This window comes from Vigna unguiculata, chromosome 2 (assembly GCF_004118075.2).
Source record: "Vigna unguiculata cultivar IT97K-499-35 chromosome 2, ASM411807v1, whole genome shotgun sequence".
In the NCBI taxonomy this organism is placed as follows: Eukaryota; Viridiplantae; Streptophyta; class Magnoliopsida; order Fabales; family Fabaceae; genus Vigna; species Vigna unguiculata.
In genome coordinates, this window is record NC_040280.1 from 20,455,750 (window position 1) to 20,527,838 (window position 72,089).

A 72,089-nucleotide genomic window follows, 5' to 3' on the forward strand; every position below is an offset into this window, starting at 1 on the left:
TTCATGATGCTCACCACCAATATATGATGAATTGTTTCCAAGAAAATATCCATATAGTCCAAAAGAACATGGTTAATATTACACATTTTTTGTCATGTTATTCAACAAAATATAAATAAAAAACTACAAATTTTTGTCATACTAATTTAAAAAAATGTGTGTTTATAAGACGGTTGTTTGAGTAATTTACTATAAAGATTATAGTTAAAGGTTGAAGTATCAACATATATAACTTGACAATCAAATTAATTAAGCATTCAAACTATTCAAATATTATTGAACAACATTTTAGCATTTAAAAATATGAAATTGTAAACCTATATAATTAGGAGTAGTGTAAATAATTATTAAAAGAATAAAAAAAATGTTGGTGGGTTAAATGGGTCAACCCACCTTCAAGCCGGCTCAAACTCGTTTAACCCATGAGTTAAGTGAGTCAGGTTGAGTTCAACCACTTTTGAAAAAACTAAATTTTTATCAACCCAACCCGACTCAAACTCGTAACAAGTCAGGTTGACTCATAGATTGATATCCATTTTGATATCTCTAACGATCATATATGATGATAATATTATTTAATTATAATTAGTTTAAAATCACATTTTAAGATTGTGGTGGTGCTATTTGTTGTGGGACAAACACCACAAAGTTAATCTCATTAGTGGAAAATGGTGGGTTAGTGGGTTTCAAAGAAAAGTTTTTGGGAGTTGTTTCAAGAGTTGAGGATAAAGGCTAAAAAGTGATAGAGAAAGAAAGAGTATAAAAAACAACGAAAGCAGCATAAGAATATTTTTATCAATCACTTTTTCTTTTAATTTTTTTTGTCCAACCATCAAATAATATTTTGGATGACTTATAATTTAATATCTGAACTATTAAATAGTTCATTGCCACTTTGATCCTCATGTTTAACGAAATGAAATTCTACTAATAGTCTCCGAATTCATAATTTATTTTATTTAAATCTAAAAGTTTAGTGACTTAGTTTCACTTTAATCCTTAAATACATGTTAATATTATCGTTTAAGTTATATCATCATCTAACCTTGACTTAAAGTGAGTGATGAATTATAGTTTTGAGAATATTGTTGGGTTTTTACTAATCTAAATATTGAAATAATAAAAAATTGCAATTACAAAGATAAAATTGACCATTTGATAGATTTTTTATAGTCAATATTCTTGAACTTTGAGTTTGAAGTTATATTAAATACTGGTAGATAAGGTTTTTTTTTTTTTTCCGAATATTTATCTTACTCTTCTGGAACATATTATCTCTTGAAGAATACACGTTCTTGTATTAAACACATATTTCGCTGATATAAAATTTTTGAAATAATTATCACCAAAGCTAACGAATTTATCGACTACAAGAATTTTTGATTAATGTTATTCAAAAAATATTATGCTAACAAATGAGGGTTTTTTTTCAGATATATTATTATCGGGTTTTATCTTCAAATTTGAACTAATAAAATGGGTTAATACTTTGGGCATCAGGTTCATTAAATTCTTTTTATTATTTCTTACAAAACATAATTTTTTTCCATTCATATTAATTTATGTACATCTTATGCCTTGATTTTTCATAATTTTACACCATATAAATTTATCGTTTATGTGTTAATATGTTATTGTCAATTTACATTGTCAAGTTTTTGTTAAATTTAAACTTGAAAGTAGTTCAATATTTTTAACTATAATTGATAGAGTGAAAATTTTATAAATACGATGAATTTTCTATATGATTTATGATCCATAGTTTAAGCTTGCTAAAGAAAAACATGTTCCATAGATTATTTTTAAAGAAGAGCAAACATGATTGACATCTGTTTTGACTGTGTAAATATGTTTTTTTGACTTACTAGATCATTGCAATTGTGTTTGTTTGTCTAGATCAAGTAACCTTTTTGCTTGAGGACAAGCAATGTTCTAAGTTTATGAAAGTTGATAATGCTAATTTTTACCATTTTCTAAGTTCTATTTTATTAACAAAATCAACTCTTCCATAACTTTTAACCTACTTAATCCTCAATTCTACCTTGCTTTTGTAAATACATATTTTAGGTTACATTGATCTAATTTTATCACTAATCTTCATTTTTGTGTGTCTATTTATAGATTGAAAGTTTTGTTCCGAAACCTAGACAAGTGAGCAATCCCAAGTAGCATGAAGAAGATCAAAATGTGAAATAAATGAGGAGACAAAGAAGTTGGGCGCCACAAAGAGGCCGTTGAGCAACAAAAAGTCAGAAAGAAGTACCAAGTATGTAGAAAGCCAATGCCAAGCGCCAGCCTGACGGAAGAAACCTAACGTCGGGCAAGAGTTATCGGTGCTAGACACCAGACATTATTATTATTATTATTATTTATTCAAGGTAAGTTGTTACTTTTTTGATATCAATTAATATTACATTACCTGTTCTATAACATAGATCCAAGGTCAAAAAAGTCTTATATATACATTTAGTATTCTTAAGGAATACACACTCTTACCGAAAATCCTTATTCTCTTACTGACTTCCACGTTAGATGTCTTTTTACAGATAGATCTTTTCTATGTTTCAGCCTTTAAGAGCATACATCACGATCCTCTGATCAATCTTCCGATATTTCTCCAATCCACTCGGTTCTTGCAACCTATACAAATGTCCACACTCCCAAAATTTGGAAAATATTTTTTTATTTTTAAAAACAAGATCATGACTATGAAATTATGAATCTTAAAGTAAACAAAATTAGAAATCAAGTAATTCTATATTTTGTGAGTTGGTAATTTAATAATGATAATGTAAACGATGTTAAAGTGTGAATAAATATTTCATAAATTTCAACAATTATTTTTTAATTAGGTGTTATCAACTTTATCAAGTGATCTAGTGTCTTTAGTCGTCAGTCACCACAAAGAAAAAAAAAATGAAAAAAAAAATGAAAAAGAAAATGCTCTTTGACTCCACGCGTGGGAAGGTCATATCAGTGCTTTATCTCTTTGGCACATCATAAATTTCTGCACTGTAAACCCATTATCATTCTGCAATGCTTGTTAGGTGGGTGATGCTGCAAGATATTTTACATTTGTCCCAGGTGGCAAAACAAAATATTAAATGCACACAAAATAATAAAACTTAAAAGTCAAAAATAGGCCTAGAATATCATAAACATTAATAACTCACAGAAACTGACATAACACAGTAAAAAACACTGAATTAAATATCAGTACGTGTCACAATCCTTTGGAACTAATAAGAAAATTACTATATCAAATCGCAGAATCTCAAAAAAACAAAAGAAGAAGCAACAGCAGGTTTGAAATGAAGACCCTCAACTAAAACACCATTGGATTTTAGTGCAAGAATCTACTTTGCTTTGTCTTTTCTCCTTGTTATTTATGCAGTCTCTTATATTTATATACATAAATACATACATACATATATATATATATATATATATATATATATATATATTAATATGTACAACAAAGATATTTACTAACAAGTCATCGAAATCTGAAAAAACCTGTTCAGTGTGACAGGCTCTAGATGGAAACTAAGCTATATATAACTCTCCTGTCCTACAAATCCTGCAGAAAGGTTGGTGAATAATACAAGTTCTCACGGAGAAAAGCAAAATCATGTTCATCACCACCTAAGAACAAGGTTGTTGTTGTAATTGAACTAGCGTGGCCTACATCAGAAACATTGTTGGATGAAGCTAGCTGAGAAAACTGCAGCAATTCTGAACTATGTTCTCTCACGGAATACAAGAGACCTTGACAAAGCTGCAGGGTTGGCTTGCAACACTGGGGATGCTTCAACCACCACATGGTTCTTCTTATCATCACTACCTCCCTTTGATGCAAATGCCTTGAAAAGGCCTCCTCCATTGAGAGAGTTCCCCTTCTCATTCTTGATCCCTAGTGTGGACCATATAGAGCTCTTTGCAGCTTCTGTAGGGTCATCAATTCTCAGCGTCTTGGGGATCAACACAGTGTTGCTGCTTTCAGTGCCAGGCTTTTGGAACAAGATGTCCCCTTCTCTTGAATGTTTCCCCAAGGTTGGTGAGTTTGGACCAGAGGTAGGGGCTGATTGGTAATTTACACTCCATGAGGGTGGTGGTGGCATGCATCTCCAGAATGCTGGTGTGGGGTAGAAGGACACGGGTTGGTAAAAAGCAGAAGGAGTCATTGCAGGGTTCCATGGATAAGGCCAAGGAGAAGAAGATGATGATGAAGAAGAAGAACCTGGGAGGCACAGTTGAGGACTGAAACCTTGATGATAAATCTTATCCACTGATTCTTCATGAGGGCTAGTAGTAGCATTGTCTCTCTTCTCAGACAAAGATGAAGCCATAACAGAAGCACCAACCGAGTTAATATCATCACCAGTGTTGTTATTATTAACATTATGCTTAGGTGAATGAAACCCGTTGAGGACACCGTTTTGTGCTTTCTCAGCAAGGCTCAACACAGAAGCCATGGAATCACAGAGAGGGAAATCTGATCCAAAGGTCAACACTGCACTGTGCAATGATCCGTTCTGAAGGGTGTCGGGAACCATGATTTGACGATAATGCGATGCAGCAGAAGAAGAGTTTTTGTTCTTGCGGCGACCTGCACCGACCGGCACGTTCCTCATGGTTCCTCCCGCAGTCCAGTATCTCTGGCAGTGCTTGCAAAAGTGGCGTGGCTGATTCACGTTATAGTTGTTGTAGTAGCAGAACTTGGTGTCCATGTTGTTGCAACGAGGGCATGGAAGGATCTTGTCTGGTTTCTTTGGAGTTTTGTCCTCTGATGCGCTTGTCGTGTCACTTTGGTCTCCTTTTTTAGGTGATTTCATTAAGGTAGTTTCTATTTCCGTTGAGGGGGTCTTGGGGTTCTTGAGATTGCATGAAGATGTTGGAGATTTCAGTTGTTCATGTAAGGCTTCGTCATCTTGTGTTGAGGTGAGTTCGTTCCTTGATGGTTCCTGAGATTAATATACAGTAGTTAGATAAGACATGATGCACTTGTATTGTAAAGATTTTTGTATTATAAACCATCATGTATCATAAGATTATGATTTTCTCTATGTAAGAAACAACTCAAAATGTAAGAACCTAATTATACTAGTCTAATTCACATCATTAAGGAGCAAATATTGATCTAATTATAGTAACTGGTTTGTTATGACATATAAATAAATAAGCAAGAGAAACATTAAAGGTAATTATTCTTGACATTATACTATGTTATATGTCAGTTTTTCAAATCCCATGTTTTAGATGCGCACAAAGTAATTTTATATTTTGTAGTGATTAGGATTCACATATGGTAGATAGAACAGGGGAGAAAACAGAGTTAAGGTATATGATTTGTTCTTCTTCCTTGTTCATCAGTTTTTAATTTCTCATATATGACCTTTGCTTGATGCAAGAGAGTGTTGAGGGAAAGTACAGAGAAGATAATCAATTGAATATCAGAACAATATAGTGGAAATTTCCTCCATGTCTGAGTAAAAGAGAGGAATACAGACTGATATTTCTTGAATTATATAATTAAACAAAGTTTTCAGAAGAAACAAACTAGATTATGGTCATTGGAGGAGAATTCAAAAAGTGAGAAAGCAAATTGATCCGGAATACAACTGTTATGAATCAACCAACATTGAAGGGACAAGTTGTTTTTTCTTAAAATTTTTTTTCAACCCCTTATGAAAAGGTCTAAACAAGAAATTAAAAGAGTATAATATAGTTCAACAGTAAAAAAAAAAAGCCGAAATATTCTTTAAGTATTTCTGTGACAAGTCTTAATCGGAAACAAAATAAGCAATTGAATGTGGACAGTGTCAAACTATAATAAAGTTAGATCTAATAGAAGTTCGACGCGTGAAAAGCAATTATAGTTTGGTAGAGCAAGAAATTCAATAACAAATCTTCAATGTTCATCAAACCATCCAAATGGCTACAGAACTTGCTGCAAGAGATCCAATAAGAAATGAACTCGAAGTTGTAAATTAACAACCAGTTTAGGATAAATGTTTTTCAAATATGAATAAACTGAGCTGGAAAAAATGGTTTGGAATTTGGATTATTAGAAAAGTCTAAAGAAAAATTATTGATCCACCAATAGAATGGACAGAACCAAAGCGAGTCCAACCACATAATATTATTCGTTATTCTTAAAATTATATTCTGGGAATGAACTGGATCCAGTTTCGATGACAGTGCCCCACAATGACTTGAAGCAACCACTAAAGAAACGATTAAGCAAAACTAAAAGAAAAAAGTAAACAATTTCATGAACCATATGTGATCATGCAAAACACTTGGTGTACTTTTCAAACAAAAAGGTTCTCAAAACAGCCATGGAGATTGCTTGGCCCCGTAGCAAAGAGCCAAAAAGATGAAAAATTGCATGAACCCATTAACAATCGTGAGCTTCTGAAAAAAGGGTCACTCTTAAATTTGCAAAAGACGCTAGTACAAATCAGCTAGCGCCATGATATATGTAGACACCATCATGGCTCATACCTTATCCCTCTCAGGTTCATGGTTCGTTGTGGAGGTCACTTCACGTGGAAAAGATGAAGATGAAGGAGGACTGTGATGATGAGAATAATCTTGAGGAGGAGCAGGTTCAGAAGAAGAACCATTAGCAGAAATCTCGTTGTGGCGTAGTAGAGAAATTGTTCTACCAAACAGCTTTATGGCTGAGTCTTTAGCAGCCTCAGACATTCCTGTGTTATATTGTAACTAAACTAACAACTCAGCTTCACCACTCTCTCTCTTTCTCTCTCTCTTCTACTTTTGCTCAGGCTCTTTGAAAAAAAATGAGAAAAAATAGAAACACACGTATATAAAGAAAAGTAGCAGTTGAAGCAGTAGTCGATGTTGTTGTAAGTGTAGCTAGCAGTGTTGGCTTTGTTTCTTTTCTCTCTCTGATTACTTGATCATCGTGTGCAAAGGAAAAAAATGGATAGTGAATAGTTGAGAAAAGAAAGAGAGAGACAGAGAGAGAGAAAGAAGTGTTGTGTGAACTGGTTTATTAACAAGGTTGGAATGGAATGCCACTTCAGCAAAGGGGAAATTTTGTGAGCCACAAGTTCTTGTGGCCTATGAGATCTTTGTGTGCGGTTGGATTCCCCCAAGTTACATATAAAGATAGTGGTTTGTGTGTGTCCCACCCCTTTTTCATTCCATGTCATCTGCTTTCATCTTTTGCCTTTTTGTCAATCTCTTCCTCTCTTTCTTCTTTTTCTGCCTTCTTTCTCAATAGTTAGTCAAATAACTTCCCAACCTTTCGTTTTTGACCTTCACCTTCTTGGTTTCAATGCTGTCTGCTTCGGCTTTCGCTCTTTTCTTTCCCATTTTTAACTGTTTTCTCTTTATGGCAATTTTAACCTCCTCAATTTTATGTCGCTCTTACCTAACTTTCTAAATGCTGATGGAAGGAAGAAAAATACCAAATTTAATGCCTTTGTTATCAACCTATGGGCCAACTAGGGTAAAGGTCTATCTTTTTTTTATTAGTAGTGTATGAAATATGCTTGAGAATTAAACAACATTATTTGTTAAATGAGTACTTGGAGACTATGAGATTATCTCATTCCTAATCTTTGAATTGAATTGTGAATAAGACTATTCCAAAGGTTCATAATGCAATAAGCTCTATTGATGGTATAAATAAGTGTAGATTCTAAAGTATATCTTTTTATTGCTTAATTTAAGTGTTGGAGTATTCTTGCAAGTATCCAACTTACCGTTTCTCGATTGATAAATATCAAGAATGCAAAAGGATTTGACCTAAAAAGAAAAAGAAAATATAGGATTGAAAGTTTGAAAGTCTAACATAGATAATCTCAGTCTTATGCAAGAACATTTGATACTTACCATGGGGTTAAGATAAGACACCATGATTGAAAATATGACGAACAACGAGTGACAATAAAAAAAACTCCAGAAAAATAACACTAGTGATTCTACTTTGTTACTTGAGCTCTGCAGTCAAATCAAGACTCTAAAAAGGATAAATGTTGAGGAGATAAAAGATTTGAAAAATGAGAATGCAAGGATTCGGTAATAACAAAAAGAAATTCATACCACACCTTTTAACCTTAAGCCAAGAAATAGTGAAAGGTTAAAAGACAATTCAAGGCCATCACATTAGCCACATGCATCAAAGATACAAAAAGGTTGATAGAAACTAGAAGGTCAATAGGCACTATCATGTCCCCGCACAAACATAGTTGACAATGAGAGAACTAAGACATATTAAAATTATTGCATCTTGTTTGGAAGAGGTTCTCTCTTTGGGATGTACTAGGTTGATTAGGAATGAGTTTCTTAATAAGGAGTTCTAAATTACAAGGATAAACAACTTCTTGGGCCTCTAACTTGCTTGTTTTTTTTTTTTATTTCTCATTGAAAAAGGAAGGAGAGCTAGGTTTATCTTAAGTGTTGTATAAGTCTTGACCACTTAAGATGATTGTCCATTCATTAGGGCTTTCATAAGACTTGCAATCTCTACTTAGGCACTTCAAACATTTGACGTCACTAGTATGAGCGTATGAAAAAAGACTTTTTTTTTTCTCTTTGTAGGATCTTAAGAGGTTCTACCTTAATACAAAGTTAAATCAAATCATTCAAATCTCTATAAGGAAAAAGTTCAACTTTATCTCTTTGATAAATGCTCATTTTACCTATTTTACATGTGCATTTTAGCACTCGTCTAGTTTTATTTCATTGAATATCTATTGTGTGGTAATTTAATGTATTTTTGATGATTTTCTGTAGTATTTGGAGAAACATAACAAAATGGCTTGAGCTGCAAAATCAAGCTTGAGTAGCTTTAAGGCGATTTCTAGAACATTCAAATTTTGCCTCCATAACTCAAGCAAAAGATATGGTGCTTAAGCCTCACGAAGAAAACTTTACCATTAAGTAACCTCAAGCACTAAGATTGGAACTCAACCTATGGAGGAAACCCATCATTGAAGGAAAGCTCTCTGGTTAGACTACAAGAACTGCACTCAAGCTTCAAGGAAACCCGCCATAGGAGGAAAGCTCACATGATTGGAGCTACAACCAGCCTATATTTTTCTATAAGTTAAGGGGTAAACCCCCCTGCATTTCATCCAAAATTCCATTGTAGATTATAGTTTCTCTCCCTAGAGTCTTTCTCTTCCATTTTTATTGTAAATTCTTAAGTTAGAGAAGATATAAGGAAGATGCAACTTATTCTAGGATCAATTGTTAAATTCATCACGAGTTGTTGAACTTCCAAGTGTTAAGATTGGATGTAGGTCTTCTAAACTTATGAATGGTACTATTTTATGGTTTTATTCAATTATTCATTCATGTGTTAGTGATTCAATTTGTGTTGCATGTGTGATGAACTGATCAATTATACGTCACATATATAACTTGAATTAGGTGAAAACTAACATATCTTATAGATCCAATTGAGTCATCAGTGGCTATTAGGAGGTGTACATGTCTCTACATGGCTCAACAAGCGTAAATAGTCTTAACTAGTAATGCAAAGAGTTCATTCATCGGGAGTGAGACATCACACTGAGAATTAATGTCTTTAGGTCTTAGCAACTAAGACATTGACCCATTGTTACATTACTGTACTTCCAAGAACAATGAATGAATGTTGATAAATCAATAAAATAGTAATCATGCATAAGAACAGGAGAGTGAAATCTAATCCCAACACACCTTATTTTATTTGTCACATTATTTTATCTTTATTTTTAGTTCTAGATCATTATCATTCTAAAAACCAAACATTTATCTTTCACAAATCTTAAATACATCACGAGTTTTTGATAAGAATTTGATCAAATCCATGTGGATACGACACTTGGTACTACAGTTGAACCAGTATACGTGTTGGTGTGATTGATCCCGAACTAAGACGTCATCACTCTTATATCTAGATTAAGCCCACTTAAAAACCTAAAGATAATGGTATTTTCCTCGTTCCTTGTCCTCGCCCTCTTCATATATAACCCCGCGTGTTATCTATATTCCTCTATGCTTATGGTCTTCTGGTGGGCCATTTAAAGCTTATTCATAAGCTTGTTATTATAGTAAGAAGGGATATATTTTCTCCTCATGACACCCCTAAGATAATTCCCATATTGAATTGGAGGATCATTATGGAGACACCTCTCTTGCTAAAGGGAGGTCTATTAATACATGTCACAAACCTTGGAAGCTTAACGTTGCTAAGGAAACTTTTCTCTTTTCACTTACTTGATGGCAAGAAAATAGTTGCTCTACCTTTATGTTTCAACCAAGGTAAGTCTCTACATTATTGTTACCATGGAAGTGGGGAAATCCTACCCTAGACTCCTTGATGGTGGCTTAACTTCTATGCCTCCTCGGGGGCTAGTTTGTAGAATTAATTAGTGTAAGTTATCCTCGTCATGAGCTCCCCCAGTATAGACCATTGAGTAATAGTCTTACTCTTGCTAATTTTATTTTTTTTACTTTTCTTCCTTTTGTTTCAATATTATAATTTCTTCTTTTAGAATGACAAGGATAGACTCTCTTTCAATCTTTTTCTTTTCTTTCATAATAGCATTTTGCTTTCTCTATAATTTTAGTGACTTGAGTTGGGAAAGATGTCAAGATACATTGAACCAAAAGATTTTCTAATCTCAACTAAAAAAATAGTTAAAGACTCTAGCTAAGTTCATATACTAAGTAACAAGACTAGCCTTTGGAACTTGCCAACTTAATGTACATTAACACACAAGTTGTCAATTGAAAGATATTAAGTTGTTGGTTATATCCTAAGGTGAAAGCTTGTAAGCAAATGTGAGCTTCCGAGACACTTTCATTGTCTAAAGGAGTTTCTATTATAAGAAAGTCGCCATATGGGAGATGGAAGAACACCAATGATTCTTCCAAGACACCTATGGGAATGATAGGAAATTAAAAAGAAAAAGAACTTGCAATTAGAAATGAAAAACAAATAAAAATAAGATCAAAAGGAATTATTGAAAAAATTTCATTTGCCATAGATTGAAGTTGGTTGATAAGCTTTTTCGTCACAAATTTAGTTGATAATCTAATTTCTACCAATTTGTACAATTTTTAAAACTTTGGCTCTCGAATCCTTGCTCTTAATACTCCGAAGTGTTCATCTTTCCTTTGAAATTGACCTTCCACTTGTAAAAATCACTTTATGAGTGACTCTTTGTTAACTATACCTTGTACCTTACGAGGTTAAGGGTCTGTTCGTTTCCATGGATTCATTGTGCGGATGAAATTAGATGAGCAGATTTGCAATTATAGTAGTTGTTCGTTTTTAACGATTTGCAAGGAAGTGAGTAACAGAATTTACGAGATTTACATCTCACTAAAATGGAGAGATTTACTAGATTCAATAGAACTTTTACCGTAATATCCCTAGCCCAAATTCACCTACCACACCACATCCTGACAAAAATTATTGCATATATTTTTATCATCAAGGGTATTTTAGTAATCTTCAAACTTTATTCATTATAAATTTTTATTTTATCTATTACATCACTCAAATCACTCACTAACTCTCACAAAATTCATTTCCAAATACATTCACTTTACCCTCTAAATCTACTAAAAAAACACATATTCATTCACTTAAATTCTCACAAATCCATCTTCACACTCTCCTCCAAATCTATCTTATCAATTGAACACACCCTAAATGTTCTATAAAAAGGTGATTTACCTAAATACAAGTCCAAATTTCCTAGATTCTTGGCCCAATTACAAGCTCATTTATTCCTAATCTAAAATTTATGTTTAACTAGAGATGACCCTTCAAAGATGGTTTTGATCCACCACTCAATTTTCATATATATGTCTAGTCATGACTACAAATGTTCTATCATCTTATTCTTTAGTAACCTGTGGTATATAATTTGTTGTCGAAAATAGTTAATTATCAATATTGATAATAGATATTATAAACTATTATTATGTTTCATGAATTTTTTTTATTATTGTATACAAGGTAATGAATTTAGAATAGAAAGACAAATTTTTGAAACCTTTAAGAAAAATAGAAATTCAACAACAAAGGAACGAATCTAATCAGAATAGACAAAGAATGAAGAAATTTAGAATAAAGAAGGAACAAAGATTGAGGAACATTGTTGAGGATGAAATAACACTAACAAAGACTACGGCAAGCAATCAAAGGAGGAAGAAGACAAGCAAGATTATAAAAGAGGATAAATGATAGAAAGAGTTAACATTATACATTTTAACTTTAGTTAAAAGATTACCTTTTAAATCTGTAGATAATATCCTATATGTAAGTAATCATTCAACACCATTTATATGCGAAGTTAAATAAATTGGTAAAATTTGTATGTAATAATTAATAGGTAAACTTTTTATTTATCGTAGTGTAGTGTGTACTATTCTTTAATTAATTTGATATTAAATATTAAAATTTAATTTCCATTTTGTATATTCTTTATGTATTTAAGAATTAAATAATAGTTTTCATTTATTTTAAGAATAAATCATGGTTAGTCTATACATTCAAATAATAAACTAGTAAGTACTCTTTTATTTTGTATTTAATCATTGGATCTTGTTATATATATATATAAAAGCTTTTAATAAAATCTTTAAAATAATGAGTTGGTCAATACCCAACAAAAGCTTGTTTGCATTGTATATCTAGTGGGCATACACAACAAAAGAAAATCACATCGTGATTGCTATCAACATACAAAACAAAAACTTATACTTGTCGAGCTATGAAAGGTGAGTACAACATGGGCAGATCCAATAATATTATATTGTAAAGAATATATATTAATTTTGTTTACTATATTTCAAAATATAAGTTTATTTTATAATTAAGTATAGACATTTTCTTTTGAAAATTATGCGTGGGCATCTACTCCAATATCCACCCTTGGTCCAAAGTCAAGAATATTTTCAAAGATAAAACATCCCTATTGAAGAGAAGGGTCTAATACTCATATGGGGGGTACTAATAGTAATCCCCAATTCTTTCAAAGAGTTTGAATGTTTAAACAATAGGCCCAATACAGTTATTTTCTGAGAATATACCAATTAAATTAACGAATAATCAGCATTTGCAACCTTCTAAATATCTATTATGAAATTTTTAAGTTCCAAAAGGATTACTTACATTACATATGCTGAGTTAAAATTAGAAAAACTTACCTCGTAATTCATGAAACAAATAAAGTTGAATATTAATTTATTATCCAACCACGTAATTTTATAACCTGTAACTATTCCACACATAATCTTAATGAAGATAGCGCATTAAAAAGAAAATGTTTAAGGTAATGTTGTTAACTTTTGTTTAGCATCATAACTTAGAGTTAGGAAAACTAGTGTTTATTTTGAGAGAAAAGTAAAAATAATTTGTACCTGTTTTCAAAGGTGACGAAATAGTGTTTATTTGCACCATCTTTTCAGATAAAAAGAAAAAGAAAAATTAATTTATTAAAGTTATATCATATAGCTTTTGTAAATTCTTATTTTCAATTTATGTACAAAATATTTTTAATTTACAGAAATTCCTTTTAAAGCTATGAAAAAAGTTATTTACTAAAGTTTTGTTTTTTTTTTTTACATGCTTGCTTGCTTAGTGCAACTATAGAAGCAAAATCAATTACTATTAAATAATCTTTTGTAACAGTGAAATATTTAAAAAATAAATAAAGGGTCTATTTCATTTAATATAAGGAAAACTTTACTTGTTTTTTTAGAAGGTGTACTAGGACTATATCCAGTAGCAAGTTACTCTCTGGATATATTACCCTTTAAATCACACTTACATTACAATTAGTTTTAAAATAAATTTTTATTTATTTTATATTTTAATAAAATAATAGTTACATTTCTTGTACTTTTTTAAATAGACATTTATTTCTTATATTTTGTTTTTAATAAATTACATCTGTCTCTCTTTTATCTTTGATAAATTAGCATTTACTTTTCTTATTTTATTTATAAATATTATATAACTAAAACTTATACTAAAAAATATTAAAACTAAACGTTCAAATTTTAAACTATAAAATTTAATAATTTAACAAAAAATAAAAATTATTTCTATAAATAAAATGAAAATGAATGTCACTTTTAAAAATACAAAAAAATGAATATTATTCATTGAAAATATAGGTAAATTTTCATTTAAATTTTAAAAAAAATTGTAACCATCATTTTATAAAAATAAAAGAGGTGAATATTTATTTTAAAATTGAAAAAAAAGTAACCGTTATTTAATAATATTAAAAAATATAATTGCAATTTTATTGGACTTAAATCTTCCCTATGATCTTTCGAATAGATTAAAACGTGTCCATAGGAATAAAAATTGTAGTGGTATTTATAAGTCACCAAATTATGAGACTCTTCTATTGTATTAGTTGATAGATGTTAGGTATATCCAAAGTCTCCTGTAATATAGGACCTGAAATTAATAATAAATTTTAAATGTCTTTTTTTAACCTACTAAGTGCCTAATAAAAGAGCATTAATAATCTCAAATGCGGTGATTTAATTATTTATATAAATATTATGTTTACAACAATTTTAATTTTTATCATAAGTAAAGGCATATATATTTTGCTTCTTGGAATTTACTTTGTTATCCACCTCAGTTTTTTTTTTTTTTAACTTTCCTAGACTGTTTTCTCTATTTGAAATTTAATGATATTTTTTTTCTCAACTTGAAATTCAGTGATGCTATTTATAACGAATTATAGAACTAACAAAACCATTATACATGTAATTTTTCAACATACACAATTATATATCAAAAGTGTTTTAAATTATATATAGGTTAAAATACTTTTTGGTCCCAATTTTCGTCAAGTTTTTTCAAATAAGTCCTAATTTTGGTTTTATGTTCAAATAGGTCTCAATTTTCGTCAATTTTGTTCAATTGGATTCTTTTTGCTAACACCATTTAAATTATTAACGGCCATGAACAGTAACTGCCACGTGTCACTTCGTGGTTTTTATTAATTTTTTAATTTTTTTAAATTTTTTAATTTTTTTTTAAATGTACACGTGTCAACCCAGAAGCGTGTCACATGTCACTATGGTTTTTTTGAATTTTTTTTTAAATGTCAACGTGTCAACCCAGCAGTAGTGTGCAACATGTCAAAGTCAATATTCTATATTCAATTTGGTCCCTATATTTGTTATTTTTGTTCAATTATGTCCTAATTTTTGTTAACATTAACCAATTTGGTCCCTATCGAATATGTGACCAAATTTAATTTTTATATCAAAGTTATAATGATGTGAATTTTAATATATTATATAAAAATATTTAATAAAAAATGTGAATTTTAATATAAAAAATAAATTTGGTTTTAATTTGGAGAGGGACCAAATTGGTTAATGTTAACAAAAATTGGGACCTAATTGAACAAAAATAACAAATATATGGACCAAATTGAATTTAGAACATTGACTTTAACACCTGACACACTACTAGGCTAACACGTGAAACAATTTTAAAAAAAAAAATTCAAAAAAAAATTCAAAAAAACCACGAAGTGACATATGGCACGCTCCAGAGTTGACACATGTACATTTAGAAAAATAAAAAATTAAAAAAAAATTAAAAAAATTAAAAGAAATAAAAATTCAAAAAAACCACGAAGTGACACGTGGCAGTCACTGTTCATGGCCGTTAATGATTTAAATGGTGTTAGCAAAAAGGATCCAATTGAACAAAATTGACGAAAATTGGGACCTATTTGAACACAAAACCAAAATTAAGACTTATTTGAAAAAACTTCACAAAAATTGGGACAAAAAAATATTTTAACTTATATATATATATATATATATATATATATATATATATATATATATATATATAACAGATAAAGAAAAACTAATATATATTAGTCGTATGTACATGATGTAAGCATACATAGATTATCATGCAAAATAAGTTTATACAATTTCACTACGATCACACAATCACAAATACAATAATAGATCACACATCAATATTTAAAAAACCTTTGTAAGAGATTAAAACATTTTTCATTTAAGCTTACTTGAACAAGGGTTTAGAGGAAGGTTTAGGCATCCAAAATTTGGAACTGATATTATGTGAAATAATTTTCTTTGATCTTCTCTCGACATAAGAGGGTTTTAATAGGAGTGATAAGGTGACTTAGTGATTAGATACAAGGAAATGGAGAGAAGGATTGTGTGTTCGATCACATATTAACAATTTGAAGAAATAAGGTTGATTTGGTATATTGAGAAGGAAAGATTAACAAAAATTAACAACTAACATTGGCTAATAAAAAAAAAAGGTTTTAATCTCTCTAATTTAAATACATAAGTCAAGATATCTCTTTATATAGGTTTTAATACTTATTACTCAAATTCAATCAATGATTCATTTATCATCCTAGACTGACGATCTTAAATTTCATAATTTAATTCATGTATAACATTTAAATAATAATTATTTTATCATAAAAAAACTACTAAAAATATTAACATTTCGACATTCATCACACTATAAGTATCATAGGTCGATAAAATATGACAATTTGTAGAAATATAAAAATATTTAGAAACATTTAAAATGGTGTCATTTAAATTATAGAAAACACACCACATTTGCTTATCCACTAGTTCTATTAACTTAACAAATTAAACACATATTTAAATTTGTTTAATCCTTAATTTTACTAGTTCAATAGCGACTTACTAGTCTAATAACTTGTTAGTCACCCAACAAACAAAACTTTATAATCACTAAAATGAATTTCTTCCCACGACTTTATAGTCTAACAACCAATCAAAATATCGTCCAACAGCTATAACATAAATAAATTATGTATAAATTCTTATATTGTTCCAAAACTTATCATTCTAACGAGTTTTAAATGCTTAACCTCATTGAACTAAAGCCGTACTTCCACAAAACCAACATAGACAATGAAAAGCATGATTTACAATTCAAAACAAAACAAAACAACGAATCTTAAAATGAGCTTATAATGCCAAGATTCAATAAATGTGTAATAAAACATGAGATTCATTTAATTCTATACTTCTAACTAATCACAATTCCCACCCTTAACAAAATTTCTCTCAACCCTAATGTATTATAAGTTCAAAGTTTTCAAACAAAATAATTATAACTCAACTTTTTGTTCTAGTTCATCTATCATTTACTTCAAATTCCAAAGTCAAACAATACACGATTAATTATTCCACATTCCCAAACCAATTTCAACAAAGTTCTCACTTCATAGGACTAACTTAACATTCACATAACTTACTAACAAAATACAAAAATGATAACCAAACACAATAAAATTTCAAAACAAGACTAAACAATTAGCTCAATTGACTATACCAAAATAGATCTATAGTATAAGAAACAAAAGAATAATGTATGATTTTTAGAGTAAAAACATTTGTTGTGAGAAGGTGGAGCTGAATCTTTAAAAAATGAGAACTAAAGTAAGAATTTAAGAGATGCCAAGAAGAAAAATTTAAAGAGAAAAGAAAAAAGTTTCATGCATGAAGGAGAAATAATGACGGTTTTAATAATATGGATGTAATATTGATTTTAGTATTATTCTTTAATTGAATTAGAATTTTACTTTAACAATTATAACATTATAATTTTTATGTTTATCTCGCCAACAAAAACAATATTAAAAATATTACATGTAAATGTTATGGAATTGTGCCATTTCACTCTTGTCTTGGTGATAATTGATGGACTAAGACAAAACATCCAAACGTAACCACAATAGTACACACAATTAGGTTAATATAAGAATGGATTAATTTTATATGGTAATAAATCAAGAATTTAATCTATTAAAAAAATCTTTATATCTAGTTTTTAAAAACGATTATTTTTTCAGTGATCAAAAGAAAAAAAAAGGAGAACATAAAATTAAGTCTTATTGAGGTTAGTTATAGCACTATAGTAAAACTTTTTGATTGGTTACTTTAAATAAATCCCACCTAGGAACCTTTTGTAAAGAAAAAAACCAACTTTTTAAGATAAAATGGCAAGTTTGGTAACCCCGCGTAGAAAGTTTTCCATTCTACTCTTTCTAGTACAACTTTTTGTGCCTTTTTTTTTCTTTAACTTTAAAATTTGTGCCACTTCTATTGTTCATGCCAATAAATTCTTAATGCATAAGTATAAAGTATAAATTGAAAGCTAGTTTGGTAAAGAGATAACAATGTTTACAACACACCATAATATTACTTCCATTTTACGAACAAATTGCACACTAAAGATTAAAAAAAAAACATTCTTCCATCGTCAATTTGTCTGTATTCTGATTAATGTCTACCCATTATAGTTATTTTATTTCTCCTTTTGATCCTTGTTGTAGCTTAAACATTATTTTTAATTTGCGAACGTAGGTAGAATTTGAAGTTCAAAATGTGAAGATATTTTTAGATTTGACATCAAATACTAATAGATTTGTAAAGAATGAATCAATTAGTTAAAAAGAAAATTTAAAAATATTTAAATGAATAACCAATTTCTCATCATTCACTTTGGTAAATATTTTGAGGTTAAGTGTTAGGGCACAAAGCTATAGAAACCCACCCACCTGTAGAAACCTTTAGTAAAGCAGAAAACTACGTTTTGGAGATAGCATGGCAAGTTTGGTAAGGGCACAAAGTTTGCTATTATTCTCTTCCACTGATGCTGTTTTTGGTTTTCCTTTTTAACTTAATACCTCTATTTCTCCTGGTATTTATAATAAATATTCAAAAAAAAAATTAATTTATTATTTTATTTAATGTATCCAATGTTTATTATTAGAGTAAATATAGGGTATTTCATGTTGCAGGTGAGATCAATTGTCCCGTGACAAAGGTCGAGTTACAATCGAATTGTGACGTTTAGACTTGTGTTACACTTTTAAGTAAAAAGATTTGTGCTTTGACTAATGACTATAGCTTTAGATTTAGTGGTAAGCGTTCGTTCTTAACAATTGGTATAAGAACCAAACTCACAAGTTTGATTTCTGATGGACAATTGTTAAGGGGAAGATTGTTGTGGGTTACACAATTGTCCCATGACAAAGGTCAAGTCACAATCCAAGAGTGAGATTCAATTGTCTCATGGCAGATACTAAGTAGATCGAATCATAATCAAATTGTGACGTTTTAACCTATTATCGGTACGAAGAAATAACCTATTATCTTATGTTTTAATATGTGAGTTATCATACTTATATTTCTTTTTTGTTGAGTTTATATGAGCCAATATTCAGGGCCACTAAATTGTTTGTTGTGAATTGTCATGTCCCACTTTGTAATAAGTTAGTGCAGATATAGTGATTTGTTTGGTTTGTCACCATTTGATTAATTTGGTAATGCAGATATGATGGTTTGTTTGGTTTCTCACCATTTGGTTAATTTGGACACAAAATGCATCTTTAACGATAGACATCAGTTATTGAACTAACTACTTTTAAATATTGGTCAAGGATTTTGCGTTTTTTGAGTTTGACATTTCAATTTCATGTAATTTTGTATTGAATTATGTAAATAAGCGGAAGTGCCCTTATATTTATAATATTAACATTTGCCCCATTTTTATTGATCAAAAGTATCTTAACGTGCTAGTTAGTTTTTGTTGGCACTAATGCAAAATGTTTATTTAACTTCATCTAATATACATCAAATTTAAGAAAAGTAAAGTCAACAAAAAATAGTAGCATTTTTAAAATGATTGGAAACGTTTAGGCTTCAGAAGGTAGTATTAATTTCAGAAGATTAATCACTTTTTCTTAGTTTATTAGTGTGTATATATTTTAGGCTTCGTCTCCCTTTTTTGTTCAGAAATCTCAATTAGATTCTCAGATTCTCAGATTTTAAGTCGTCTGAATTAGATTATCATTTTTTTAAATGTATTTCAATTTGGTCATTTCTGTTAGTGCAGGACTAACAATATCAACTCGTGGTTTTTCTATAAATTGAAATATAAAATTTTGAAACTTATTTTTACACCAACTCTACCGTTTATCTAGAAATTACTGATATATAAATATTTAAAACAAATTTTAAATAAAGTTCAATGCAAAATATAAATATAAAATAAACTTAATTTGGTTTAAAATATCTATTATAATAAAAATATTATTGTAATATTTGTAAAAAAGTTAAATTTGTCAGAGGGATGAAAGTGCTTCAATCTAAAAAAGGTTGGGATTAAATTGAGACAAAATAACAAATACAAGGACTAACTCAACCGAATCTCGACCAGGACCAACTTGGCCGAATTTCACTTGGGGTCGAATTTCAATCGACGTTCTGTTAAGGCCAACCAATCTCAACCTTGAGTCCGAGTCGGTCCAACTCGACCTTCATCTCAGGTCGACCTAATTCAACCTAGCGTCTAGGTCGACCCGTCTCGATCTTCGGCCGCACTGACTCGTCTCAACCATCGATATGGACCAATCCATCTTGACCATCAACCTAATCCAACTAAAAATTTAGATTAAAAATTTAGTTATTCATTCTAAAAGAATTATAAAATATAGATCAGATTGATATACAAATTTAATAAAATGAATTTTAAATGGATTAAATTTTTAATAAAATAGATTTTAAATTGTTTAAATTTTTAATAAAAAGAAATTGAATTTGAAAAATAATTTAATGTCGGTTTTAATTTAACCAATTTAAAATCTTATTGCTATTTTTGTATTGTACAATACTGTCAATAAGTTGTCTTAGCCCTAACCGTTTTAAGAACCAATAGTGAAAATTTTCTAAAATATAAGAAAGGTTCAAAACTATTGTAAAGTTGACCAAGACCTTCGATAATAAGACTTTCTTTAAAAAATGAGTGAACCACTAAATATGCGTGACCAAAATCTTCTAAAACAAGCACACTATAATCTTCTAAATACTTCACGATTTGTATTGCAAACATGCTTTTCTATAAAGCAAACCATTGTTGGAAAACTAAATATGGAAGTGTAAGTAGGATATATATATTTCTACTTGACTTTTTTCTTTTCTTTTTAGGCAATTTTTATAGCTACGAATATTGCATTATTTGTAGTGCCTTAAGTATAAAGGAATCCCAAACAGGTCATTCTATAGCTAGGTAATACTTTAATATCAATGTATCACATATTATAGGCTGATTGGGAAAACTTCCTTTAGATGTAGGATAATCTGTCCTACAAGTGTGGGATCTCTCATGTCTTAAGTCTTTCACTTTTTTTCACTGTGTTCCAAAGATATTTAGATATTTTCTCACACCAGCCAAATATTATTTGGAAAAAAGAAGAAGGAGGGAAGTCATTTGTTTCCAAATTTATTTATTTGTGTTTAGAGAGCAAATTTTATGATATTTATGAAATTTAAATATATTATTATAAATTATTTAACTTTTTATATGTTTAGTTTAGATATAATATTGTTTAAGTTGATTAAATTTTTATTTCATTATTTAGATAAAGTAGTTTAGTTACTATCGAATATTAAATACATAAATTATCACTAAATAATCTCTGTATAAAAAGTGTCAGCTTACATTTATAAACTACTAATTCTAATAATGTTTATTAAGAAAAAGTTAACGAATTATAATTGAGATATATTAGTGACTTATAGACTATGAACAATCCTAACGATAGCGATATAACGAATAATTTAAATACTAATTTATAAATAAAAAATTATTTGTGAATAAAAGAGTTTCTATTATAATAAAAAATATAAAAAATATAAGTGATTTGTGAATTGACTTTTAAATTATTTACTAATATTAACTATTAAAATTTTGCCTATTAAAAATTTGATCTGTAAATTAATTTTTATTAATTAATAAAGCAAAAATTAAAATTTTTTGGTTCAGATCTCACGACATTTTAATTAGAATGGATAAATTATTCAATCGATTTAAATCAATTAAAATTATTCTCTTTTTGTATGTTCTTAACATTTTCGAATAATATAATTAGCGATCGAACTTGGATAAAAATTTTAGGGATCAAATTATATTTTTCTATATAAGTAATTTTTTTTAATTAAAAAAATTATTTTTCTCATCATTTTCTCTATTCAAAACAAATTAAAAGTTGTCTTTAGTTAGAGTGTTACTTTACCTTTTTCAAAAACTTAAAATCTTCAATGATTGAATCAGAACTAAAGTTTGTTGCAATATCCTTTTCCATATAAATTATCATTGTACTTGCTAAAAATTTGGCAAATATATCTTATTTCTCAACATGTTCTTGATGACGCTTTCCCGATTCACGTTCTGAAGCATTTTCAAATTCACTATATATAACTTTAGAAACTTTAGAGAGTTATTTTTTATTTTCTCTAATTTTTGGATTCTCAATAAGTTTCTCAACTTTGGTTGATATTATTAGGAATCCAAGTGTGATTCTAAGTCCCACATTGGCTAGAAATGAGAAAGTGGAGCACTATATAAGAATAAAGACTCATAAACTCATTGTCTTAAGGTTTTGGGTTGAGAGTGGTGTCATTAGTGTTTGTTCTCCCCAGTGAAACCCCCTCCTTAAAACCTAACAGATATAGATACATTTAAAATTAACTTCTAAATTATTAGAGATTTCCTGCCAATTTTGTTTTGAAATTTTATTTTGTAAGAAATACTTATAAATTTTGTTATGTAAAAAAAAATTGCAGGAAATTGATGCCAATTTTTTTGCAAAATATTTTGTATAAAACACTTTTCGCAATAAATTTTGTAGGAAACACTTACGAAATTTATAATTTTATAGAAAATTATTACCTGTTAATTTAGATGCTTAGAGAAAATAGTAGGAAAAAGTCTTGTAAATTTTTTTAACAAATTTATAAGAAAATTATTATACAATATGAAAATTTTTGGCAGTGAACACAAAAAAATTAATAAATATCTAGTCATCAATAAAGTCTGTAACGAACTAAGTAAAAAAATGTTAAAAGAGCTAGACTAAATTCTAATTAACCTAAACTCTAAAAATTAATAAAAATATATAATTTATCTAGTGCATTGATTTAGTTCAGATTCTTGTTATATAATGATATTAAACAACAGGGAAGAAACATAGAAATGAGACAGGTGTTATAGTTACATCCAACATATCGCAAACAACTAGAGAATATAGAGAATGATAATGTTGATTGAACTATATATGACATTCATCTATCATCTTGACTGATAGATTTTAGTCTTCTGGAAATGATTGAGTTTCTGGTAGTTACAAACATTGATGTAAAAATATATCTTAATTAAAGATATTGAAAGAAAGAAGAATTTGGTAGGGTTTGGTCCTGATACAGAGAGGTTGAAAAAAGAGAAGAAAACCCAGAAAAAAAGGTAGCACTAGGTCTGAAATTTCCTTTATGAAAATGTTTGAAAAAGTTGGTGGAGATTCTCACGTGCAAGAATCAAAAAGACGTTGCTTTGAAGCATTGGATATATTGTTTTTTGTTTTGGGTGTGAAATGATTGTTGTGAAGTAGGGTTAAACTAGTGGATGTCCATCAAAGGATAGAAAAGCAAGCATGTATATGATATGAAGATGTTGAAATTCACCATTTTTATGGAGAAAGTGGGTGTGAGGTGTCACTCACTGCTTTTCCATCCCATCACTTATATCACACTATTTCTTCACCATTTTTATTACTTTAAAACCTTCACCTTTACATGCACACAACTTCAAAATTTCGACAACTACTTATTTCAATACATGCTATGCTATAGTCTTTTAGATTATTTAAAGTTGAGGATTTAAATATATAATTTTTCATGACAATAAAATTGTGATGCAACACTTTAAAAGGGAAAATACCTTAGTCGCGATCTAGTTCATCCTAATAATAGAACTAAAGGTTAAAGACGATTTAAAGAAATCTCTCCTTCTATTATAAAATGTTATTTGAAAGTTTATTTTGTTTCCCTTTTCTATAATATATGAAATTAACTATCTTATTTTACTATCTGAACTAAAGATATTTGTCACATATACTTGAAAACTTAAATAAATAAAAAAGAGAGTTTAGAATAGAAAACCAAAATTCCAAAGCATCACATAGCCCTTTTCATAGAAGAACAATAATGAGAAGAAAAAAGAAATCTTTTTTTTCTGCACAATTTTCTTGTTATGAAAAAGAAAGTTCAATATTATGTCTGGTTTGTTTCTAAAGTAGATTTTTTTTTTTTCCTTTCCAAAGTGCATGGTTCCAAAAGAATGAAAAGATGCGTTTTGTGGCAGGAGCAGTCCCTAACTGACACTGTAGGAGCCAGTTTTTGAAGAGGAAGAGACTTAAAGGAAAGAAATTCAGCAGGAAAGTGTTTGTGTAAGGGCCAAGAACTCCAAAGTTATTGATAATGGCGAAACTTTAAACAATGCATCTTCACTTTCAGGGCAATACTTCGATTTTTATTTCATCTTTGAAACGTATCCAAATCCTGAAAAATCATGAACACAGAAAGTGCCTTGATAAGAAATCACTTATAAAAAGTTATGTTGTTAGAGATGTACCAGTAAATTGTTTGACAATCTTTCTACTTGTGTTTCTTTATAGCAATGTTTTTAGAACCCTAATTAGAATTTGCCAAATTGCAAAGAAAAACATTCTTGTTCCCACGGATGAGTTGTTGATAATGCAGATGAACCCATTTGATCATGGTTTTGAAGTATAACAAGATATTTTTAGTTTTTACAATTCCAAATGTTTCTACCACCTAATAGTCCAACATTGTTTAGAAATTGAGACCTAAAACGGTTTAAATACCCATTTCTCTTTTTATTTTTTTGAGGACAAAGTCGTAATGGAACTAACGCTTTAAAGTAGATAATACCTTGAATGCATGGAAATCCGTACTCGTGAGTATTCACGAATAAAATCCACAATAGTTAAGAAATGAATATTGTAAATGGATACCTGCGAAGTAACAGGTATGTGTATCACTGTGGATACCGTACCCGCTATACTCTAATTAAGAAAAAACATTATTAAAATATTAATACATTGATTTTCAATGAGTTTCTGTGTAAACTATCATTCAACACTATTTAAATGTGTTATTTGGACTTTGTTTAAAATTTATGAATGTTATGTATTTTTTTATTTGAATTTACGATTAAAATATGTTGTTAAATATTTTATTTTACTTTTTGTGTAAATATCGGCGGGTACTCGTGAATATCTGTAGATATTAAAAAATATGCACATATTCACATAACAGGTATCCACACGGATATGGGAACGAGTACGAGAGGAACATTTATCCAATGGGTATGATATGTGAGAGCTACTATCTGTCTCGTTGACATCTCTATCTGGGATCGGAAGACACCTTATCAATGACTTATTTCTTACAATAAGAGATATGACAAAGATGAAAGAAAGTACTAGATGAGTGATGTAGAAAACAATAAAATTGGTCAAAATAATGAGTTATACCGTGAAAGAAAATTACACCGTAGTCTAACAAAAACATATAAGATTTTTAGTCACTAAAGAATTAGAGGTACTGTAAATTTGTTAATTTTTATAGGTTAAAATACTCCCTTAGTCCATGTTTTTGTTGAAAAATCTCAAATAGGTCCTAAGATTTTTTTTAGTCTCAATTAGGTCCATATTTTTGAAAATGTGTAACAATTAGGCCCATTCCGTTAGTATGATGTTAACGGTGTTAAGGACATGCCACGTGTCAGCTTCTCATTTTTTTGAATTTTTTAATTTTTTAATTTATTTTTTTAATTTTTTAATTTTTTTTTAAATTATTCATGCCATGTGTCACTTCAATATTGTGCCACGTGTCAAGTCAGTAAGGTGACACGTGTCAAGTCATTGTTTGAATCTCAATTTGGTCCATATATTTGTTATTTTAATTATATTTTAGTCCATTTTTTTTTTAATTTTCAATTTCATCTTCTCCAAATTGAGATCAAATTTAACTTTTATATAAATTTTATAATGATATTTTTATTAAACAATTTTAATAATATTAAGTTTATTTTATATTTTGTTTTAAAATTTCAAAATATTTATTTTAACTTGTTACAAAATTGTTTTAAATAATTTATATACAAATGTTAGAGTTGGTTTAAAAATAAAAAATTTATAAATTTAAATATAAAATTTTAAAAAAATTTTGTAAAAGGTTAAAATAAATATATTTAAATTTTTTTAAAAAAATGGACTGAAATGTAATAAAAATAACAAATATATGGACCAAATTGAGATTTAGACAATAATTTGACATGTGTCACCTTACTGACGTGACACATGGCACAATATTGACGGGACACGTGGCATGAATAATTTTCAAAAAAAATTAAAATTTTTTTAAAAAAATTAAAAAAAATTAAAAAAAATCAAAAAAATGTGGAGCTGACACGTGGCATATCCTTAACACCGTTAATATCATACTAACGGAATGGACCTAATTGTTACACATTTTCAAAAATATGGACCTAATTGAGACTAAAAAAATTCTTAGGACCTATTTGAGATTTTTCAAGAAAAACATGGATGAAGGGAGTATTTTAACCATTTTTATAATGATCATCTTAAAAAAAATATTGAATATTATTTTCATTTGGTTGATAAGGTAAATTATTTTATACTTATAGTTGTATAGATTAAGGGTTTAATAGATAGTAGATCTTTAAACTGTTGATTTTTAGTTAGCTCTCTAAATATAATAAAAAAATATTAAAGAATTAGTCTTCTACAAATTTTTTGTTTTTAGATCCGAAAAATTAGTAAAGTTATCAAAAATTGTTTCTTTTGTAGCAATTTCAAAGCTCTTCTATTAATTCTAGGGACCCAAATAAAAAAAAATATTCAAAATACATAATTATAATTTTCTTAATTTAAAACTCAATTGAAGTTCTCAAAAAGTTTGAGACTTACTATATTAGACGAAAATTGAACTAGCGATTGTGCTTTGTGGCAATAAAGTCTTAAGGAGAGAGTGGACTTTATGTTCTTTATAAGTTGGGTTGACATGTCAAACCCAAAATGGGACCACTACATTTATAATAGTACCTAAAATTCTGACTCTTAAATGAAAAGCTTCAAATATAATTATATGCCAAACTAGGCTTAAAAAGCATTACCATATTTTCAATTTTGTGTAATTTTAAGGATTAATTTGACATGATATATATTTAAAATACAACAACAAACTTAAATGATTTATTGAGGTATTCTTATCTCTTATATACTATTTAAAGAATTTGCTCTTTGTTAGGTGTGTGGTAGTGCTTTATATCTAAGAAATTGTTTGATGATTTACTAACTTCTAGTGACAACATTGATTATGCATATAGGTAAGTGAAAAAAAAAAAACATTAAAATAAGAATAGTTTAGTATTTTTCAGGACACACTATATCAGATATATCAGTTTTGTTATATGTTAGATATATCAGTTTTGTTTCATCTTAACCCTTAAGATGAAAAAACAAAAAATAGAGATAAAAAATTGACCTTCCAACTATCGGATTCTATCAATTTTTTTAAATGAAAAATAATTTAATAGACTTTGATTTTTTTCTGTAATATTTAAAAAAAAAATCAAATTTGTAATTTAGTTCATTAACAATTACGAATTTAATTTTTAATTTTTAATTATAATAGAATAAAGTGATATGTAAATGTATTAATTTTTTTATTTATTTAATAAAAGATATTAATAAATGAATTAGAGATTTAAAAAATAGTTATATGATTAAAATTTAAATGTGTTTTTTAATATATATATATATATATATATATATATATATATATATATATATATATTATAAAAAAGCTATGTATTGTAAAAAAATTATTTCATCATATTATAAAATTTTACATAAAAAATATAAATATTTATGTTGTGAGAAAATTTTCAAATAAAGTAAATTTTGATAAATTTATGATTTGCATCTTATATAAATGTATATAAAATAAAGTTAAACAATTTGGGGCCATGGTCCCTCACCGTGAACGTAGCTTCAATCTAACTTCACTTTTGTTTTTTTTTTCCCCTAAAAATCGTCCGTTCAATAAGATTTGAGTGATAAACTTATAATAGTATTTAAAAATAGTATTTATTTCCAAATAGTATTTACATATGGTTTATACTACAACTGCCTTTACATGTATGAACACGTAACAACCAGAAACTTTTATATATGGGATAACATCACGGATGTTCGGCCAATATTTTTAAATGTTAAAACTGTGGTTGAATTATTTTTTTGTCTATTTTTTTATTTGAAAATATTAAATTAGTCCTCTAGTCTATTTTATGGATAATTTAGTCTTAATTTTTTTAAAATTAATGCAATTTGATTTTTTTTATTAAATTTATTAAAATATAAAGATATTTTTTATTAAAATTAATACTAGAATCACGTCAATTACACTAACAAAACAAATCATCCTTATTTACAACTTCAATTTTGATGAAAAACCTTATTTAACGTAAAAAATTACAAAATTACATATTTTTTAAAAAATCGAGACCAAATTAAAACTAAAAAAAAATTGGAGGATAAATTTTATATTTTGAACGAAAATACGAAGAAAAAGAGTAATCCCAAAATTCTTATATAAATTAGTAAAATCATTATATTTACTTTTTTTACGATAATAAAAAATAATAAAATTATAATTGTTGTTATTATCCTAATTATGAAATTAAATATAAATAATTTTTACAATTTTACTATAATTAATTTTTATTTATAATAATTAAGTTTAAAAAAATTAAATAATTAAATTAAACAAATAATCACTTAAAAAATAATATTAATAAAATAATTATTTTTATTTAAAAAATATCTAAAAAGTAAAATTAAAAAATAAATTTTTACAACAAAAAAAATTACATATATATAAATATAAATGTGTAAAAATTTATTATTAAAATATCAAATATATTAAAAATATTAAATTTTTTAAAAAAATATTTAAAATTATATATGGGCACCATGATTCCTTTCTCCCTTCTAAGGTCTGTTAGTGTGGCTTAAGACACGTTAGTGTGGCTTAAGACACCTTTAGTGTCTTGTGTCTTTATATATAGGGTTAAATATGTTTTTGGTTCCTTAACTTTTAGTGAATTTTAGAATTAGTCCATTTCGAAACTTTGGACTAATTTAACCATTCATCTTTCAAAATACGTGAATTTAATTCTTTTAATCAAATTTTGCTAAATTTATTTAACATTTCAAGTACGTTTCATAATAGTAATTAACTTAACATTAAAACAAAAATGTGTCTATACATTCAAATCGTGGTTAGTCTATACATTCAAATAACAAAATAACAAACTAGTAAGTACTCTTTTATTTTGTATTTAATCATTGGATCATGTTATATATATATATATATATATATATATATATATATATATTATAATTTTGATAAAATAATAATGATAAAACATGAGATATAAGTTCAATTTATATAAAAAAGTGACATCACTCCGATTTAAAATCTTAATACAATAAATTTGTAGATTTTTTTTATATAATGTTCAATATTTTCATATCTTAAATTGAATATTTGGTAAAAAAATAATTTAATTACTTATACTACTCGCATCAAACGTACAAGACTTATAAATAAACAAGAAAAAAGACAAATATCACTGATAAAATGTAAAGCACGACAATCCTATAGTATAGGATTATCTTCTTGATGTTTTTGATAAACTTTCAACCATCTTTCATCAAAATAGTTGTATTATGAAAAAGTACATTCTAAAAAAATATAAATTATAACAAAAGTTTCTCTTTCAAAAATATGAAGAATTGTATTATGTAAAAGTAATTATGAAAAGAAAAGTTATAGACTATTACATAACTTTCTCTTTCCAAAATATGAAGAATTGTACTTTTAATTAAAGAGAGATCTTCCTCTTTTAAAAATTGATATAACTAATTAAAATAACCAAATATTATTAATAATCAATTATAATTATAATGTTTGATTCATCATTCTAGAAAAAATTTTAGTAACACTTTCATAAATTGTTATTTAAACCTATTACTTTTGAAATGTTTGAAAAGTTTCATATATATATATATATATATATATATATATATATATATATATATATATATATATATATATATATATATATATATATATATATTCAATTATGTCTTAAGTTAATCAACTATATCCGAAAAATATAAAATCATTTTTTGCACAAAATAATCAATTAAATGTAGAACATGGAAAAAATTTTCTTGAACACATAATAAATTATTTTTTAACACAATTGATTATGTGTTAGTTTAGAAAAAAATAATTTTAGCTTATATATAGCATTTGTCTTAGTTGATTATATGTTGATGAGAAATGAAAAATAATTTTAAAGTAGGTTCATACTTAAAACCATCATACTTTACAAATTTACCATACTACTTTGATAATCAATGATAAAAGGATTTGCATTTTATTTAGAAAAAACACTTCTTGATTTAAAGTACACCTAAACTTTTAATATATTACAATGTTTGTGTAAAAACTTCAACATTATGTACTAATATTTCCTAAAAATATAAAATTTCTTAAAAGAATGACACATAATCTATATACTTTTTTAGACAAACTTGAAAAAAATTTCTTTTTCATAAAATCAAATAGGGTGATTCTTCTCCTAATAAAATATTCTATTTATAAATCTTAAATCTTAATATTAAAAGAGGAAACAATTTTTTTTAATTTATAGGTAACATGTTAAATTTAAATAAACTAGATAATAATTTAAATCCGAGCAACATCGTAAAAATTAGAACACAAATATTTTCTTAATACAATCTAATTAGCAGCAAGTGCGTGTGTTTAGATTAATTTTTAACTTCTTGTAAGATTTTTTTCAAAGAACGTGTGCTACATTGCTGAACTTTGCATACTTTAAACATCAATCATATTCTTTTAAGGAGTTAGTTATTCTTACTTTCATCAGCGTTTTAGATCAAACAAAAAGTCTAGGTTTACAACATGGTTCAAGACTAAAAAATGAGTAGTGCTTATTACCTTGTTAATTGGTTAGCTTTATTTCCCATACCTAGGTTCTATATATGGGTTACTTAAAAAGATTCAGAAAAAAAAAAAAAAAAGAAGGAGAAATCTTCATATTCTTTTACTTTTGGATTTTTTGAACTGAGGCAACTTAATTTTGAATTTCTGGTGCAGTGCTCTTCCAATTACTGTGAAATTGGCGTGGCAGAGGCCCAGAAAAATGTGATGGTTTGGCTGAATTACATATGTGGGGAATATTCTGGTACGATTCTCTTTTTGTCTTCTCAGACAGTTCGTGAAAGACTTTGATAGTTGCACAAGTGTGTGTTTCCCCCAATGAGATTCCAGAATTCAATGAATCTGTGGCATTCAGTGTTTAACAACTGTAGTTGTGCAGGGGCCTGTAGATAGGGTAAGAAGCTGTATTCTTGGTTAGAATATGTAGTTTTTGAGTATTTAATTAATATTTTTCACATGATTAGATGTAACTTTTGTATTAGACAAGTTCAAATGAGAGAACTTTTTTTAGTTGGTGTCATCCCATGAGAACGCATAGAGTAATTTGTAACATCCCATGTCAAAATATCTGTTTCTTGTACATGTTCTTTGATGAACCTGCGATATATAGTTGCACGATGTAATTGGATGGTATTGGAATACATGCGTTTTATGTCATCCACCTAGTTCAATTATTTGAAGCACTGAGTGTTGTGTTGTGACAGTGTTTACTTTGATGCGTAGTGGGCCATTTTAACTGGAGTTAGACTAGGATTGAGCCTGAGAGAACATTCTTGATGTGAATAAGTTATTTGCAAAACTTCAAGAAGATGGAAGCATTGTTCATACTTTGATCTGATAGAGAATGGTTTGATGATACAAAACAATAGGTTAAGTGTCCCTTTAGGGGCATTTTGGAGCACATGGGGAGGCCTAGTTAGAGCTCCTACCCCTCAAAACTGTACCATTCTTATCACTTTCCACGAATCCATGTCCTGAGATGAAACTGAGGTACCTTTCATGACCTGATCTGTTGAAACCTATACAATTATGGCACCTTATAGGTCTGAATATACGATGTTAAAGTTTCCTAATAGTCCGGAATATGTCTTGGTTTTGGTTTTTCATTGGTGTTGTGGTGACACAGATTAAGCAAAGGAAATGGAGAAAAAAGCATGTAGCATAGCAATGTTGCAGATAAAAAGAAAAGAAAATGCAATGCTTGATGCCTACTCTACCACTCTAGGTTGAAGTCCTGCATTTACCCAGTGACATATGGCTCACGTCATTTTGAGGAAGTGACCGTGTTATGTTTGACAAAATGTTTTTGTTTCAGTAAAATTGAATTATTCTATGGTGGGATGTTGACAAGTTCCTTTTGCTTCTCTTTTTGTGATTCCTGAGGCCACATTCTTCTCATCTTCTTTCACTGCTTTTGGATTTGTGAGATCTTCCTTGATGGGTCCATTAAAAGAGTAATAATTGATGAGCCAACTTTGCTTAAATGACTTTTGATTCACCGGACCTTCTCCTACTGATCTAATAAAAATACCGGGGTCCCTTTGGATTTAGCATCATCATGGAATCTCCTTTACCTGTTGTGGAATATATTAAAGCAACAAAGGAGCTTCAAGTACACCACCTGTTAAAGACTAAGCTCTTGCAATTACTCTCCCTCTTTTTTTCCTTCTCTTTCAACCCTTTCCTCCACTCACCACAAAACGTGTCATCAATCAATAATAATAATAATAATAATAATAATAATATTCCTTTCTTCCAATCTCAGCTAAGCTTGCCACTACAGTTGAATGTATATTTCGAGACATACACAAAGCAGCAGCATATGCTTACATAGGAAGAACCTACCCTTCTCCCTCTTGGTCTTGTAGGACCCACCCTACCCTTTCTTGTAAACTTATCTGAATTCATAACTGTTGCTTAGTGGATTTCTAAGTTTTTTACACCAAATATTGTGTCTTACATTCCACTAGCAGTTGAATTGTGCTAAGTCAACTAACCAGTGTAGTGCATGTGTGTGCAAGTGTTATTGCTCTTCCAATGGATAGCTTAAAGTAAATTGGGGTCGATTTTCCTCAGTTTTGAATCCTGGTACACTGTTGAGTAATTCATGGGATTTCATGGTACTGGAATGGTAGTGTTTCTAAGGCCAAATAATTGCATTTTGATTGTAGTGATCAAACTCTTAACGCCACCCTAAGAAGAATGTGAAGAGTGGCTTGCTTGAATTGACTTTTACAATTTGTTGTTGGCCATTATAAACCCCCTTTACCCTTTTCTTTTTTCCTTTTATTTTTGGCCAAAACATCTTTTATTCTCCTCAGCTTGGATATATATCACAGCATTAAAGCAAGCATTCCCTTTAGAATAAATTCTTTCTGTGATGGATGAGTGAGCCCTGTAGATGGCTTGCTTAATAATTCATATTACAAAGAAAAGTTAACTGCTATGTTCTGTCATCTCCTTCTGACTAAAAATTTTTACTCACTTCCATTAGTTACTTTGTTGCCTTGCAGCTCAATAGCAACATGTGGAGGAACTTGTAAGTACAACACAATTGGAATAGAAAATTTTTTATCTGTGTGTGCTGTAGACTCTTATATTATGCATGTTTTGTTAAGGTTCAATTCCTTGATGGAATACAGCTTTACAATCAATGATGGATTTATATATATACATGACCCCACCGATTGATTGGGTTAGTGCTTAGTTATGTCATGACAAGCACTGAACTGTGGTGATGGTCCCTTAATGAACTTGGGGGTTGCGATTCCTTTGCAAGGATAATGTAACAAATTAATTGTTACCTGTTAAGTGTCTTGAACAAGCAAGTATTTTATTAGTTTCCTTTTCATAGCAGCTCCATCTTGATCTTTGAACAGGCCTGATTAGTTCTCTTTCTTCTACATTACTTTCTTTGTACAAACATGGGGACTCTGGGTCCAAAAATCCAATCCTAGATTCTTTGATTCCTCCATCCCTACATGGAACAAAAAGAATCTGCCAATGCCACCACAAACAAACACTACATGAAAGAAAAACATAATTAAAGTATTTGACTCCACTTCTTTTTTGTTTTAGAATATAAGTTTGGAATAATGTATTCAAATGAAAAGTTAATTTTTTTTCCATAACATGATCATTTTTTGGGCTTGAAACTAGTTTTCCTTCATAGGAAAATTAACTGTCAGAAAATCTCCTTTAAAAAATGAAAGTTGAAATAAGATTATTAGTTCGTTCAGTTTTTTCACTTTTGATTGCAAGATGAAAATATCCTTAACTGGTTTACGGCATCCCCATAATTTTTATTTTACCTAAAAGTTTCTCACAGCATTAGGAAAGTAGTACCCTATTATTCATTATGGTGGGCCTACCTAATTCAGTAGGGAATCAACCATAGAGGGAGATTGTGAAGTGGGAAAACAGCAAGATAAAAACAAACCACACACTTTCCCTCTTTTCTCTCCTTTTAAGACTCAAAATTGGGCTGTTTTGCTTTCCCTGTTATTGCTGCATCAGAGATTCTCTCCACCCCATTCAAGTCAAAGAAGAAAGAATAGAGGGAATTTTTTTTTAAGAAAAAAGAAAAAGTTGGTATGAACTGGGATGAGAGAGGAAGAACCACATCTCATGGCATATATTCCCCCAACATAACCCCACTTATGTTTCCTGATATGGAGTGAGATCACAGAACAACACAACCAACTCCAAGTTATAAAGAGAACTATAGCTGGCACATATTGATGCATAGCTAAAAGGATCAAAAGACATCTATTTTTCAGTCCTTTGCCAGTAAGTAAGTTGTAACTCCTCCATAAATAGCAAATGGATCTACAAAACATGCAAAATCAAAGCATGCATTTTGTGTTGTCCACTGATGCCAAACCAAGGCTAAAGTGGACTCCTGAACTTCACCAACGGTTCATTGAGGCCACAAATCAGCTTGGAGGTGCAGATAGTGAGTATAACACAAACTTCATCAACCTTAGTATTTCTATTACCATCATTGTTATCATTAGATTTTATAGTACATCTTATCTGATACTATTTTTCACACTGTGGCATCGTGTGGCAGAAGCAACTCCAAAGAGTCTTATGAGGGTGATGGGGATTCCAGGACTTACTTTGTACCACCTGAAGAGCCATTTACAGGCATTTTCATTCCCCTTTTGTAATGATATTATATTTCTTTGTTTTTCCTTCACTGAATATGGAAATCAGAAGTTGTGACATTTTTTCTGTTTCTGATTACAGAAATATAGACTTGGGAAAAGCCAACAACTAGATACCAGCTCTGACAGCAAACAAGAAGGTGACTAGTAGTGTCTACTTCAACAGCAAATAGCATGATTAGTAATTATCTCACTTCGCATAGTATCTCCTTTTTTTGGTGCAGATTACATAGAAACCAAGAGCAGTGATGGCCATTGCAGCAGGGAAATCAGTCTTGGGCCCCAGAATCAAATTACTGAGTAATAATTTGAAATTAATCAAATACTTTTATTTTATTTTCAAAGACTGTGTCTCACATGGAAATAGTATTTCCTAGAGGATTAATTCGTCAAGTTCTGTGTTCGTTTACCAGAAACATGCAGATAGCTCAGGCCCTCCAAATGCAAATGGAAGTACAAAGGAAACTTTATGAACAAATTGAGGTAGCACATTAGATATGATTATGAATTCAAAAACTGTGTCATGTTCCTTGATGCTGCAAAATGTGATTAATGCGGTCACAGTTAGTTTGATCATATATACTGAAAAATTATTTGATGTTGCAGCTAAAATGGCGATTGTTTATCATTTTATAAAAACCTTGCCCTTGTTTCAATTCTGAATGACGCATAAAGTCATGTGAATCATTTTGGATGGTGATTTCAGGTGCAGAAACATTTGCAGCTCAGAATTGAAGCTCAAGGGAAGTATTTGCAATCAGTGCTAAAGAAAGCACAGGAAGCACTTGCTGGATACAATTCTGCCCCAGTGGGGATAGAGCTCACAAAAGCTGAACTTTCCCAGCTTGTCACCATCATCAACAATGCTTGTCCAAGTTCTCCTATCTCAGAACTAACAGAGACAAGAGGGTTGAGTTTAAGCTGTGGGGACAGGAAAAGAGACAGAGGCACTATGTGTTCACTGGAAAGTTCCTTAACCTCTTCTGAAAGCTCTGGGAGAAAGGAAGAGAAACAGTCAATGGAAGAGATAGAGGAGTTCAAAAGCTCCAATAATGCTTCACTTGAATTGCCGTTGATGGGCTTTCACACTGAGAATAAAGCATCCAACACTGGATCTAGCAGTGAGGCTAGTGGGAGAAAGAGAAGTGCAGCAACAAAATCTAATGATGGTAGGTATGTTGTTGAACAACCCTGTGAAAAAAGAAGTGGCAACAAGTTCAGAAAACCAGAAATGCTTGACTTGAACAGCCAATGCCAGATTGACATGGATTCAACAACTTCAAAAACATTAGACTTAAATTGCAGCTTAAACTTTTGGGAACCATGAAAATAGTTTTTACATACTCCCTAATATTATATATATGTATGTATGTATAATATATGCGGCAAAATCTGTCATTAAACAAATATGTTAATATAGTATGTATATTTTTTATGATTATAATGAAAAGAAAGAACAATTTGATTGTATATCCTGGTGAAGAAAAAAGGTATAAGGCATGTATAGTGATATGGTATGGTGAGCCATATCTCTCCAACCAGTAACCAATCTCTCTCTTTTGCCATCTATTGGTGATGCTGATATTGGGTCAGAGAATAACAAATTTCTGCTGTTACAAGTTGGTAATGGTACCCACTGGTTTGGTTTAATTATTAGCCTTCTAAAGGCCCTACCAAAATGTGTTGGTAACGTCTAACACAGATCATTACTATTCCAATTTGAACCCATTTTTACCTCTAAGTAACTTACTGGGACTGTTGTGTTTGATGGTAACTAGATAAGTTTGCTTGAACTTTTAAAGGGCAGAAAGAAACTTATGACCTATATATAATGATGTGTGTAATGAGCATAAGTTGTGGAAAAAAGGAAACAATTGAGGAATGAATGAATGATGAGTCAAAAAAACTTGTGCAGTTGAAAAATATAATTGATTTGATGAGGTCTAACTTTAGTTTATTGATATAATGTTGTCGATTTTTAGGGGGCAACCTTGTTGTTTGAATAATTGATTTAGTTAAATTATATGATGTTCTTCCTTAACTCTAGAATGAATGCATTATCCATATCATGTTTAGATGTGGAACACTGTTATTAAACAAGTTCATGAGCATCTTACAGCCCTTTGGTTTGTTTAAATAAACCATAAATAAAATTAATTGAAAAAGAAGTTTGTTCTCATGCATTGAAAACGACATTGTCTCTTCTTAAAGAATTATTTCCCTCAACACCATTTAATAAATAGATAAATCTCTTAATGTAAATTCATTCATAAATTATTTTGTTGCTTCTAATGATTAGCTCTTAGGAATCCAAGATTGTGCATATATATGGATTAAGAATATTTATATTAGAATACTCTTTCACCTTTTTTAACCATTTCTGCACGAATCATATGAAAAACGAGCAAACAATCAGATTCTATCAAACACCCAAATTACTTCATATAAGTAGAATTAGCATACTAGCTTAAATCTACTTACCTTAATATTTGCTAATGATTTGCAATGTGTAGTGTCTATCGCATATCGTATGTTGAAAATTAGATGATAAACAAATATTGATATTAAAATTGTCTATTTTTTAAAATATTAAACTAAAATCAAATTAATATGTTTTTGTCCCTCAAATTTCAACGAAATTTAGAATTAGTCTCTCTTTAAAATTTTTAGATTAATTTAATCTTTCATCTTTAAAAATGTGTGAATTTAGTCCTTTTAACCAAATTTTGTTAAATTTATCAAACGTTTCAAACGCATTGCATGATAATATTTGAATTGTTTACATTGTTTGATACATTTTTTTCTTCAATGTTAACTCAAATATTATAATAAAATACCTTTAAAATGTGAAATAAACTTAACAAAATTTGATTAGAAAGACTAAATTCACATTTATAAAGATAAAGGACTAAATTGGTATAAAATTTTGAAGACAAACTAATTCCAAAATTCACTAAAACTTGAAGACCAAAATCATATTTAATCCTAATACAAACATAAAAATTGTCTGTTTTTTTAAATAAACTAACTAAAATTAAAGAATTAAAACTACAGAAACTAAAATTACCCGCCTATTGAAGTATTAAAAAAGGCACAGAGGTATATTTTCATTGTCTATCTAAATACGACAAAATCGACATTAAGAACCAAACCAGAGAAAAGAAATCACAACGCCAAACAGTATCTTACGCTGATTTTTACCAAACAGTATCTTACGATGATTTTTACGAGACTTCTTAGAAAAAGAAGGTTGTGATTAGTGTTACATTTCAGTAACAGCTAACCCTAACCACCCTTTTTTATTCACCAAAAGCACAAAAGCAAATTGTGCTATAAGTAGAAAAACTCATTATATATATAAAAACTAGCGAACACACAGACGATCTCGTAGCTGTGTGTTCGCATTTTTTAATTTTCAAAAAATTTAAGTTAAGATCAATAATAAATATATAATTAATTTTTAAAATAGTTTTAAATATAAAATTAAAAAAATAAAATATGTACAAAAAGATTTTAAAATAATGGTTTAAGACAAAAAAGTTTTTAGAATAAAGATTAAAAATAAATTATTTATAAAATAATTAAGGGTAAATCTGGTACTATGAAATATGGACACAAAAGAAGAAATCTTTTTATATATTGTTATAGATATAAAGAGATTCCCTCTTTTGTGTCCACATTTCAAAATACCAATTTTATCCTTTAAAATATAATTATTTATTAAATTTTTAAAAATTGACCATTATTTTTACCAGTTTTTTAGAAAATCGTTTATCTCTACTTCTTCTCTTCTTCTTTATTTATCAACGGTTATTCTCTTATCTCTTCTGATATATTTCACTTTATTTTTAATAAATATAATTTTATTTTATATATTAACTTAATAACATTACAATATCATTACCTACTAATATAATATCACACATATTTAAAAAATGCATACACACATGCACACTAGAGCCTATGTTTATGCTAGTTATTAATAAAGAGAAGAATGGAAGGCATATATTGAGATATCAAGAAAACAGGGGTTGCTGATTCGAAATAAACATAGTTAGGCTATGTTATCTAGACAATTAGCATAGAGAAATAATTTGAAATACACTAGGTTTACAGTAACAATATACATTTCCCTATAGGGAAGAAATACTATGTTTATTGTAACCATATACATTTCACTATGTCTACACAATTTGTGTACAATATCTTCCCGTCGTCGTTGCTATTCCTTGTCTACCCGTCGCGAGTCCTCCTTCGACTCTCTTTGCTTTCGATTGTCTTTCCATCTTCGCAGAGCCGCTCTCGGCGAAGCCACCTCCGTTTCTCAGGAACTCTTGGCACTTCACTCCACGCATTACTTTTTTCATAGGATTCGTGATAATTTTACTCAGCTAGCTTTGCTGAAAAAATTGAAATGGCCCACGACAGTTAGTTTTACTTTCAACTACAAATAAACACGATTAGGCTTTGTTATCCGGATAATTAGTATAGAGAAAAAAATTCGAAATACTATGTTTACGGTAACTATATACATTTTAGTACACAATTAGGCTTTGTTATCTTGATAATTAGATTAGGGAAGAAATATTATGTTTACCGTAACCATATACATTTCACTATGTCTACACTATTTGTGTACAATATCTTCCCGTCGTTGATGTTATTCCCCGTCTTCCCGTCGTGGGTCCTCCTTCAGTGGTCTCTACTTTCGGTTGTCTTTCCGTCTTCGCAGAACGACTCTCGTCGAAGTCGCCTCCATTTCTCTGGAGCTCTTGGCATCTCACTCCACACATTAATTTTTTCGTAGGATTCGTGATAATTTTACTCGCTAGCTTTGCTGAAAAGATTGAAGTGGTCCATGACAATTAGTTTTACTTTGAGTAACAAATAAACACAATTAGGCTTTGTTATTCGAATAATTAGTATAAAGAAATAATTCAAAATACTATGTTTGCGGTAACCATATACATTTCACGACACAATTAGGCTTGTTATCTGGATAATTAGATTAGGGAAGAAATACTTGGTTTACCGTAATCATATACATTTTACTACACAATTATGCTTTGTTATCTGGATAATTAGATCATGGAAGAAATATTATTATTTATCGTAACCATATACATTTGTTTATAATATTATAATTTTGCATACAGTGTTATAATTTTAAATTATAATTTTTTTATAAAATAGTATATAATAATTTCTTTAATATTTAAAGGGTGTATTTTCTATAATGTAAGTGTTTAGAATGGTAGATTCCAATTATAAGTCAACCATGAATTTGATTAAGTCAAAACTAAAGTGGTAGCAACACAGTGTTCTCGCTATCTCACATTTAGAGAATGAGAATGTTTTTATTGACATACTTTAGGTGATTTTAGTTTTTAATGAATTTTCTAAACTTGATTAAATATTGATAATGAATTAATTTTTATTTTTCATGAATGTATGTTTGATAATATATAATATGTTTTTATAAAAAGTAAAATGTTAGAATTCCACGATTTATAATTATATGAATAATACGATAGGCTAAACAACTACCTTGACCAAGGCTTTTCTTACCATTTTGTAGTTGGTTTAACCGGTTCTTGATAAGATTTTTAGTTTAAAATCCTGTATTCAAATATAAATTACATGGTCAAGTAATAAGAAATCTTCTTTTAGTCCTTTAATGATAAATGAATGTTTACTTATGACTAAATTAAAGAATTGAATGTTCGTAATTATTATTCTAATATATCACCTAATTATAATTATAAAAACAATATTGTTAAAATAACTCAAATAAAAAAAGGTAAATAATCATTTTAATATAATGAGAATTTATATTATTTAAGAAAACAAAATTAACTTTAGTGTAAAATGAACACCCCGTTAATATGCAGTTATAAGTATGAAATTAGACTATTCACATTAATTCTATATTCAGAGTTAGGTTCATTACATATTAAAGTTAATTTTTCTTTATATATATATATATATATATATATATATATATATATATATATATATATATATATAATATGATGTGATTGAAAAAAGAAGATTAAAAAAAATGATATTGATTAAATGTCTGTGAACAATGAGTGTTATTGTAAAATATGTGGCAAAGTAAATAGTATTATTAGAATTAGATGCTTAAACTCAGTTGTCTCAATAATTAACTCCTTAATCATTTAATTTACTACTTGTATCAAAAGTTATAGAAAATGAAAGAGTCACACTCACTCCTTTGGGTCCCTCCATTCATTGTCGTATTCATCATAGTCAACAATGGAATACATATATGGTCGTATGCAAGGCACGTGACACCTTTCCCACTCACTCTTTTTCTTCCAAACATATCATCATGCAATGGAATACTTATAATGCGATTAAGTGACGTCTAAACCCAGATCATTAATTATGTCTACATGCATAATTATTATTGTTACAACCCACAACATCATACATTATTCCATTTTTACCCACATGCAATCATGCCCACACCTTTGTAATAATTTTCACTGTTTAACGTATAAAAGTCTCTTTGACCATGCTAACAAAGTGAAATTCTGATGGATATAAGAAACTAAAAACACTGATTGAATGGAATCATTAGCCTTGATCTTCAAAAAACTGTGTGGACTTAATTCACACGAAATATTATTTTAACAAAACCTTCTCTCTTTTTTTGGATATCACAACCACCTATGAAACTCAAGGTTAGACAGAAACATCATGCCCCTAACAGACAACGGTTGTGGCCAACAAAGGAAGAAGGAATTATTAGCAACACCATGCGCATTTTTTAAATGTTTTATGCAGTGTAAACTTTAATCAATTGGTGTCACCAGCCAAGAGAAAGAAAATGATTTGCTTAGCCCACATTTTGGCAAATAAAATCAACTCACAAGTCAAGCATTAGCTCATTGCAACATGGAACTTCCACAAATTAACCTAGTTCATAGGCTTCTCATAGCATCTGTGTTGTTTCTTCTTGCAACTTTGGTTCTGTCTTTTCCTTTTGAGCCTCCAGGTAAGTTATGTATAACTTCTCTTTGCTTTCTTATTGAGCTTGAAACAATTTTTTGATTTGAAGGGTCTTTACTTGATTTTCCATTGTAGGAAATGTTAGGCAATGGCACATGACTTCTGATGTAAAGGAAGTTGCAGGGAAGTCTTATGACTATATTATAGTGGGTGGAGGCACATGTGGTTGTCCATTAGCTGCTACTCTATCAGAGAAATTCTCTGTGCTGCTTGTAGAAAGGGGTGGTTCACCCTATGGGAATCCTTTGGTGATAGAAAGGAGGAACTATGGAATTCCATTACTTGAGACTGATAAATACATGTCAGTGGCACAAAGTTTCATGTCACAGGATGGAGTTGGCAATGTGAGAGGAAGAGTTCTGGGAGGATCATCAGCTATAAATGGGGGCTTTTACAGTAGAGCAAGTGAGGAATTTGTTTGCAGAGCTGGTTGGGACAAGAAGCTGGTCAAAGAAGCTTATGAATGGGTGGAATCAAAGGTTGTCTTTCCTCCTTTTTATCTCTCACCATGGCAATCTGTTGCTGAATTCAGCATACTTGAAGCAGGAGTTTTACCATACAATGGCTTCAGCTTGGAACATATCAAGGGAACCAAGATTTCTGGAAGTGTGTTTGATGAATTTGGAAAGAGACACACCTCAGCAGATCTTCTGAATGCTGGGAACCCAAAGAACCTCACAGTTCTCATAAATGCCACTGTCAAGAGAATCCTCTTTCATCACAATAGTAAGTAAAACAAAAATGAGTATAATAAAAGTCTTTCTATAACTTGCTATAACAGGTAGTTTGAAGTCTAAATTGAACAAGCTTCTTTGTAGGTTACAGGAATGAAACCAGAGCTAAGGGTATAAGTTTCATGCAGAGCAATGGCACATTAGATGAAACTCATGAAGCCTACATAAAAGAAGTGCAGAATTCAAGTTCAAGGGGTGATGTGATATTGGCAGCAGGTGCATTGGGTAGTCCCCAACTTCTGCTGCTAAGTGGCATAGGGCCAAAAGAACAACTGATAAAGTTCAACATTTCGTTAGTGCGTGACATTGAAGGGGTTGGGAAAGGAATGCAAGATAACCCTTGTATAGCAGTTTTGGTGGATTCTAAGCCACAGAATAGGCTTCCTGATCCACCTCAAATTGCAGGCATAACAGATGACTACAAAATTATTGTTGAAGCATCAATACTTCCTCTAAGTTCCAATTCCACAAGGGTTAATGTTGCTGCCAAGATAGCTATGCCTACTTCAAAAGGGGTGCTTCACCTGAACAACACAGACCCCAGGCTGAACCCTTCTGTGAGGTTCAACTATCTAGCTAGTGAAAATGACATGGAGGAATGTGTCAAGATGACAAAACTGCTTGACAGAATTGCAAGGTCAAAGTCTATTGCATTTTTCCTAGGTGAGTCACGGCAAGAAAAACTGACATCTGCTGATGTTGATATTAGAAACTTCTGCAAGAAAAATGTGAGAACAATCTATCACTATCATGGTGGTTGCACGGTTGGATCAGTGGTCGATGAGCACTACAGGGTTTATGGTATAAAGGGATTGAGAGTATTGGATGGCTCAACTTTTTCAGAGTCACCGGGCACAAACCCAATGGCCACCCTTCTCATGCTAGGAAGGTACCAAGGACTCAAGATTCTGAGCGAAAGGAATGCAGCTTCTGACTCAAATGCCAAAGATAAAACAAAATGATCTCTCTGTTATTACCTTTCAAACAAAACCAGCTTGTAAAAAACAATAAGGCAGCGCTCAGAAGAAGCCTAACAGTGTGTACCATGCAAATCACAATTCTGCTTCTGCAATGTAAATTCATTTCATCTCATTTCATTCCCTCTCATCTCATCCATTTCATTGACTAACTTTGAATCAGAGAACAAGAAAACCTTCATGAACCTTTCTTTCTCGCTAGTCCTAAAATTATTTAAATTTCTGAGTTCAACACGTTTCTAATAGCAATTCCAGAAATTTGTGATGCGATAATCAACATCAATGCAACCAAGACGAGTAAAAAAATCATCATTCTTTATTCATTGCAAGAAAATATATAATATAATAACAATTTCGTGCAATTTTTCCTGTACATATATTTATCAATCCTTCCCCAATTTCAAAACCGATAACACTCTGTACCCAAAACCATAACCATTCCCTAACTCTCTACAACATCATCATCATCATCATCTCCATGACTTGATGGAGAATCATCATTTGAAGAAGCAGCTTGATCATGATCCTGGCCTCTCCGAATCCTATTGTAAGAAAAACTAACCCAAACTTCATCACCACCATCCCTTCTCCTCTCTCCCCCTTCTTCTTCCTCGCTTTTCCTCCCGAAATTATTCTCCACGGGCATCTCGTACCTACACACAGGGCAAGACCCATGCATCCCCAACCACTTCTCAATACAATCACCATGAAACTTGTGCTTACACGGCATCTCCTTCGCCACCCCACCAACCTCAAACTCCTCCAAACAAACCACGCACTCCAAATCCTCACCCTCTCCAACTTCCACACTTGGCATGGCCTCAATGGATTCCTTCGTAGCCGGAGGTCGACCACCTTTTCCGCTGCCGAGTTCGCGAAACAGAGCTTCGAGGCGCGAGTCCGCGTCGATGACCACCATGCCCTGAGTGAAGGGGTTCACCAAGATGATTCTTTGAGGCTGGCGGGCTTCAGTGTTCCCGTTTTCGTGACGTGGGTCATCGCCGTCCCGTCCTGCGGTGGTCTCCGAGAGGCCAAAGAGAAAGGGAAGAAACAGAGTTATGTCTCTGTTTCGCTCGACCCTCTCGAAAACAGAATTCTCCGGCACCTCGGTGGTCCCTGAAGCCATGATTTTTATTCAGAAAAGCTCTTTTGATTGGTGAGAGAGGAAGAGGGTGTGATGAATAATTGAGAATAATGGAAAAATTGTTTGAGAATGGAAAAAGGAGGAGAAAGGGAGAGTGAATATAAGGGGGAACAGGGGAGGGAGAAGGGTGAACCCACTGATATGACTCATAGAATGTTGTGGAAGGATCTGGAAGTTGTTTGGGTTGTTGTGGTGTGCTGTATTGTGTGTGCCAATGAGGTAACAAGCCATGTTTATCTTGAAAATTGAATTCAATCACTGTCTCATTCATTAGAAGAAGATATTTAAGGAAGAATTGGGGTTGGCTATGTGCAGACCTTGTATTATAAGATAGAGCTTTTGGTTTAGACAGATCATGAGGTAAGTTACTAAAAACTTCCAAGTCTTTCTGTCATCTTGGTAGATCCCTTTTTAACCTCATTTCAATAATTTTTTTTGTTCAAAATTAGGACTACAAGTTTTATTACAAATATGTTTTTTTTTTTTACACTGCAAAAAAATATTTATTAGTCTAAAATTTTTCACATTTTTTAACTTTCATAGTTATAAATAGTTACTTTAATAAAAGTAAAAAAAAATATATTGATTATTATAGTAATTTAATTTATTTAATTAATATATTTATTATTTGATACAAGTTAAATAATTGCATGTTGCTTTTAATTTTAATTTAATTTTTGTATTTTTAATATTTTAATTTTACTAAAATATAATTACAATTTAATTTAACATTTATAATTTATTTTTTAGATATTAATTTTGATATGTTAATTTTGAATTACTGTAAAGCTATTTATGTTCCAATATATCATAAATGAAGTTTTATCTCTAAAGGAAAAAATAATAAATATATTTTATATATTTTTTTATTATTTATTTAAAGGGATTTTTTTATATCCACTTCTATTTTTTAATTTTATCCTTTAAATAATTTTTTAAATTAAAATAATTATTGTATTAATTTTACTTTTTAAATAACTGTTTTTTTTATTTGAACATTTTTATATTTAATTATATATATATATATATATATATATATATATATATATTAGCCCTTTTAATTGATAATAAACATTAAAAATTAGCCCTAACAAATTGTAAAAGTTTTAAATTAAAACTGAGAAAAAAAAACTAAATCATGATAATATTTAGAGGAATTCAAACTAAAAACTTTATATTAGTTTTAAATTATATAAGGCTCGAAAACAAAACAAGAGTAATGATTTGTTCTTCCTTTACATGTAGTCTTTCTCCACTTGTATGTGTGTTCCTTGAGTCATCAATGTAATTTTTTACTCATCAATTATCCTGTTGGTTTGGTTTGATCGTATGTGTTATTCTTAGTTATAAATAGAGCATCATATGAGTCTGAAGGTGATTTGGTATTTTTAAATTTGTTTAAGCTGTGTCACAAGAGATGAAAGTTAATCTTGAGTTTCTTTATGTTTTGAATTGTTCAATTGATTTAATTTGGCTGTTAGATGGTAATGGTATGATTGATTTCCTTGAATTGTTAATTTGAGTTGTGACTTTAGGTATGAAGCATCGAATTGTAAGATGTATGCATATATCATGAACTATTGTTGTTTGATAGTAAATTTTATTTGGATTTATGATTTTTACTGGTTTAGTTGTTTTTAATTTGCAATTGTATACGTTTGTGGTTTGTATGAGGCTTTTGATTTGCTTTAATGTGGTCGAGACTATCTGAAATGTTAGATTTCGTTCTTTGAATCATGCAGACTCGTTGAGCGAGAGGCATCTTATATCTGAGCAAGTTTGCATAATTCACCTTCTAGAGTTTTTTTGTTGCTATGTGAGTGAGTGTCGTTAAGCGAGAACTTAAATTATTCTTCCCAATACTCATTTCATTGGGCTATATCCAAATTATCTGCTAAACGAAAATGAAATCAAATTCCAAAGAATTTGATCATTTGAGCGAGTGAGTTCTCACTGGGCGAATTTTGACATACAAATTTCAGGGAGCTCCAGTGGTGCCTTCATTGGACTCGCTGGGTAATTTGTTGCAAAAATTGTTCTAATGTTAGAGTTGTTGGACAAAATCTTTAATCGTTGAGCAAATGGGCCTTCAAGTACTACTAATTGGGTGAGTGGAGGCTTTTGTTAGGTGAGACTAGTAAAATTTCTCACCTTTTCAATTTTATGAAATTGGAATGGATATTTTGATGATAGTTAAATGTTAGCACTATAATCCTATGAGTATGTAAATTGTTGAGATTGGTGTGCTAATCTAGGGTGGATAGGCATGTGTTCTTCAATATATGCATTGATGTAAGGATTCAATATTAGAGGTTATCTTAACACTCTAATAATCATTCAGACTCATGCAGAGAAAGATGAGTTATGTGGTGAGAGTAGTAAGAGATCATAGTCTAGGAATTTTACCTTAGCGTAAGACGAGAAGAGACTAACCTTGTGTGTGGTAAGGTTGAAACTCATTGACAATATCTTTGTAGAATATAGTAAAGGTCCATCACAAGTGCAAAACTTGTCAGAGTCAGATATTAATACATGTATCTGAACAATTGAGTTTTGTTTAGTATGTACTTGAAACATGTTTGTCTTTATGAATGATGTGTATATGATTTTAACTTGAGTTTTGTTATATGAAGATTCTTTTGCAAATTAGTTTACCTTTTGTTGTGTGGTTCTGTCTAGTGTTTCTTTTCTTCTTTTGCAATGATCACCTTAATTGGTATGTGCAAATGAAGAAACAAGAATTGACCTACCTTGGGAACAATCATGCAGGCACCTAGTTCCTAAATTGGAGTTGTTTATTTTGTAGTATGTTTTGAAAAATATTTTATATTTTGTTATAAACATTTAGTTTCCTACATTTATATATCATGTTATGTCAAGTTGTTGAGGTTTCTTTTTGAATGACTATAATAATCTTTTCTAGCTATGAATTATTCGTTCTTAAATATTAACTATGTGATGCTTTATTTTAGTAGTAATATTCTATTAAAATAAGATGTTAGAATTTGTTTATTTTACATATAGTTTTAATATAGTATATGTTATGACAAGATGAAAAAGAAACAAATTAAGATAAAAAGAAGACACACAAATTTACGTGGTTCAGTCAATGTGACCTGGACACTTCAAGAGTTTTTTATTTCTAAATAATAATAGAGAGATATATGATACGAATGTATTTTTTAACCTTATAAAAGGATAAAAATAACAGTCTCTTTAAACCTCATTACAACTCATAGATATATGAAGTAAAAGAGATAAAGAGACAATATAACATTCAAGGCATCTTAACAGTATAATTAATAATTCTAAATTTATAAAATATATTTTATTATTTTTACTCACAATTAAATCTTTGTGTGTATACTAAAAAATTATTTTATAACGATTTACATAATAATAACAAAATAAATATATAAAAAATAAATCAAAAGCTCTAAGTAAATTATAACTATTTAAATAAATAAAATATTAAGAGTAAGTTATTGATGATAAATTAAAAGAAATATATAACTTATTTTTTATATTAAATAGTAAAAAATTAACTATTTTATCTAAAATATTTTTCAGTATTCTGAGTATATTAATTAATGGTTTTGTTTTTAGCATTAAACTAGCTATAATTAGCAATAACCCCTGTAAAAATATTAGAAAATATGACGTATTTAAAAATAGTACAAAAATTGAAAATAGAAAGAGATCTATTTAAATGGGCTATAAACAAATCGAAATAAAAGATTATATAAACTAAGACATCTAATAATATATTAATTTTTATTAAATGTATTACTTGAATTGAGACCGGAAAGTTAAGTAATTTAAAGATAAATTAGGAAAAAAATAATAGTTTGTTAAAAGATGTAAATATAAATCAATTTTAAAAGAGTAAATTAAATGACTAAAATGATATCCCTTGTTGGAAAGTAGTTCATTTGACAGTTTCTTGGTTTAAAAGTATGATCACCAAAATTTATAGTTTGTAATAAGAAAAAGAAAATGTTTTAAGAGAATATTGCTATTTCTTTTTCTCTGGGATTTCAATCCTATTATATTCTCATCATCTTAACTTCCCACAAGGTAAGGTATTGTTTGTAAGAATAATTTTAACTTTCTTAAACTAATGTTTACCTTTTTTGTAGCATAAGATTTTTTTTTTTCTTGCAAGAATTTAATGTATTTTTATATTAAAAAAATTTTGTTATCAGAACAAAAAGTACAATTAAAAAGATAATTTAGAAGCTCTTGTCATGAAACCTCCTTATTAAAAGGTTTGTTAAAAATAAATAGTGAAATTAGTACATATTTTGAGTGTTGTTTAATTATATAGCTTCATCCCCGTAGTTTTACACAGATCTTTAATATATTTTTTTAATTTGTAGATTACTAAAGCTATATTCTGATTTAGTTAGAAAATAAGAGTAGAATTATCTTAAAACTGAAAATTTACATTTATTTTTTTATATAAAATAAAATTTGTTTCTATCGCTCTATCTTTGAAAATGTAAATAAATTTTGTTAGGTCAATAAATGGGATAAGAAGTTGAGAATTTCACTAAGATGAATTCACTAGCAATTGAAGTAATGAGTATAATAAAAAAAATATTCATGGACAAAGCATGCATATTTTAATGTTAATAGTTTCATTTCATCACATGGTGATGTTGCATTTGTGATACATTCAATGTTTTTAATTATATAAGAATTATTAATCTTTTGTGGACAGCTGGGTGGCAAATTTAAATAATAAAACCTTATGGTGCCTACCAACTATATTCAAAAGCTTTGGTTAAGTAAATAAATCATAATCACACTACTAATCTTCTTAACTTACTATATTATTAAAAAATTGTGTGATGAAATCTCTGGCTGCAACTTGTTATGGTTGAATTCAACAATAACTATGAAATCTAGGTTTCTCTAGAACTTACACTGATTAGGTAGACTCAATCTTTATAAAAATTGCTAAAATTCTGATGCATGTGAAAGAATAGTAATCAAGATCTTTGTGGACATTTCCAAACAAATATATACTTTTAAAATGTAGACAGTGGAACACATGGTTTTGATGATTTTTTTTAATTATTACAAAATGAGTTTAATTGTAATTTATGTTTTACAATATGGTTTTATCTGTATTATTATATAAAATATACTGAGATTCAATTTTGATTTTTTGTGTACGTATAAGTTTGTTTTTTAATTTTACATTTTAATATGTAATTCTTTTTTAAATTAAGATAATTACCTTGTTAGGTTTATCTTTTAAGTGATATTTTTTAAAAATTTAACCGTTTTTTAAGTTAGATTGTTTCTTTAAAATTTAACAATTTTTTAAAATTAAAATAAATATTTATAATAAAAAATTATCTACAAAATTATTAGTTACATTTATTTTATAATTATAATTTTATTATTTTGTTATTATTCACATGTAAAATATATATATATATATATATATATATATATATATTATTTGAAATTAGATATTTGTGAATATTTTAATAATAAAAAATATAATAAGTTAAATAAACATTGTTATAATAGACTTTAAAATTTTTCTAGAAGTGAATTTAAATCAATTTATTCTAAGAAAAAAAGTTATAAGGTGAAGATTATTTTTTTATATATAAATTTAAATTAATTTATCTTTAAAAAAAGTTTAAAATGAAGATTATTTTTCTATATATTGTAAATTGGTTTTATTTTTAATCAATATATAATTTTAAAGATAAATTTTGATTATTTTATTTGGATTATTTGGAAGGAGGCTTATCAACTAAAGAACCGTGAAAAATCGAGGTATTTAAAGGATTTCAACATCCAAACTTGTAAGCCCCATTTCAGTTTCTTTAATTGTTTGGGCCTAGCCATTCGTGGGCCTAAGACCAGTCCAATAAGGGGACCCCAAAACCCTCTTCTGCTTTCTCATTTTCACTTGTCTCCGTTTCTGAAGTTGTCCTCTTGTCCCCTGTCGTTCTTCTGCTAGGAACTCTGCTAGGGCACAAAATTGTCCGTCTCGGAGCTAGCAAGACTCGTACTTCTCCAGGTAAGCTGAGCTAGTGGGCCTTCTGGTCCCTTCTTTTTCATTCCTCCACTGTTGAAAAATGTTAGTCAAGTTAGAGTTAAAGTTTCCTAACTTCGTCTTGCGCGAATCCTGATGTTTCAGCTCACTGCCTTGGCTTTGGAACTGAAGTAACCCTTAGTTTCGAGTATTGTTTTCGTTTGGTTAGCCTCTGAGCAAGGTAAGGGGAAGCTAGGGTAATTGTCTTCTTGAATGTTTTTACCTATTCTGAACGAATCTTGTGTTTTGGTGTTTGAATCTTGTGACTTGATGTATGAAGTTGGTTGTTGGGTGTGTGTATTCGATTAGAATGAGAGAATGCATGCAATGGCAGGTGAGAAACCTGCTAATCTCGCCCAAGCGGGTAACCCTCGCCTAAGCGAGAATAGCAGGGACTCACCCCTGAATTTCATCTCGAATGGTCGCCTAGGCGACAAACATGATTTTTGAGCGAGGCACAGTCTTGCCTAGGCGAGACGCTGTCGCCTGAGCGAGAATTCGATGAAATTCTTGCAGTGGTCACTGTTGGACCCTCGCCTAGGCGAGAAGGGGGTCGCCTGAGCGAAAACGCCTGGGCGAGAATCTTCAGTTTAGGCGAGGATTCGTGACAAGGGCTGCTGTGTTGGCTGATGCTACTCCATGCTGATGTTAATTACTTTCCTTATTCATAGTATGTGATCATGCTTAGTATGTGTACTTGATTTGAACTGAAAAGTAGTCATTGTTATGTAGGATTCATGCTTTGAATGTTGGAAGATATATTGTTATGCATGAAATGAACATGAGTACGGAAACATGATATTCTTGAGTGTCCGAATGCACTGAATTTGGATGATAGATAGGCATGTGATGTGTTGAGAGGGAGTTTCATGGGGAAAACTCCTAGTGATATATATATATATATATATATATATATATATATATATATATATATATATATATATATGTATGTATGTAAGTATGCATAAGTGCATGCCTAGTGTATACCTTGATATAGGAGATGTCTAGATAAAGGAAGGTATCCTGAACTCTAATAGACCTTCATGCTCACGTAGAGCAAAATGGTTTATGTGGTGAGAGTGGCAGGAGGTCCTAGTCTTGGGACAGTTTGGGCCCGAGACATTAATGGATTAACCCTGTGTGTGGTTGGGTGATAACCCCTTGCGTCTAGACTCTGTAGAGTTTAGAAACCAGCACAGTGCATACTTCCTTTAGAATTCTATATCAAGTGTATGATCCGGATATCGAGTCATAGGAACTTGCATTTGTCTGCCCTTTCACGATTGGAATGTTTATAAGTTTATTAATAATGATCTGCTTTGTCTTGTACCATGTTTTATAATATGTTAATGACGTTTGCACTAGCTCACCCCTTTGCATTTTGTGTATGTTCCTGTACTGTCTTTCCTTGGCGATGATCACCTCTTGGTGGGAGCAGATGGGGCAAATCCTGGCGGTAGACCCGATGGGGGCAGCGGTGCTGCTTAGATGGACCTATTTCTTGTGACCCCTAGGAATGAAGTTGGCTCTAGGGCTGCCATAAGAACTCTTATCCTAGGACTATGTCTCTTTTGAAAACTATCTTTTACTTTGACTTTTAATTGTGGATAAGGCACTGTGTTTCTGCCTAAGGCTTTTACATGTTTAAGGATGACTGTAATGGTGATTTCCCTAAGTACTTCTTTTGATTCCCCTTATTTATATGCATATAGCTATGTCGCGTGGTTATTGGGTAGAATTAAATTCTCTTAAATGGGATGTCACATTTATGGTATCAGAGCCTTCGTTCCTAAGTGTCTGTGGACTATGCGCTGCTTAGCTTTCGTTGTGTCTTGCTTGTCGTGTTTAGATAAGTTTCCAGTCTAACCACGTTCTAATGGTTATTTCTGCATGTCCAGTGATATGGCACCTCCACGTATCACTCCTCCTCCACCCCCTCAGGGCGATGGGCAAGATCTGGCTAGGGCGATTGAGGCAATGGCTGCTGCTTTGACCCAACAAAGCAATGCCATGTTGCAGCAACACGAGGCGGCGATGCAGCGCCAGGAAGTCTCTCTTGAGCAACAAAACTTTGTGATACAGCAGATGGAGGCTGCTAGGCAGGCTGCTGAGGACGCTCAGAGGCAGCACTTGGATGCCCTCCGCCAATTAGGGGAGAATGCTGCTGGTGCCCAGATGTATGGTCCTCATCCCCAACCTCCACCCCCTAAATGGAGTTTGGAGGATTTCTTGAAGCACCAACCTGCCAAGTTTGATGGCAAGGCGAGCCCCGATCAGGCGGATGAAAGATATGGAGCGCATCTTTGATGCCAAGAGGTGCCCCAATGAAAGCAGGCTTGCTTTCACTGTTTATATGCTCACAGGAGAGGCAGAGCATTGGTGGGCTAGTATGAGGATGGTTATGGAGGAGAGGCACGAAGAGGTCAATTGAGAGGCCTTCAAGAGGAAGTTTTTGTCAGAATACTTCCCTGATAGCGTGAGATACGCTAAAGAGGTGGAGTTCCTTCAGCTTACTCAGGGAGACAAGTCGGTGGCTGAATATGCCGAGAGGTTCAAGCACCTGGGACGCTTCTATACCATGCCACTGGATGAGGAGTGGTGCTGCAGAAAGTTTGAAAATGGGCTTCGAGGAGATATTAGGCTGATGGTGGCACCACTTTCCATCAAAGACTTTGCAGCTTTGGTGGAGAGAGCTCGTGTTATGGAGCAGATGAAGGCTGAGATAGAAGCTCAGCAAGTTCAGCAGCAGCAGAAGGCCAGTGGGTCATCTGGGTCCAGATCTAGGGTGGAAGAGAGAAAGAAACCTTATTCTAGGCCGCAACCTCAGGTGACCAGGGGATTTACCTCTCAGCAGTCATGGGTGCCTAGATGTTATCAGTGCAACGGACCACATTTGAGGAGTGCATGCCCGCAGTTGGCGAGCACACGAAGATGCCATAGTTGTGGGAAGACGGGGCACTTAATTAAGGACTGTCCCTCCTCCAGAGGGACTACAGTGAGGCCCCCGGCTCAGACTTCAGTCCAGACTCGTCAAGGAAGTGGGGGAAACAGGCCCCAAGCGGCAGGTCGAGTGTATGCTGTGACCGGGGCAGAGGCGACAAACTCAGGTAATCTTGTTGTAGGATGTTGCTTGATTGCGAGAAAACCCCGATGTGTGTTATTTGATTCTGGGGCGACACACTCTTTTGTGTCAAAGTCTTGTGTGCTTGAGTTGGGTCTGTCGGTTAGTGAGCTACCATTTGATCTTGTGGTGTCTACGCCAGCATCTAGGTTAGTCAGGACGTCTTCCATGTGTGCACGGTGTCCAGTGGAAGTAGAGGGATGCATGTTTAAAGTGAACTTGATATGCCTACCTCTGCAAAGCTTGGACGTAATCTTGGGAATGGATTGGCTCTCTGCCAATCGCATTCTCATTGATTGTCGGGAGAAGAAGTTGTTGTTCTCCGACATTGTGGAGCCAGAGTTGTTGTCCTCTCAGGGTGTCTTGAGGGAGATCAAGAAAGGTGCTCAGTGTTTCTTGATCTATGCTCAGTTGAAGGTAGAGAAAGAGGAGAGAATAACGGTAATTCCCGTCGTGCGAGAGTTTGAGGACGTGTTCCCTGAAGAGGTACCAGGTTTGCCTCCAAGGAGAGAAGTTGAGTTCTCTATTGATCTGATACCAGGAGCGGGTCCAGTATCAATAGCCCCTTATAGAATGGCTCCTGCAGAGTTAGTGGAGTTGAAGAAGCAAATTGAAGAGTTGCTTGAAAAGCAATTCATCCGGCCCAGTGCTTCACCGTGGGGAGCTCCAGTGTTGCTAGTCAAGAAGAAGGATGGTGGTTCAAGACTGTGTGTGGACTACCGTCAGTTGAATAAGCTAACCATCAAGAATAAATACCCTTTACCAAGAATCGATGATCTGATGGATCAGTTGCACGGGGCGTCAGTGTTCTCTAAAATCGATCTGCGGTCGGGTTACCACCAGATATTGGTGAAGGCAGAGGATGTCCAGAAGACTGCATTTAGATCCAGATACGGGCATTATGAGTACGTGGTTATGCCTTTTGGTGTGACCAACGCTCCCGCCTTGTTCATGGACTACATGAACAGGATCTTTAGACCGTTTTTAGATAAGTTTGTCGTGGTCTTTATAGACGACATACTTATCTATTCCAGGACCCATGAGGAACACGCTGAGCATTTGAGGGTGGTGCTGGGAATCTTGAGGGAGAAGCAACTTTTCGCTAAGTTACCAAAGTGTGATTTCTGGATGAAGGAAGTACAATTTCTGGGGCACATGATATCAGCTCAGGGTATAGCTGTGGATCCGACTAAGGTGGAGGCTGTGATACGATGGAAAAGCCCCAAGTCCGTGGTGAAGATTCGGAGCTTTGTGGGTTTAGCAGGCTACTACAGGAGGTTTATAGAGGGGTTCTCCAAGATAGTAGCACCTTTGACACAGTTAACCAGGAAGGACCAACCTTTTGTATGGACTGACAGGTGTGAGGAGAACTTCAAGGAGCTTAAGCACAGGTTGACGAGTGCTCCGGTGCTGATAATTCCAGATGTAAGTAAACCCTTTGAGGTTTACTGTGATGCTTCTCATCAGGGTCTTGGTTGCGTCTTGATGCAAGAAAGGAAGGTGATGGCCTATGCTTCAAGGCAGCTGAAGATTCATGAGAAGAACTACCCTACCCATGATCTAGAGCTAGCGGCGGTGGTCTTTGCTTTGAAGATTTGGAGGCACTACTTGTATGGCACACAATTTCGGGTGTTTAGTGACCACAAGAGCTTGAAGTATCTCTTTGATCAGAAGGAGTTAAATATGAGGCAACGGCGGTGGATAGAGTTCTTAAAGGACTACGACTTCGAGCTTCTATATCACCCAGGGAAGGCGAATGTGGTGGCCGACGCACTAAGTAGAAAGACAGTACATGTAGCACACATGATGATCAAGGAATTGGAATTGCTTGAGAGTTTCAAGGATATGAGGATACAAGTCGAGTTGGAACCAGAGTTCATTAGGTGTAGCACCTTAGCTATATCTAGTGACTTCCTAAGCTTGATCAAGGAGAAGCAAGCACAGGATGCTAGCTTGCGGAGGGTGAAAGAGCTTTTAGGGTCTGATCAGGCAAAGGAGTTTGCCTTGGGTAGCGATGACGTGTTGAGGTTTAGAGGCAGGGTTTGTGTGCCTAGTGATGCAGAGATGAGAAGGTTGATTCTTGAGGAGGGACACAAAAGCTGTCTTAGTCTGCACCCGGGCATGACTAAAATGTACAAAGACCTCAAGGACAACTTTTTGTGGCAAGGGATGAAGAAGGAGGTTGCACAGTTTGTATCTGCCTGTTTAACCTGTCAAAAGGCAAAGGTGGAGCATCAGAAACCTGGTGGAACGCTCCAGCCCTTGGACATTCTGGTGTGGAAGTGGGACAGCATAGCTATGGATTTTGTTACCCACTTGCCTCGCACCGTAAGGGGGAATGATGCTATATGGGTGGTGGTGGATCGCTTGACGAAGAGTGCTCACTTTTTGGCAGTGAATCTCAAAATGTCTATGGCCAAGTTGGCCCAGCTCTACATTCGAGAGATAGTGAGGCTTCATGGAGTGCCCAGTAGCATAGTGTCTGACAGAAACCCTCGATTCACCTCAAGGTTCTGGCAGACGCTACAGGAGGCTATGGGTAGTAGACTGAGGATGAGTTCTGCTTATCATCCTCAGACGGATAGCCAGTCAGAGCGGGTAATTCAGTCCTTGGAGGATTTGTTGAGGACATGTATCTTGGACCACCTTGGCAGTTGGGATGAGGTGTTGCCGCTGGTAGAGTTCACCTATAACAACAGTCATCATGTGAGTATAGGGATGGCGCCTTATGAGGCTTTATACGGGAGGAGGTGTAGAACTCCCTTATGTTGGTACCAGGATGGGGAATCAGTTTTGGTAGGGCCAGAGTTATTGCAGCAAACCACAGAGAAAGTGCTTTTAGTGAGAGATAGGTTGCAGGCATCTCAGAGTCGGCAAAAAGCATATGCAGACCGGAGGAGAAGACCCTTAGAGTTCGAGGCTGGGGAGCATGTTTTTTTTAGGGTGACCCGAACCACTGGTGTGGGGAGGGCTATCCGCTCAAGGAAGTTATCTCCTAAGTTCTTGGGTCCATATCAGATCTTGAGAAGGATAGGACCAGTAGCTTATGAGCTTGCTATGCCACCCCAGTTGGCAAACCTCCATCCGGTGTTCCATGTCTCCCAATTACGGAAGTACGTGTTCGACCCTTCGCATGTGTTGGAGGCGGAGGATGTCCAAGTCAAGGAGGATCTCAGAGTGGAGGTACAACCTGTGGCCATAGAGGATCGCCGAGTGAAGGAGTGCAAGGGGAGAGCCGCCAATCTTGTGAAGGTCATATGGGATCGAAGGGCGGGCGACTCTACCTGGGAGCTAGAGGAAGACATGAGGAATGCCTATCCATATCTTTTCTAGTAAGTTTCATTTTTCGAGGACGAAAAATTTTGTTGTTGGGGAGATGTTGTAAGCCCCATTTCAGTTTCTTTAATTGTTTGGGCCTAGCCATTCGTGGGCCTAAGACCAGTCCAATAAGGGGACCCCAAGACCCCCTTCTGCTTTCTCATTTTCACTTGTCTCCGTTTCTGAAGCTGTCCTCTTGTTCCCTGTCGTTCTTCTGCTAGGGCACAAAATTGTCCGTCTCGGAGCTAGCAAGACTCGTACTTCTCCAGGTAACCTGAGCTAGTGGGCCTTCTGGTCCCTTCTTTTTCATTCCTCCACTGTTGAAAAATGTTAGTCAAGTTAGAGTTAAAGTTTCCTAACTTCGTCTTGCGCGAATCCTGATGTTTCAGCTCACTGCCTTGGCTTTGGAACTGAAGTAACCCTTAGTTTCGAGTATTGTTTTCGTTTGGTTAGCCTCTGAGCAAGGTAAGGGGAAGCTAGGGTAATTGTCTTCTTGAATGTTTTTACCTATTCTGAACGAATCTTGTGTTTTGGTGTTTGAATCTTGTGACTTGATGTATGAAGTTGGTTGTTGGGTGTGTGTATTCGATTAGAATGAGAGAATGCATGCAATGGCAGGTGAGAAACCTGCTAATCTCACCCAAGCGGGTAACCCTCGCCTAAGCGAGAATAGCAGGGACTCACCCCTGAATTTCATCTCGAATGGTCGCCTAGGCGACAAACATGATTTTTGAGCGAGGCACAGTCTCGCCTAGGCGAGACGCTGTCGCCTGAGCGAGAATTCGATGAAATTCTTGCAGTGGTCACTGTTGGACCCTCGCCTAGGCGAGAAGGGGGTCACCTGAGCGAAAACGCCTGGGCGAGAATCTTCAGTTTAGGCGAGGATTCGTGACAAGGGCTGCTGTGTTGGCTGATGCTACTCCATGCTGATGTTAATTACTTTCCTTATTCATAGTATGTGATCATGCTTAGTATGTGTACTTGATTTGAACTGAAAAGTAGTCATTGTTATGTAGGATTCATGCTTTGAATGTTGGAAGATATATTGTTATGCATGAAATGAACATGAGTACGGAAACATGATATTCTTGAGTGTCCGAATGCACTGAATTTGGATGATAGATAGGCATGTGATATGTGTTGAGAGGGAGTTTCATGGGGAAAACTCCTAGTGATATATATATATATATATATATATATATATATATGTATATATATATATATATATATATATATATATGTATGTAAGTATTCATAAGTGCATGCCTAGTGTATACCTTGACATAGGAGATGTCTAGATAAAGGAAGGTATCCTAAACTCTAATAGACCTTCACGCTCACGTAGAGCAGAATGGTTTATGTGGTGAGAGTGGCAGGAGGTCCTAGTCTTGGGACAGTTTGGGCCCGAGACATTAATGGATTAACCCTGTGTGTGGTTGGGTGATAACCCCTTGCGTCTAGACTCTGCAGAGTTTAGAAACCAGCACAGATGCATACTTCCTTTAGAATTCTATATCAAGTGTATGATCCGGATATCGAGTCATAGGAACTTGCATTTGTCTGCCCTTTCACGATTGGAATGTTTATAAGTTTATTAATAATGATCTGCTTTGTCTTGTACCATGTTTTATAATATGTTAATGACGTTTGCACTAGCTCACCCCTTTGCATTTTGTGTATGTTCCTGTACTGTCTTTCCTTGGCGATGATCACCTCTTGGTGGGAGCAGATGGGGCAAATCCTGGCGGTAGACCCGATGGGGGCAGCGATGCTGCTTAGATGGACCTGTTTCTTGTGACCTCTAGGAATGAAGTTGGCGCTAGGGCTGCCATAAGAACTCTTATCCTAGGACTATGTCTCTTTTGAAAACTATCTTTTCCTTTGACTTTTAATTGTGGATAAGGCACTGTGTTTCTGCCTAAGGCTTTTACATGTTTAAGGATGACTGTAACGGTGATTTCCCTAAGTACTTCTTTTGATTCCCCTTATTTATATGCATATAGCTATGTCACGTGGTTATTGGGTAGAATTAAATTCTCTTAAATGGGATGTCACAACACTCCAATATGAAAATCTTCTAAACCCATGAGTAGATCAAAGACAGAGTGTGACGAAAAATATTTGTAGGAACTTTAATTGATGTTACCTTCAACTGGATACAATCAGATATATTTCTAATTTCATTGTACATAAAACTTATTTAAGACTACTTAAAATGCTTTTCTAATTTCAGTTTACATAGAAATTAGTTAATATTATTTTAGATCCATTTCTAGTTCTATAATTGAAATCAATCTAAATATATTTCTGATATAGTTATATACATGTTGATAACGTTACTGTAGATGTATTTTTTATTTTGTTTTTATTCAAATAAATAAACTAAAGTTTGAAAATAATATATATTAAAAGTTCTGTCGTTTAAAAAGAAATTTAAAAAAAAAAAATATACAGCTTTAAGTTTTTATGATAAATAAAAATACATGGGAGAACCTTGGCCGGCCAGTATAAATTGAGTTTGCTTTTCTTTTTTCCTATATTAAATATGTTTATTCTTTAAAAAAAATTTGTTGACAATCATTATTCATGCATTGCTCTTCTTAAAAAAAGTTTAACTAAGTTGCTACAAAAATTAAACAATAAAAAAAAAGTAAAAAAAAAATAGTTAACTTAATTCACACAACCACCAACCTCTTAAATTAATTAAGACCACTTATCTAACAAGTGTTATCAGAACTGATTTCTAGTATAAAGTTTACAAATTTCAAGAATAAAAATAATCTTTTTTTTTAAAGAAACTCTATAAATGGATCTCTTATCTTTAATGGAGAAGACTACCATTACTTAAATTTTGATATGCAAATATTTATAGAAACCATATATTTGAATGAATGGGAAGACATTGAAATAAGTCCTTTTATTCCTACAATTCAAGAAGGAGATAAAATCATAGTAAAACTTAGAGAAGAATGGGATGAAGAAGTTAAAAAAAAAAGTCCAATACAATCTAAAGGGAAAAAATATATAATTACTTTTGTTTTAGGAATAGATGAGTACTTTATAATTTGTAACTGTAAAACTATAAAAGAAATGTAGAAAACATTAGAAGCAATTCATTAAGAAATCAATGATGTTAAAAGATCTAGAATAAATACTCTCACCCATGAATATGAATTATTTAGAATGAATCAAAATAGTAATATATAAGACATGCAAAAGAAATTCACATATATAGTCAATCATTTTGTATTTCTAGGAAATGTTTTCTCAAATGAAGATCTTATTAACAAAGTTTTGAAATGTTTAAGCAATAATGACAACAAAAAATGACTACATTTGCATAATCAAAAAAATCTCAAAAGGACCTCTTGCTTCATTGGTTGAAAAACTTCAAGAATATGAAATGGAACTAATGAGACTCTAAAAATGTCAAAAGAAAGAAAAACATTGCACTCAAATCATCCATCCATGAAGAAAATGACAAAGAAAACTTAAACGAACAAAATAATCTAAATGAAGATGAAGACAAAAATGTGTGTTTGATAAAGTAGGAATAGGATATATTCTTCAAAAACAACAAGAAATAATGTATAAATTAGGTCCCTATCCTTATAATAGATATTTGTCTATTGCATGTAAATCATGTCCATATTTGTCCATTTATTATTTTAAATATTAATTAAGATTTTTTTTAAAGTAAATTATTATAAAAAATATATAACTTTTTCAAGTATTTAATATCAGAATAATACACACATTTTTCTTCTCTAATATCAATTATAAAAAATATATAAATATTAAATAAAAATAGCAAACACATATTCAAAGTAAAAATACCAAATGTACCTAAATTACAAAACTAAAAAGAGTTTAATATAACTTTTTATTAATTAAAAATATTTTAGTAATTCAAAACAAATAAATATATATATATATATATATATATATATATATATTATCCCGTCATCAAATTTAATTTAAAAATTAAATATTATTTATATTGTTATACGTGAAAAATCGATATATAAATTCTAACAAATTTAAAACAACACCTTAAAAAAATATCATACCATAACAAAATTTTACATCTACTTGACATTTACTTTTTCATTTTTCAATGTTTTTGTTTTATAAATACAAAAATTCATTTTAATGGATTGTAAAGCGGCTTTGTCAAAAAAATCATTTGAAAAATAATTAGGATAGAACACAGTGCCCCTCGTAACGAAGGATCATCCCGCAAACTTAACTAAATTTCCCATCCAACTTTCTTTACAGTTGCAAGCGATGAATCTGAGTCGTACAATAAAATATTATTCAATATAAGGGCTCACATTAATGCAACACGTGGCAGCGGTGTGACCTGAAAACCTTTGATTCCCAAATACAACAAACAAACCAAGTAAGAAAACTGTTCCAAGGGTTGTAATCTCTTCTGTCATTTCGCAGTTAGCAATTCAATCCTTAAAGCCGTTTCAAGACCCATTTGAAATTAACAAAAATTAAAAATAATCCCTAGATAGCTGCTCTCTTCGATTACCGTTTTGAGCTCAACAGAGGTCAATTTTTCCTTCAATGTCTAATTAAACTGACCAGGACAGATGCTTTAATGAACCGCACACAAACTATTTGCTAAAATTCCTGTGAGAAACATTCTTGTTTATGTGCTTGTGATACAAGTTTTGGTGTTTTTGCAGTTCACGCAGTCCTCGAGACATGGACAATATGGCTCTAATGAATGCTCCAATGCTACACTTTAAGAATTCTGCTCTCTTTGGAATCCATCCAAATTCGTTTGTTTGCTTTCAGGCACGGAGTAGAAGTAAGTTAAGCAGAAATTAATCTTGGGCATTTTGTTGTGTGCTTGGGACTGTAATTTCTTAGCTATGCAATGTACTAGCTTCTATGAAATTTGAATTTATGACATCGATTGAGCGTGACTTTGATATTGATTGCTATGAACTTTGAATGTTCTTACAGGTATAACTAAGAAGCCATTACTGGTGGAAGCCAGAGGTAGAGCAAATACTAGAACAGAAAGTGCAAAAATTCGGAACAGAAGGATGCTGAAAAAGGTATGTCTTGGTTATATAATTCACCTTTCACCTTTACTACTGTCATTTCTATTGTAGATTTGCATTGGTGGTGAGATGTTCTGCAAACACATTGTACATTCCAGATCGAATGCATGTTTGTTATGCTATTTTCCTTACATGTCATCCATTTTTTCCCAGTTAGTTTCATACTTTTTAGTAAATTTTTCCTGTGAGTTCTGTCTCTCCAAGAGTCCTTCTATATATGTATAGATACATATTGTATTATGTTTTAGTCACAGACTAACATAACAGATGACAAGCTGTTGCAGCATTTTTAACTGAAAGAAACTTGATAAAAGTTTCAGAGTTACTTCAGTTCAGTTATATAACTTTCTCATATGATGCATGATATTTTTGTCAGTATAATGGAACAGCTACACATCCGAGGCTTTCGGTATTTTGCTCAGATAGGCAACTGTATGCAATGCTTGTAGATGACAAAAACAGGAGTTGCTTGTTCTATGGAAGCACGCTGCAGAAATCCATCCGACAAGATCCTTCTTGTACCACTCTTGTAAGTAGTATTAGTACACCTTTTCTTACAAACAAACATTGCATGAGGCAGGGAATGCATCTTTTACCTTTTATTTTCGGGAATATTACAAAATATATTATTGGTTTATCTACAGTAACTTTCCATCTCTCCCACATTCTTCTTTACCTCTTTTTCGATTTTTTTTAATTAGAGATAATTATGTATACATTTTTTTTGTCTGAAATTACTAAATATCAACCAAACATGTCTATTGGAGTAATATTGTTACAGGTTCAAATACATTTTTAGTTCCCATAAAATAAATTTTAAGAATAATATTTTTAAAGTTTAAATATGTTTTAGTTCTTATAAAATAAATTAGTTTTGATTTTAGTTCATGGAAAAACTTTTCTTTATTTTTTGGTTGCTATTTAAAAATTAATACTTTTTATTCCTATTATATGACATTAAGAAGTGTTGAATAAAAAGATGATTATTCTAAGTAACACGTACCAGTGTTGGTGTAATGTAATGTCATATTACCTAAAATATTCCTAAGATTTATAAAATAAATGTTGAGGATTAAAAGTAGTGGTTTAAAATTTTGGAGAGGAAAAATTGAACGAAAATAATCTATAGACTAAACCCATAATTCACACTTTTTATAAAGACTATAAAGAGTGATTTCCAGTTTCACAGGAATGAGAAACAGAGAATTTTCTATCGATACCAAAACTAAAACTCATTAATTTAATGAGGATTTATGCCATGAAATATCTGTTTCCTTTGTTTTTCTAGTCTCATAAGGTCCATGTTTTGTATTATTTGTTTTGGCAAAACATGATTTCAGGAAGCTGCTCAACGTGTTGGGGAGGCACTTGTGAAAGCCTGTGATGATCTCAACATAAAAGAAATATCATCTTATGATCGCAATGGCCTCCACAAACGTGGAGAAAAGCTAAAAGCCTTTGAGACTGCCATTTCAAGCTATGGATTCTTGCCAAGATAAGTGTGTGGATGATATTGCCACTCTCAATATCACTTGATTCACCATTAACTTTGACACATCTAACATTGTTTGTGCCATAATAATATACATTGATTTGAATATCAATCTAGAATTCCCTGCCAAGAGAAGTTTTTGTCAATTATACATCAATGATTTATTTAGGGTGGAGCTAGCTTTTTTTTTTTCTCTGGAAAGGGTCTAATATAATGATTAGAAAGTCGCTGTATTAAATTTGATCTGAGTCAAAATTATTGGTGGTTAAAAATTTCATAAAGACTAGAAATTAACTGATAAGACAAATTTATTGTATGTAAATGAATGTAAATTTCATTATACAATTATATAATTTATTATATATAAGTGAATGTAAATTTTATTATACAATATGAATTTTGTAGGGTTAAATTATATTTAAAATTTAATTTAATTTTAAGATGATATAAGAGTAATCAAAATCTATCTTCATAATAAACTCATACTAATATGTTGAGTGGATAGTCTCTTCAATTTCTTTTCTCAAGAAACTGTATTTTATTTTAATCATCAAGTAAAATGTATATTGCTGTTTTTTTTATTATATGGAAAATATTTTGCATTGTAGTAGATCATGATTTGATTTTTCAAGAACGTACTTAAAAAAAAAAAACCTATCTTAATTGTACTTTTATTGATCGTCTTAGTATTTATAAAAAATATATTTCATTTAAAGCTCTCCTTTTTTAAAATATATAATATGTTCAAGTTATCTTTATCATTTTTTTCATTTTCATTCTATGTAGAACTGTTAACTCCATTTTTTTTTTCTCTCTTAGTATTCTTATTATTAAACTAAAAATGTTCTAGGAAGTAGGTTAGATATATATGAAGACATAAGATGGATATTAATGACAATAGTAGAAAAGTGAAATATAAATATTGTAAGTGGAAGAATATTTACATTCAAGTATTATTTTACTGGAATTACATAGGATTTTGAACCTTGTTCTTTTTCAAAAGAAATTAAAATTTTTATGACAAGAATTGTAGCAGTATTTTAGGAAGCTTTCTTGTATTAACATCTAATTTTGTCCGTGTAATGTTTTTTAAAAGAATTAAATACTCTTTTTTCTTCAGTTCTCGTCGCGTTGTTTCTCATTTTTTATTGTGCGTTCAATATTTTTATTGTGTTTTAAATTTAAATGTCAATTCTAAAAATATTAGTATATTTTTTAAAACATTTAATAATTATATTCTAATAATATTTAAATAATTATGTTCTATTTAATAATTAAATTAAGAATTATATTTAATTTTTAATTAAATCTAGTAATTTACAGTTAAATTTAAAAAATAATTAATAAAAATGTCAATTTTAATAAAAATATTAGTATAATATTTATATAAAAATAAATTTTGTCTAAGTTAGAAGGAACAAAATTATTTTATTTTAACAAAAATTGAAATCAAATCGGAAAAAAAACAAATATAAGGATTAAATTGAATAAAAAAAATGACACAATCATAAATTGACATATGACACTATATTGACATGTAGCATGATATTGATTTGATATGTGGATAATTTTTTAAAAATTAAAAAAAAATTAAAGACAGAAAGAATATAGAAGTGATAGATGACATGCATGGTTCACACACATTAATTATTTAAATATTATTAAAACATAAAACTAAATTGATCTTGACTAAAATAAAGATTTAATTGAACCTCCATACAAAATAGAGATCAAATTAAACAAAACGCAACACACATACAAATCAAAAAGAGTATCTTATCTTTGAAGAATAAAAATAGTGTTTGATTAAAAAAAGCAGAAAAAGCTAAATAAGAAAAAAGTCGCTCAATTTTTTAATATATTCATGACTGAAACTTCCTACATCCCATCAAATTAGAAAGAAAAAAAGTTCCAGAATTGTTTACTGTGTTCCAAAAAATATATTCCAAAAATGGTAGAATATATAGGAAGAAAATGATAGGGAGTAGAAAGTAATTGTGTGCATTCACCCATTGATTTCGTTTCACACGAATTTTTTTAGACTAGAAGCCCATTCAAATTTTGCAATCTATACTCTCTTTTATGGGGTTTCTTCCTGCACCTCAAAGAATTTTTCTCTATCTTCAAGAACATTCCACGTTTTGAAATTAACCTTGGATCATTTAAATAGAACAGCAGTAAAATTTTGAATAATTTCTAATTTCTAATTTCTAATTTCTAATTTCTAATTTCTAATTTCTAATTTCTAATTTCTAATTTCTAATTTCTAATTTCTAATTTCTAATTTCTAATTTCTAATTTCTAATTTCTAATTTCTAATTTCTAATTTCTAATTTCTAATTTCTAATTTCTAATTTCTAATTTCTAATTTCTAATTTCTAATTTCTAATTTCTAATTTCTAATTTCTAATTTCTAATTTCTAATTTCTAATTTCTAATTTCTAATTTCTAATTTCTAATTTCTATTTCTAATTTCTAATTTCTAATTTCTAATTTCTAATTTCTAATTTCTAATTTCTAATTTCTAATTTCTAATTTCTAATTTCTAATTTCTAATTTCTAATTTCTAATTTCTAATTTCTAATTTCTAATTTCTAATTTCTAATTTCTAATTTCTAATTTCTAATTTCTAATTTCTAATTTCTAATTTCTAATTTCTAATTTCTAATTTCTAATTTCTAATTTCTAATTTCTAATTTCTAATTTCTAATTTCTAATTTCTAATTTCTAATTTCTAATTTCTAATTTCTAATTTCTAATTTCTAATTTCTAATTTCTAATTTCTAATTTCTAATTTCTAATTTCTAATTTCTAATTTCTAATTTCTAATTTCTAATTTCTAATTTCTAATTTCCAATTTCTAATTTACAATTTACAATTTCTATTTTCTATTTTTTTATTATTAAAAATAGAAGTCTCACCAGATTGAAAATCATTGGTTGAGTTTTTGTAGCTTCAAATATTAGTGTATCTTTAGATCATCCTATATATATATATATATATATATATATATATATATATATATATATATATATATATATATATATATATATATAAGTGCTCATTTGTATATCTGCTTCTCTTTAGTTTTTTTATTTTTTTTCTCGTAACCTTTCAACATTTTTTTATTTGTTATTATAGGAGTGAAAACAATAAAATACTAGAAAACACTTAATGTTAACAAAAATTTTAGCGTTTTATCCTAAAGAGAGATAAAAAGGGATAGTTTGGAGTAACTTTGGATATTCTTTGTAAGTTAGAAGTGGTAAAAAAGAACACTTGTAATTAACTTAATTATAATGAAACTATTTAAATGTGAACAGGACATAGATAGTAGAAACCTGGCTCTGATAGAAACAGGACATAACTCGGTTTGAATTAATAGTAAAAAAACCATGTTTTTCTTGTTTCAACTACTATACTTGTATAAGCCTTTCTTATCATTTACAAATAATTTCCAAATTTTTATTTTTGTTGTTTTTAACTAGTAGGAAAACCCCTCCTAGACCGTTTACTTATCTACATCTTATGAAAATCTGTAGAATATTTTAAGGTTCTATTCAACTCGTTTTAAAGTCAACATTTTTTTTCAAAGTTTAGTTAGTTGTTCTGTCACAGTCTCAATATGCTGAGTCAATAATATCTTATTTTGTGTCAAAATGATATCTTGAGTTGTAAGATCTAAGATGCTTATCTTTTGAACAATATGCCTATTGTGTTAGGCTTGACTGTCTATTGAAGCAAAGACATCTATAATCATGGTAGCTTGCTAAACATGACATAATGCACTGAACAAGAAACTAAAGAAGATAAATAAAATTATAGAACATGTCATGAATTTTTTTTTAATTTAAAATATATAATTATATTCAGTTAATTGCCAACAGTGACAGTTTCAACAAACTCGTGATTTAGTTCCAGTGCAGAATTATCTGTTACAGAAAAAGGAGAAATAATTTTCTCTGTATCCCTCTCTCTAATAGAGACAAAAAAAATTGAGATTTCTTTGTATAATGATGTGTTAACAATTAAAAAATTGATAAGATGGCAGAGAATGTGGTAACCTATTTCCGATTGGTGACTCTATACAAATCTCTCACTCCCTACATACAACAATCATCAGATTTACTTATAGGAATTGATGACTGCGATTATGCCCTACCATTAACTATCTCTAATAATTTCTAGCTAAGCTAACTATTCTAATCATCATACAAAAGGGGGATTTTCTTTTTCTTTTTCTTTTTGTGTTGAAACCTGGTGAGTAAGTGATGATCATCTCCTATCACCACAGCATTTTGCACCTTTTCCTTCCTCAAGTTTCTGCCACAAACAGAGCATCTCCCTTGGGCCCTGGTAATGGGCAACCACATAACCATCCTTACAACCTTCAGGATACACTCTGTTCTCATTCTCATACCGAACTTCTACACCTTCTTTCTTCATGTCTGCGATCCAGATTCCCATTGCAACGTCTTCTAATTTGAACATCTGTCACACAGTGAACATTGAATTGTTAAAGTGACTTAAGGATGTCGGTGATTGAGGTCAAAACAATTCAAACAGTTTTCAAGAAGTAGCACATTCTATTATATACCTTCAAATGGTTCTCTCTGAATTTCTTGGCCACCGTTCTTGCTATATCGTGTGAGACCACGTAGCCGGGACCATGTGCCCATGGAGGATATGTTCCTTCGCTCCATTCCTTTCAAGTAGCAAGCAATAAGATGATAACAACTTAGTACGAAGAAGTGGGTGGAAAAAAGAAAAAGACATATTATGGTTCAAAGAATAAAATGGGGAGCATACTTAAAATTCCCATATCTCACTGTCATTGATGAATAAAGTTTCAATACTACCAGGGAAAGTTATACTCCGATATAAATGAAAGGGATACTTGCCCAGAGACCAATATTTTCAATTAATATATTTACAAGCCAGCCTTATTAACAAAGTCCCATATAACATAAGCTAATAATAACCATTTTAAAATTTATGTAATAAAATTATACTCGGAAACTAAACATAAACAACACATGGAGCAAAAGAGATTTAATTCTTAAATGACAAAAATATCACTACCTCTGGGCTGATGTACCATTTGCTATCTGTATTTCGATGAGGTTTGGAATCCGAATTGATGAGTCCATACAGTAACCCATGATCAACATTGATCCTATGCAAAGAGTCTAGAACTTCATCTACCCGGACAAACGCATCATCATCCGTCTTCATGACAAACTTTGCCGAAACTTGTGTCTGTTGAAGGGATCATATGAATGAGTCGGAGGAAGGATTCTCCAAATCAAAGAAAGAGACAAGACATTACCCCAAAAATGCAGATTGCTAAAGTTTTCCAGGTGATGAGGCTGTAGTAGTCAACAAATGGCATCAGCTGCACGTCTCCATAAGTTTGTGCTTCCCTCCACAACTCTTCATTAACTATTGGGCTTTTATGCTGCATGAGCTCAAACAAAAGACCAAATTCAGTACAAAAAGGAAAAAAAAAAAATATATATATATATATATATATATATATATTGACAGAGAATTTTAAAAAGTAGCAAATATCACGTCCATCTTGATCTTTATCAGAATGAAAAGGCTAGTGAAGAGATATTGAAAATAATGCTCCAGCGCAAGCAACATTTCAGCAACTTTTGCTACTTCGTAAGATAAGTTTGAAGAGCTCCAATTTAAGAAAAACAGAAATATAATTTATACAATGAAGTATTTTTTTCTCCATTTCCATTGACAGTTAGAATCATATGAAAAAATCACAAACAATACCCACCAAACCAACAAAGAAGCGCACAGCTGTCGTATTTGATCGAACAGCATTGTACTGCATCCAGGTTCTTCTAACAGCCATTCGACGCTTAAAATTGTTAGCAGTAGAGAAAACACCAATGAAAAGATCCAATGGGGTTTGTGCAGATATAGGACTTGATTTTAATGATTCTAGGTCAATGATATGCTCTGAATCCTCTGATGTGGGCAAACCACTAGCAAGAATAGATATTAATTTGAGGTCCCCTGAGATTTTTATTTCACTGACAAGCCATGGCTCCAAAGTCTGACATGTAAAAAGCGCAGTCAGTTAACATACTAAAACATAAAATTATTATATTTTGAAGTTAAAAAATAACAAGGGAGAAAGGAAGTACTTCACGAAAAGAAAATGAAGTTATGTGTTTTCCATCAACTGTCATCTGGATTCCCTCAGATCCCACTCTTAAAGTTGCCACAAATGGTAAACCCTGTTTAAAAGGAAAATATTTCCTATTTATCGATTGTTCTTCAGCTGCTAAAGATTGTCTTGAAGCGCGGGAATGCATGTCAGCTGTGTGAAGTTGGCTAATGTTCTTCCCTACAATCTTATTACACTGCTCCAATTCATCAACTGGCAAAAGAAACGGCAATATTAAACAAAGTTGCTATGCAAAAGCAGTTTATGGAATTATGCTCAACATTTGGATCAGGAAAAACCACACAAATAAAGCTTTAACACAATAATTTAATAAAACAGATGAACAAGTTAAATAGAAAAACACCTTTTCACAAACAATCGACTTTCCTACGAATAGGATTCAATTCTATTCCATCTATTTCCAAAATCAATAGCATACGAACACTTGGCAAAACAATTTTGATTCAAGAATTCCTTATTGTCAACTCTGTCGTGGAACAAACACACTCAAGTAATCACGGGATTCAAATTTTAAGAAATCTGATTTCAGAATTGTGGGGAACTTCCCCTTCAATTATGAACACAAACTACTATTGATATTGAACCAAAAAATGAGAATAGTAATTTCACCTTTCTCGACCTTTTCAGGAGTAGGGGATGGACAACGATCCTCTTCACCCCAATCATGAGCTATAGTCCAGGTGTTTTGGACAATTACTGGATCTTCGGTGATTTTATCCCCATGCAAGCGAACATTATAGTGTAAAATAATTGGAGGATCGGGTTCCCCAGGAAGTGGTTCTCCAGACAAGTCAATCCGAAAATTACCTAAAAGACCGTTCGGAATGCCAATTACAGTGATGGAAGAACCTTGTGTCAGGCCACAAGGTACTTGCATTTTGTAACTACTGTTACCAAGTTCAGTGGAATTCATGTTATTAAGAAAGTGGGGACACTGCTTCTCTTTGGTTCTTAAACTGTCATTTGCACGACCTTGTTTTTGCTCTTCAATTGAGGAAATAAGAGAATTCCATGCACTGGCAGCCTCCTTTATAGCTTCTGCGGCACTAGGTAAACCCTGAGTGTGATCAATTAAGTGGTTCAATTGGTTCCATGTCTGCAGAGCTTGTTGCTCGTCTTCGGAAAAGTTGCTCCCAGCAAAGAGGCTAGATACTAGAATATCAGAAGAAATAACTTTAGAATGATCATCTGGATTTTGAATAGCGGGTGGTACTGTGGGATTTATCCATGCTAGAGGATTAGTTCCATTAACCAGGATAGGAATAGTCAAATAACCTTGACCAATAGGAGTTTTCATGATCCCATTTCGCAGGAACATAAGCATAAACAACATAAAGAGCGAAGCGACCAGAACACCTCCATACAACTTTTTCATTTTGATGATCCTATGAAGAAACCAATAGTCCTGAATCTTCACAGTACTAGATCAAAAAGATGCCAAACTTATACTAAAGTGGCCATTATCTTTCGTAAAACTCATTGACGTAATTATGGACAACAAAGACGTGGAAGAAAGTATGGGTTGCAGATAGTAAAAGCTTTTCTTATCAGATTCGAAGAAACATCTGCAGCAGAGCTTTCACAATACCAAAATTAACTACCAGCCCTCGGTAGCATGTGTTGAAGTAGACACATCCACCATGAGAATTACTTGGAAATTATACGAGATTTAGCTAGCATGCCAGACCTGTAATCAGAGCAAAACGAAATT

General features: G+C 31.1%; 6 protein-coding genes across 9 annotated transcripts in view; 3 read left to right on the top strand and 3 right to left on the bottom strand.

The window, feature by feature from the left end:
• Positions 1-3,453: 3,453 nt before the first annotated feature.
• On the bottom strand, positions 3,454-7,078 carry LOC114166894 (cyclic dof factor 3-like). Its single transcript, XM_028051773.1, has 2 exons — positions 6,508-7,078; positions 3,454-4,964 (listed from the first exon to the last, which is right to left on the bottom strand). The coding sequence occupies exons 1-2, from the start codon at positions 6,709-6,711 to the stop codon at positions 3,741-3,743; spliced, it is 1,428 nt and encodes a 475-aa protein (XP_027907574.1). The 5' UTR covers positions 6,712-7,078; the 3' UTR covers positions 3,454-3,740.
• A 27,776-nt stretch (positions 7,079-34,854) lies between these two features.
• Positions 34,855-36,671, top strand: LOC114168602 (myb family transcription factor PHL8-like). Its single transcript, XM_028053488.1, has 6 exons — positions 34,855-34,987; positions 35,105-35,181; positions 35,284-35,341; positions 35,426-35,501; positions 35,615-35,684; positions 35,908-36,671. The coding sequence occupies exons 1-6, from the start codon at positions 34,855-34,857 to the stop codon at positions 36,526-36,528; spliced, it is 1,035 nt and encodes a 344-aa protein (XP_027909289.1). The 3' UTR covers positions 36,529-36,671.
• Positions 36,672-41,767: 5,096 nt separating this feature from the next.
• On the top strand, positions 41,768-44,065 carry LOC114173639 ((R)-mandelonitrile lyase-like). Its single transcript, XM_028058140.1, has 3 exons — positions 41,768-42,225; positions 42,315-42,965; positions 43,058-44,065. The coding sequence occupies exons 1-3, from the start codon at positions 42,126-42,128 to the stop codon at positions 43,933-43,935; spliced, it is 1,629 nt and encodes a 542-aa protein (XP_027913941.1). The 5' UTR covers positions 41,768-42,125; the 3' UTR covers positions 43,936-44,065.
• A 181-nt stretch (positions 44,066-44,246) lies between these two features.
• LOC114173640 (E3 ubiquitin-protein ligase MPSR1-like) lies at positions 44,247-45,326 on the bottom strand. The gene has a single exon (XM_028058141.1). It carries the CDS (start codon positions 45,074-45,076, stop codon positions 44,393-44,395), a length of 684 nt encoding a protein of 227 aa, XP_027913942.1. The 5' UTR covers positions 45,077-45,326; the 3' UTR covers positions 44,247-44,392.
• Positions 45,327-61,821: 16,495 nt separating this feature from the next.
• LOC114174109 (50S ribosomal protein L18) lies at positions 61,822-64,425 on the top strand. Of its 2 annotated transcripts, none has more exons than XM_028058867.1 (5): positions 61,822-61,996; positions 62,292-62,416; positions 62,575-62,669; positions 63,052-63,204; positions 64,016-64,425. In XM_028058867.1, exons 2-5 carry the CDS (start codon positions 62,311-62,313, stop codon positions 64,172-64,174), a joined length of 513 nt encoding a protein of 170 aa, XP_027914668.1. In that variant the 5' UTR covers positions 61,822-61,996; positions 62,292-62,310; the 3' UTR covers positions 64,175-64,425. The 2 variants fall into 2 exon arrangements, with proteins under 2 accessions (XP_027914668.1, XP_027914667.1); XM_028058866.1 differs by having other exon boundaries at positions 61,933-62,153; positions 64,016-64,420.
• Positions 64,426-68,158: 3,733 nt separating this feature from the next.
• The window catches only part of LOC114173734 (beta-1,3-galactosyltransferase GALT1), a 5,396-nt gene continuing 1,465 nt past the window's right edge, over positions 68,159-72,089 (bottom strand). For all 3 annotated transcript variants that reach the window (XM_028058307.1, XM_028058308.1, XM_028058309.1), the window contains exons 2-8: positions 70,988-72,065; positions 70,335-70,570; positions 69,962-70,243; positions 69,497-69,625; positions 69,250-69,426; positions 68,765-68,872; positions 68,159-68,658 (exon numbers count right to left, since the gene is read on the bottom strand). In XM_028058307.1, coding sequence (XP_027914108.1) covers positions 68,443-68,658; positions 68,765-68,872; positions 69,250-69,426; positions 69,497-69,625; positions 69,962-70,243; positions 70,335-70,570; positions 70,988-71,753 — 1,914 coding nt within the window. In that variant the 5' untranslated portion in view covers positions 71,754-72,065 and the 3' untranslated portion in view covers positions 68,159-68,442. The remainder of the gene's footprint in view (positions 68,659-68,764; positions 68,873-69,249; positions 69,427-69,496; positions 69,626-69,961; positions 70,244-70,334; positions 70,571-70,987; positions 72,066-72,089) is intronic.

Excerpts from the sequence above, each read along its gene's own strand:
- LOC114166894 (XM_028051773.1), bottom strand. The coding sequence starts at position 6,711 with ATGTCTGAGGCTGCTAAAGACTCAGCCATAAAGCTGTTTGGTAGAACA. Across the intron at positions 4,965-6,507 it reads ATGAACCTGAGAGGGATAAG|GAACCATCAAGGAACGAACT; the intron begins GTATGAGCCATG and ends TATTAATCTCAG.
- LOC114174109 (XM_028058867.1), top strand. The coding sequence starts at position 62,311 with ATGGACAATATGGCTCTAATGAATGCTCCAATGCTACACTTTAAGAAT. Across the intron at positions 62,417-62,574 it reads CTTTCAGGCACGGAGTAGAA|GTATAACTAAGAAGCCATTA; the intron begins GTAAGTTAAGCA and ends ATGTTCTTACAG. Across the intron at positions 62,670-63,051 it reads ACAGAAGGATGCTGAAAAAG|TATAATGGAACAGCTACACA; the intron begins GTATGTCTTGGT and ends TATTTTTGTCAG.
- LOC114168602 (XM_028053488.1), top strand. The coding sequence starts at position 34,855 with ATGGATCTACAAAACATGCAAAATCAAAGCATGCATTTTGTGTTGTCC. Across the intron at positions 34,988-35,104 it reads TCAGCTTGGAGGTGCAGATA|AAGCAACTCCAAAGAGTCTT; the intron begins GTGAGTATAACA and ends ATCGTGTGGCAG. Across the intron at positions 35,182-35,283 it reads ACCTGAAGAGCCATTTACAG|AAATATAGACTTGGGAAAAG; the intron begins GCATTTTCATTC and ends TTCTGATTACAG.
- LOC114173639 (XM_028058140.1), top strand. The coding sequence starts at position 42,126 with ATGGAACTTCCACAAATTAACCTAGTTCATAGGCTTCTCATAGCATCT. Across the intron at positions 42,226-42,314 it reads TTTTCCTTTTGAGCCTCCAG|GAAATGTTAGGCAATGGCAC; the intron begins GTAAGTTATGTA and ends TTTCCATTGTAG. Across the intron at positions 42,966-43,057 it reads AATCCTCTTTCATCACAATA|GTTACAGGAATGAAACCAGA; the intron begins GTAAGTAAAACA and ends GCTTCTTTGTAG.
- LOC114173640 (XM_028058141.1), bottom strand. The coding sequence starts at position 45,076 with ATGGCTTCAGGGACCACCGAGGTGCCGGAGAATTCTGTTTTCGAGAGG.